Raw genomic sequence first — 72,089 nt, 5'->3', positions numbered from 1 at the left:
CTCCCTTAAAAAAGCACCTCTCACAGACCAAAACACACACGCACGGACTCAGGCTCATTTGCACACACATTTTGTCTGTGTGTGTGTGTGTGTGTGTGTGTGTGGGCGTGGCCGCTTGGGCAACGTGTGACCACTTCAAAGGAGGAAGAGAGAGAAAGGCGCTGACACTTGTTTACTTTTCAGTTAGACATATGCCAGTATGTTAAAGTTTAAAGAACCAGTTTAAACCAACCCAGTCTTCGTTAAAGACAAAGGGATCGGTTTTGCCCGCCAAATCATTTAAGGGCTACCTCCTTTAATATAATTGGAATACCAAAAGTTAGTTCGCTCTCTTAAAAACTTCTGACCTCGGCGGACGGTCGCAACTCAAGATACGGACTAGCCCAACGCCGGGTGTTACACACGGACAGAGGAATCTCGGATTTAGAGGATCCATTCCATATAGAATCTCTGAGCCTCCGTGGTCTAACATTTGTTATTTTATAACTAAAACAGTCATGTATTTTCTAGTTACACACGAACTAAGCAAAGCAACGGATCCTGAATCATTGTCTCGGTTCCTCATATGGAAGCTGCATAGTTGGGTTTGTGTATGTCTTTCTTTCTTAGGACGGAGATCAAGGTAGACGCCGTTGAAAGGCTCAACACAAGCCAATGCCCCTAGAGATCCATCACAAAGCTTCCCTCAGGGCGCCCAGCTAGCCAGCTAGCCAGCAAGCCCGCCCAGTCAGCCAACGCAGCCAGCCAGCTCCGCCAGTCAGGCAGTGTAGAAAGTCAGGCTGCCAAGCCAGAGCATATCAGCCCTTGCAGTCAGCCATTGCAGCCATACCAGCCTTGCTCAGTCAGCTCAGCCAGGCCTCGCTCGAGGCCTGGCTCTCTGTCTGCCTGGCCCGGTCTGCCCCACCCTGCCTTGCAGCAATAGAACCAGCCGGGCTGACAAGCCAGCCAGCTCAGAATGCTAGCTCAGCAACAAGCCCAGACTGGCCAGCTGCGCTAGCTTGCTGAGCTCTTATTCTGAGCTGGCTGGCTTGCCACTCCGGCTTGTTCTGTTGCTGCAAGGCAGGGCGGGTCAGACCGGGCCAGGCAGGCAGAGAGCCAGGCCTCGAGAGAGGCCTGGCTGAGCTGACTGAGCAAGGCTGGTATGGCTGCAATGGTTGACTGCAAGGGCTGATGTGCGCTGGCTTGGCAGCCTGACTTTCTACACTGCCTGACTGGCGGAGCTGGCTGGCTGCATTGGCTGACTGGGCGGGCTTGCTGGCTTGCTGGCTAGCTGGGCGCCCTGAGGGAAGCTTTGTGATGGATCTCTAGGGGCATTGGCTTGTGTTGAGCCTTTCAACGGCGTCTACCTTGATCTCCGTCCTAAGAAAGAAAGACATACACAAACCCAACTATGCAGCTTCCATATGAGGAACCGAGACAATGATTCAGGATCCGTTGCTTTGCTTAGTTCGTGTGTAACTAGAAAATACATGACTGGTATTGGTTATTATACAATTATCAATTTGTTCATTTGCAGTTATTTCGATATACGTTTATTTGTGTCATGTTGATTGTGTCTGATGGAATTCTAATTCACATTTATTAGCAATAATCAATTACTTACGTCCGACAAGAGACGTTGATTTTTAATGCAAGGCAAAGGGAAGAGCATGGAAAATGGTCATGGTCATGGTCATGGTCTGTGGAGTGACAGATCATGACAGTACCCCCCTCTCAAGGGACGGATACCAGACGTCCCACAACCTGAATGAGGAACGAGCAGGGTGGGTGGAGGGGGTCCGGAGGAGGGAAACCAAGGCTGGGCACAGGAATTCAGGAGGGCGGCCTGAATGATGGACCAGGATGGAATAGGTGTAGTCTGGGGGACGGCCCGGACGCTGAGATGAGGCTGAGGTGTCATCGGGTGGTCTGCCCGGCGGCCGAGACGAAGCAGCGATGTCGTCTGACGGACGGCCTGGAGGCCGAGATGAGGCAGCGGTGGTGTCGTCAGGAGGGCGGCCTGGAGGCCGAGACAGGCCAGCGGAGACGCCATCAGCAGGACGGCCCGGAGGCCGGGACGAGGAAGCAGAGGCGCCGTCAGGAGGACAGCCTGGAGGTCGAGATGGGGCAGAGGACTGTGGAAGCGGCGCCGGGGATGCTGCAGACGAAGACGACCCTGTGGATGCTGCAGACGAAGACCACCCTGTGGATGCTGCAGACGAAGACCACCCTGTGGATGCTGCAGACGAAGACGATGCCGTGGATGCTGCAGACGAAGACCACCCTGTGGATGCTGCAGACGAAGACGACCCTGTGGATGCTGCAGACGAAGACGACCCTGTGGATGCTGCAGACGAAGACCACCCTGTGGATGCTGCAGACGAAGACGACCCTGTGGATGCTGCAGACGAAGACCACCCTGTGGATGCTGCAGACAAAGACCACCCTGTGGATGCTGCAGATGAAGACCACCCTGTGGATGCTGCAGACGAAGACCACCCTGTGGATGCTGCAGACGAAGACCACCCTGTGGATGCTGCAGACGAAGACCACCCTGTGGATGCTGCAGACGAAGACGATGCCGTGGATGCTGCAGACGAAGACCACCCTGTGGATGCTGCAGACGAAGACCACCCTGTGGATGCTGCAGACGAAGACCACCCTGTGGATGCTGCAGACGAAGACCACCCTGTGGATGCTGCAGACGAAGACCACCCAGTGGATGCTGCAGACGAAGACCACCCTGTGGATGCTGCAGACGACGCCGTGGATGCTGCAGGTGGAGCCACAGGAGATGCTGCAGGCCCTGGAGCTGAAGCTGCAGACTCAGGAGTCCAGTTATATGTGACCAGGGACAGTGGTTTGATATACAAGGGGGACATGGTCATTTTTCAGTTCTTTACATATTATGAAACTGCACACTGTAACCTTTCATATGATCTATTGCTCATTGAAATTGGGGGAAAAATGAAGAAGATATGACCATTTGAAACTTGTTTAACTGGAAACACCAAAGTACAGAATTTGCCATTTTAAGATTTCATAGTATTTAGCATCTCTGAGCCCAGGAATGGGTGTGACAATAGATACTTGTCTCCACCCCTAGATACTTGCATAAACACTCCCCCCATCCTCTAACCACTCGTCAACTGCACAGAATGACTTGAGTGGACACTTAGTAAAAGAAGAATAAGGACATCTAGAACTCTTAGAATAAAAATAAATAGAGATGAGAAAGTATCAATATTGCAATATAGAAATATAGGACGGACGTTGTTTAGTGTATGTTTTGGTAATGATACAATCTAAAAAGTAACTAGTATGCTAATTGAGTTTTCAAATAAATACATGTGGAGTAAAACTACTTCCAGCTAACACTGCAAGTAGGCTATCATTTATTCCATGAAGTTACTTGTAGTTTTAGACCCATGCTTTTAATTGCTAAATAAAAAAATGCTGTATGTTTACATTACATTATTAATATGTACAAAGGTACCTTTTTACCCCTAAATGCATGGCTTGAATCAGCCATGCACTGATGTGAAAGAGTCAAAACCTTATCAACAGAAAGTCAGGGGAAAAAATACCTTAGTTGAGTGTTATGATCCTTCCACTTTTAAGAAGATCACACCAGGATTTGTACTACACTATGTCTTCACATTCAATATTTGAGCTGTTCTTCTAACAACAATGTCATGGATTGATCAAATTATATAAACGACGGATTTCACCGCGACGCGTGATCACGCATGGATGTCATGGATTGATCAAATTATATAAAAGACGGATTTCCCCGCGACGCGCGATCACACGCGATGTTATTCATGTATTGATCATCAGGCAGCAGCATCCAATGGTAATAAAGTTACAAAGATTAAAACACAGTGATAAACATGCACATGTGTGCACTGAAATAAAGGGCAGAAGAATGGATTTACAACTAAGACAATCTCGTCAGAACGCGTGTGGTGTGGAGACCTCAAACAAACTGGCAGCAACTTTTTTTTTCTTCAGTGGACGACGGGTAAATCAGTTAATTTATACTTTTATTACAATATCCAACAGCATCATATCAAGTTAACAATAATGCTGATGTTGTAGGCTATTTACTATTGTCACAGAAACACACTGCACGGCTACTGTAACTGGAGAACAAAGATAGCTACGGCCAATCGAAACGACTCTATGTAAATACGTGCAGGAATGTTCACACCCCCAAAATACGGCAAATAATCTGTAATTATAGAGACATTTTTGCAATGTAAATACAACGACTTAATGACACTAAAATGACTTTCAAATGGAATAAAAACATTCTTTAACATTCCAACTGTGTTAATGTGGCTAAAAACGAAAACCACCAAAAAAATAAAATAATTCTATTTTGGTCTATTGTGAGATTTAATTAGTGCCGACTTGTGGTTGAAAATACTGGCACTGGTCACATATAGGGAGCAGGTAATGGGCAAAGTGTTCACAGGTGGGCTGACGAGGGAGTTGGAGAGGAGACTCCTGTGAGGAGTCCACAGCCCCAAGTCCACTCCAACCCACCTCACTAGTCCTTCCCACCACACCCACCACTCCCCAGCACACCACAGCATCATTCCATGATTTAAACTCCATTTCCCTTTCCCCCACAGGAGGCGCCGGTGTGAAGCGCGGGATCGGTACCCTAAGATCCCGGGTAATGATGAGTAGGCCTCTATACGGAAACAACCGTGACCAAACAGGCCCCTCTGAACCCTCTCAGAACCACCCGATCCCGCAGCCTCTCACTACTGGCGCCTCACAGCCACACACGTCACCACCCCCTCCATCCCCAGCACTTCCCTTTATACCCACCTATCACCAGGCCAGGCCTAAGAGAAAGGTGTTGGACTGGAATCCAAAAAAACTGAAAAGTAACCTTTTTATTGAATTGAATTGAATTTGAAGTTTGATTGAAGTTATAGTGCGGGCTTGATCAGTTGTCTCGGTGATCGTGACTGCCGTCCTTTTAGGAAGCAGTATGGTCTTACAGGGCTCCGGCCCTACCTGGTTGGATGTGGCTGTCGGTTGTTTGGGCTTCGGCCCTCGCCCGCCTGTGCTGCATTCTCTCTTTGCCCTGCCCGCGTGGGCTCAAGGCCCCTTAAGCAGTTCCCCAACCCGTGCTCTTTTGGGTGCGGAGCGGGGCTTTCTGCTTCCTCTTGGTGGTATTTCCGAACTTTGCCCGTAAGGGTTGTCGATGGATGCGAGGGGCGCTCTCGTTGCTTGATCCGGCATGCCGTCCATGGATCCGCCTGCCCGCCATGGCGGGTGGGGGACCCATGGGCTTGCGTGGGGGTCGGTGCGGGGGCGTCCGCCTTGTTCGATCGGCAGTTCGCCTCGTTTCGGTCGGGGGGAAGAGCACGGTGTCAACCCGCATGAAGTCCGCATGTTTGCTAGGATCTTCGGATCGCAGGCAACGTTTGTGGCGCACCCTCTTAGAGGGCAGTGCGGGGACCTAACGTTCACTGCAACCCTTTGGGCTCTGCAGGGGCGCCTTACGCTCGCAACCCGATTCGAGAAAGGCTCCTCCGTTGGGAGGGGAATATACCACCAATCTAGGGCTCCGGCCCGCCCGGGCTGTGCTTGGCTGGCGGGCGTCTGGGCTCCGGCCCTCGCCCGTCGTCAGTACCGCACGGGGGTGAACTGTAACTTCGGCCGTATGGACCCTCACAACCCCATGCCTGCTCCACCAGAGAGTCCCCGTCAGGGGAAAAGAAGTGGAGCGGGGGTGACTGAGCACGCTGTCGTCCCCCGTGTGGCGGACGCCCCCGGCTACGTCGGGGGCGTCTCTCTCAGGGGACCGACCGAGCCCGTGGCGTGCTCGATCAGGGGAAGCCGGACCCTCCTGTCACGAGGGCTCCCGGCCATCCCCCGAGCGTGCTAGATTGGCGTGGCATGGAGGCCCTCTGTGAGGACAAGGCCTACGGCCGAGACGCCTAACCTGAGCACCGGGGCCCCCCGGGAAGATAGGAAACGAGGTCCACCGGACGAGGAGGAAAGAAAGGCCTTCAAACGGTTCAACAACAGGTGAGCCAAGCACACGCACGCACGCACTTGCTCCCTTAAAAAAGCACCTCTCACAGACCAAAACACACACGCACGGACTCAGGCTCATTTGCACACACATTTTGTCTGTGTGTGTGTGTGTGTGTGTGTGTGTGTGTGTGTGTGTGTGTGTGTGTGTGTGTGCGTGCCCGCTTGGGCAACGTGTGACCACTTCAAAGGAGGAAGAGAGAGAAAGGCGCTGACACTTGTTTACTTTTCAGTTAGACATATGCCAGTATGTTAAAGTTTAAAGAACCAGTTTAAACCAACCCAGTCTTCGTTAAAGACAAAGGGATCGGTTTTGCCCGCCAAATCATTTAAGGGCTACCTCCTTTAATATAATTGGAATACCAAAAGTTAGTTCGCTCTCTTAAAAACTTCTGACCTCGGCGGACGGTCGCAACTCAAGATACGGACTAGCCCAACGCCGGGTGTTACACACGGACAGAGGAATCTCGGATTTAGAGGATCCATTCCATATAGAATCTCTGAGCCTCCGTGGTCTAACATTTGTTATTTTATAACTAAAACAGTCATGTATTTTCTAGTTACACACAAACTAAGCAAAGCAACGGATCCTGAATCATTGTCTCGGTTCCTCATATGGAAGCTGCATAGTTGGGTTTGTGTATGTCTTTCTTTCTTAGGACGGAGATCAAGGTAGACGCCGTTGAAAGGCTCAACACAAGCCAATGCCCCTAGAGATCCATCACAAAGCTTCCCTCAGGGCGCCCAGCTAGCCAGCAAGCCAGCAAGCCCGCCCAGTCAGCCAACGCAGCCAGCCAGCTCCGCCAGTCAGGCAGTGTAGAAAGTCAGGCTGCCAAGCCAGAGCATATCAGCCCTTGCAGTCAGCCATTGCAGCCATACCAGCCTTGCTCAGTCAGCTCAGCCAGGCCTCACTCGAGGCCTGGCTCTCTGTCTGCCTGGCCCGGTCTGCCCCACCCTGCCTTGCAGCAATAGAACCAGCCGGGCTGACAAGCCAGCCAGCTCAGAATGCTAGCTCAGCAACAAGCCCAGACTGGCCAGCTGCGCTAGCTTGCTGAGCTCTTATTCTGAGCTGGCTGGCTTGCCACTCCGGCTTGTTCTGTTGCTGCAAGGCAGGGCGGGTCAGACCGGGCCAGGCAGGCAGAGAGCCAGGCCTCGAGAGAGGCCTGGCTGAGCTGACTGAGCAAGGCTGGTATGGCTGCAATGGTTGACTGCAAGGGCTGATGTGCGCTGGCTTGGCAGCCTGACTTTCTACACTGGCTGACTGGCGGAGCTGGCTGGCTGCGTTGGCTGACTGGGCGGGCTTGCTGGCTAGCTGGCTTGCTGGGCGCCCTGAGGGAAGCTTTGTGATGGATCTCTAGGGGCATTGGCTTGTGTTGAGCCTTTCAACGGCGTCTACCTTGATCTCCGTCCTAAGAAAGAAAGACATACACAAACCCAACTATGCAGCTTCCATATGAGGAACCGAGACAATGATTCAGGATCCGTTGCTTTGCTTAGTTCGTGTGTAACTAGAAAATACATGACTGGTATTGGTTATTATACAATTATCAATTTGTTCATTTGCAGTTATTTCGATATACGTTTATTTGTGTCATGTTGATTGTGTCTGATGGAATTCTAATTCACATTTATTAGCAATAATCAATTACTTACGTCCGACAAGAGACGTTGATTTTTAATGCAAGGCAAAGGGAAGAGCATGGAAAATGGTCATGGTCATGGTCATGGTCTGTGGAGTGACAGATCATGACAGTACCCCCCTCTCAAGGGACGGATACCAGACGTCCCACAACCTGAATGAGGAACGAGCAGGGTGGGTGGAGGGGGTCCGGAGGAGGGAAACCAAGGCTGGGCACAGGAATTCAGGAGGGCGGCCTGAATGATGGACCAGGATGGAATAGGTGTAGTCTGGGGGACGGCCCGGACGCTGAGATGAGGCTGAGGTGTCATCGGGTGGTCTGCCCGGCGGCCGAGACGAAGCAGCGATGTCGTCTGACGGACGGCCAGGAGGCCGAGATGAGGCAGCGGTGGTGTCGTCAGGAGGGCGGCCTGGAGGCCGAGACAGGCCAGCGGAGACGCCATCAGCAGGACGGCCCGGAGGCCGGGACGAGGAAGCAGAGGCGCCGTCAGGAGGACAGCCTGGAGGTCGAGATGGGGCAGAGGACTGTGGAAGCGGCGCCGGGGATGCTGCAGACGAAGACGACCCTGTGGATGCTGCAGACGAAGACCACCCTGTGGATGCTGCAGACGAAGACCACCCTGTGGATGCTGCAGACGAAGACCACCCTGTGGATGCTGCAGACGAAGACCACCCTGTGGATGCTGCAGACGAAGACCACCCTGTGGATGCTGCAGACGAAGACGATGCCGTGGATGCTGCAGACGAAGACGACCCTGTGGATGCTGCAGACGAAGACCACCCTGTGGATGCTGCAGACGAAGACCACCCTGTGGATGCTGCAGACGAAGACCACCCTGTGGATGCTGCAGACGAAGACCACCCTGTGGATGCTGCAGACGAAGACCACCCTGTGGATGCTGCAGACGAAGACGACCCTGTGGATGCTGCAGACGAAGACGACCCTGTGGATGCTGCAGACGAAGACCACCCTGTGGATGCTGCAGACGAAGACGACCCTGTGGATGCTGCAGACGAAGACCACCCTGTGGATGCTGCAGACGAAGACCACCTTGTGGATGCTGCAGAAGAAGACCACCCTGTGGATGCTGCAGACGAAGACGACCCTGTGGATGCTGCAGACGAAGACCACCCTGTGGATGCTGCAGACGAAGACCACCCTGTGGATGCTGCAGAAAGACCACCCTGTGGATGCTGCAGACGAAGACCACCCTGTGGATGCTGCAGACGAAGACCACCCTGTGGATGCTGCAGACGAAGGACCACCCTGTGGATGCTGCAGACGAAGACGATGCCGTGGATGCTGCAGACGAAGACCACCCTGTGGATGCTGCAGACGAAGACCACCCTGTGGATGCTGCAGACGAAGACCACCCAGTGGATGCTGCAGACGAAGACGACCCTGTGGATGCTGCAGACGAAGACGACGCCGTGGATGCTGCAGGTGGAGCCACAGGAGATGCTGCAGGCCCTGGAGCTGAAGCTGCAGACTCAGGAGTCCAGTTATATGTGACCAGGGACAGTGGTTTGATATACAAGGGGGACATGGTCATTTTTCAGTTCTTTACATATTATGAAACTGCACACTGTAACCTTTCATATGATCTATTGCTCATTGAAATTGGGGGAAAAATTAAGAAGATATGACCATTTGAAACTTGTTTAACTGGAAACACCAAAGTACAGAATTTGCCATTTTAAGATTTCATAGTATTTAGCATCTCTGAGCCCAGGAATGGGTGTGACAATAGATACTTGTCTCCACCCCTAGATACTTGCATAAACACTCCCCCCATCCTCTAACCACTCGTCAACTGCACAGAATGACTTGAGTGGACACTTAGTAAAAGAAGAATAAGGACATCTAGAACTCTTAGAATAAAAATAAATAGAGATGAGAAAGTATCAATATTGCAATATAGAAATATAGGACGGACGTTGTTTAGTGTATGTTTTGGTAATGATACAATCTAAAAAGTAACTAGTATGCTAATTGAGTTTTCAAATAAATACATGTGGAGTAAAACTACTTCCAGCTAACACTGCAAGTAGGCTATCATTTATTCCATGAAGTTACTTGAAGTTTTAGACCCATGCTTTTAATTGCTAAATAAAAAAAATGCTGTATGTTTACATTACATTATTAATATGTACAAAGGTACCTTTTTACCCCTAAATGCATGGCTTGAATCAGCCATGCACTGATGTGAAAGAGTCAAAACCTTATCAACAGAAAGTCAGGGGAAAAAATACCTTAGTTGAGTGTTATGATCCTTCCACTTTTAAGAAGATCACACCAGGATTTGTACTACACTATGTCTTCACATTCAATATTTGAGCTGTTCTTCTAACAACAATGTCATGGATTGATCAAATTATATAAACGACGGATTTCACCGCGACGCGTGATCACGCATGGATGTCATGGATTGATCAAATTATATAAAAGACGGATTTCCCCGCGACGCGCGATCACACGCGATGTTATTCATGTATTGATCATCAGGCAGCAGCATCCAATGGTAATAAAGTTACAAAGATTAAAACACAGTGATAAACATGCACATGTGTGCACTGAAATAAAGGGCAGAAGAATGGATTTACAACTAAGACAATCTCGTCAGAACGCGTGTGGTGTGGAGACCTCAAACAAACTGGCAGCAACTTTTTTTTTTCTTCAGTGGACGACGGGTAAATCAGTTAATTTATACTTTTATTACAATATCCAACAGCATCATATCAAGTTAACAATAATGCTGATGTTGTAGGCTATTTACTATTGTCACAGAAACACACTGCACGGCTACTGTAACTGGAGAACAAAGATAGCTACGGCCAATCGAAACGACTCTATGTAAATACGTGCAGGAATGTTCACACCCCCAAAATACGGCAAATAATCTGTAATTATAGAGACATTTTTGCAATGTAAATACAACGACTTAATGACACTAAAATGACTTTCAAATGGAATAAAAACATTCTTTAACATTCCAACTGTGTTAATGTGGCTAAAAACGAAAACCACCAAAAAAATAAAATAATTCTATTTTGGTCTATTGTGAGATTTAATTAGTGCCGACTTGTGGTTGAAAATACTGGCACTGGTCACATATAGGGAGCAGGTAATGGGCAAAGTGTTCACAGGTGGGCTGACGAGGGAGTTGGAGAGGAGACTCCTGTGAGGAGTCCACAGCCCCAAGTCCACTCCAACCCACCTCACTAGTCCTTCCCACCACACCCACCACTCCCCAGCACACCACAGCATCATTCCATGATTTAAACTCCATTTCCCTTTCCCCCACAGGAGGCGCCGGTGTGAAGCGCGGGATCGGTACCCTAAGATCCCGGGTAATGATGAGTAGGCCTCTATACGGAAACAACCGTGACCAAACAGGCCCCTCTGAACCCTCTCAGAACCACCCGATCCCGCAGCCTCTCACTACTGGCGCCTCACAGCCACACACGTCACCACCCCCTCCATCCCCAGCACTTCCCTTTATACCCACCTATCACCAGGCCAGGCCTAAGAGAAAGGTGTTGGACTGGAATCCAAAAAAACTGAAAAGTAACCTTTTTATTGAATTGAATTGAATTTGAAGTTTGATTGAAGTTATAGTGCGGGCTTGATCAGTTGTCTCGGTGATCGTGACTGCCGTCCTTTTAGGAAGCAGTATGGTCTTACAGGGCTCCGGCCCTACCTGCTTGGATGTGGCTGTCGGTTGTTTGGGCTTCGGCCCTCGCCCGCCTGTGCTGCATTCTCTCTTTGCCCTGCCCGCGTGGGCTCAAGGCCCCTTAAGCAGTTCCCCAACCCGTGCTCTTTTGGGTGCGGAGCGGGGCTTTCTGCTTCCTCTTGGTGGTATTTCCGAACTTTGCCCGTAAGGGTTGTCGATGAATGCGAGGGGCGCTCTCGTTGCTTGATCCGGCATGCCGTCCATGGATCCGCCTGCCCGCCATGGCGGGTGGGGGACCCATGGGCTTGCGTGGGGGTCGGTGCGGGGGCGTCCGCCTTGTTCGATCGGCAGTTCGCCTCGTTTCGGTCGGGGGGAAGAGCACGGTGTCAACCCGCATGAAGTCCGCATGTTTGCTAGGATCTTCGGATCGCAGGCAACGTTTGTGGCGCACCCTCTTAGAGGGCAGTGCGGGGACCTAACGTTCACTGCAACCCTTTGGGCTCTGCAGGGGCGCCTTACGCTCGCAACCCGATTCGAGAAAGGCTCCTCCGTTGGGAGGGGAATATACCACCAATCTAGGGCTCCGGCCCGCCCGGGCTGTGCTTGGCCGGCGGGCGTCTGGGCTCCGGCCCTCGCCCGTCGTCAGTACCGCACGGGGTGAACTGTAACTTCGGCCGTATGGACCCTCACAACCCCATGCCTGCTCCAACAGAGAGTCCCCGTCAGGGGAAAAGAAGTGGAGCGGGGGTGACTGAGCACGCTGTCGTCCCCTGTGGGCGGACGCCCCCGGCTACGTCGGGGGCGTCTCTCTCAGGGGACCGATCGAGCCCATGGCGTGCTCGATCAGGGGAAGCCGGACCCTCCTGTCACGAGGGCTCCCGGCCTTCCCCCGAGCGTGCTAGATTGGCGTGCTAGGCATGGAGGCCCTCTGTGAGGACAAGGCCTACGGCCGAGACGCCTAACCTGAGCCCCGGGGCCCCCCGGGGCCCCCCGGGAAGATAGGAAACGAGGTCCACCGGACGAGGAGGAAAGAAAGGCCTTCAAACGGTTCAACAACAGGTGAGCCAAGCGCACACGTACTGGTGGTGGTTAACTAGTAGGGCTGTATTTTACTGACGTCACGTGCACGCGCATCCATGTGCACATAGCCACTCAACTCGTGCTATTATGATGGAAAACCAGCAATTCTAATTATATTTCTCATAATTTAGTTGCCTTGTATTTTTTTTTCTTTTTTTCCAATTAATCCTTTTAGTTTTATATAAAAGCCCTTACATAATATACTCACCTTTACATCATGCTTTCAAAACAGTGGTTTTAAAACAATAACAAGAACTTCCAGCAACGGTCAGAGATAACCATATGTGAGTTTCAGGTTTTGAACTGATCAGCATAGCCTAGGCCTAGTAAATGAACAGACGTAGGCCTGTAGGCTAAATGGAAAGAAAAAATAAACTTGTCCATTCACTCCTTTTGTTCCTTTTGTAAATAAACCAACACGTATGAGGCATAAAAGCTTTGAGCATTCATAGTCTGGATTTTCGGTGTTGAGGTGACCACCGGAACGGTGAGTAAAAACAGAGAGAAGGGCTGGGGCGGTAAAGCGGTAGTTCGGTGCACCTAACCGAAAATCCAGACTCTGTATAGCCTTAAGCCTTTTCGATCCAGAAAGAAATGTTGGATGTATACAGTATAATGTTTAATACTGTTGATGATCGAAAAAAAAACGAAACTAAACGTTATTTCACTATTGAAAATAATAACTGGGTCAGCCATCGAACTAGGTTGTCTCGTCAAAACCACGTAACTCCCATTGAAAATGAATTGCGAGCTGTCCGACACACAGAGGAGACAGAAGACAGAGAAGACACGTGTCTCTTATGTGTGAGCGGAGCCTTAGGGGGCGTACTACAGCAATGGAACGATTCTGATCTCCCAGTATATTGTAATGTCTTTGATCCTCATTGGTGGAGGCTTTGTAGACAAAAGAAAATAAATGTAGGCCTACTTGATTTTATTACAGCTGGATTTGTTGGTTCCTTGAACTTTGTATTACACGACTATACTTCTCAATATTACGGTACTTTAGTATTCTTAAAGATTGAATATAATAATAAAAGCACATTATAGGTCACTTGTGTATACCGAATCATCATTATTATTATTATAATTATCATTATAAGTCGGGCCTTACGCTTCACTCGCACCTTTCGATCTAGCATACAACATTGATGCATGCTAGATGTAAGCAAAGGGTTTGTTTACATCTTGCCCCAATGCATTTCCAATGGAAGTCACATGGTTTGACACAACATTTGTGTTGTACGGCTTTCGTCTGTGTTTCGACTGCCCCCCCACCCCCTCATACAACACAAATGTTGTGTCAAACTGCATGTGACTCCCATTGGAAATGCATTGTGAGCTTGCATCAGTCAATAAGTCTCATAATACAACAGCTATACAACAATCTGTTGTGCAGGTGTGAGTGAAGCCATGGAGATGTGGACAGGAGGAGGAGCCGGGATTGGAACCGCCAACCCACGGGTCATTGGACGACCTGCTCTACCTCCTGAGCCACATACTGTAGCCACCTGCCACTAAGCATGTTTACCAAGCATGCAGTTCACATACATTATAGGTGTTTTCCACAGTGAAGTCAAACGTAAAGAATAGTTAAGTCAAAGAACAATACAATTTAATTCATTGTGATTTACAAGGCTTATTTACAGACATTATATACAACATCATACCAACAAGAAATATATTTACAATCCTGCACAACCAGCTACAGTGTGTGTGTATACGCACATACAAAGAAAGTGAATCAACACTTTAGGAGGTTCTACATTAAACTGTAGTACAAAAGGCCAGTCAATATTCAAAATGTACTGAATTAAAACAAAGAATATTCAAAAGTGACTCATAATTCGTATGGTGTATTACTGCTGGGGCATTACTTTGTAATGCTGGGGCTTTGCATGTATACAGTATTTGTGCATTTTTACATATCTCAGCCCAATGCCAATTACAACAAAGAAAAAAATTGATAGAAGGCACTCTGAGCAGATTTACACTGGATCATCAAAAATGTCCAGAGCTATGTACAGTACTTTATTTTTTAACTTAATTCAAAACACCTGCACATCATGTCAAATGATGCGTGGGTCAACCCCACTTAAAGTGCTTAAATAAATCCATCCATTGTGAGAAGCACAGCTCCTCCTCCTCCTCAATATACCCGAGGTGGGGGGTTGGCGAAAGGGCCTTTCTGTGTGGAGTTTGAACGTTCTCCCCCTGTGTCCCCTATAACAAAGGGCCTTTCTGTGTGGAGTTTGAACGTTCTCCCCCTGTGTCCCCTATAACAAAGGGCCTTTCTGTGTGGAGTTTGAACGTTCTCCCCCTGTGTCCCCTATAACAAAGGGCCTTTCTGTGTGGAGTTTGAACGTTCTCCCCCTGTGTCCCCTATAACAAAGGGCCTTTCTGTGTGGAGTTTGAACGTTCTCCCCCTGTGTCCCCTATAACAAAGGGCCTTTCTGTGTGGAGTTTGAACGTTCTCCCCCTGTGTCCCCTATAACAAAGGGCCTTTCTGTGTGGAGTTTGAACGTTCTCCCCCTGTGTCCCCTATAACAAAGGGCCTTTCTGTGTGGAGTTTGAACGTTCTCCCCCTGTGTCCCCTATAACAAAGGGCCTTTCTGTGTGGAGTTTGAACGTTCTCCCCCTGTGTCCCCTATAACAAAGGGCCTTTCTGTGTGGAGTTTGAACGTTCTCCCCCTAGTGTGTCCCCTAACAAAAAACATGCAGTAATCCTCGACTCTAAACTACCTCCCCCCTGGCGGCTGGCCAGCCGGGGGCGCCTGATGACATCATAATTATGTCAAAGGAACTGGTCGGAATATACCGTCAGGTGAAAATAAGCAGCTTGGGACTCCTCATGCATAGAAGAAAGCATGAGTTCAGCCCCCCCCCCCTTGGGTTGCAGAATTGTGGGAAGGACTCCCCAAATTGACACTAATGAGCCCCCTCCCCATAAGAGAGGATTTCTACGGCTCTAGCAGTGATTCTCAACCCGTTTAATTTCAAGGACCCCCAGTTTGACATGCATTAGTCAATGGACCCCCCCATTTAATGACATTTCTATCTCTGGGACCCCCAATTTATATTGTCAATGTTAATTTAACTCTGAGAGTGTACACATCTGTACACTCTCCGAGTTAAGGGTCCATTTGGTTCCAAAGTATCATTTAGCTGCGGGGACCCCCTGGAACTCCCTCAAGGACCCCTGGGGGTCCCCGGACCCCACTTTGGGAACCACTGCTATAGGCCTTTGGATTTGCCTGACATTTAACAATAAATAGTCCTTAATGGCATTAATGTAGCACAGACCTGATATTTCAACTTTGTCAGCCTTTTAAATATAATTCCAATCTGTGTTTGTTGAATCATGGTATAGTGAACACTTCACATTAAACAAAATAAAAATCATGTGAATCGTGTTCTTCTCAGTGCGTATACAGTACAATACATTATGGCGTTAGATCACAGACAGGCACATTTCCGCAGCTCTGAAGAGAGCCTCATATAAGCATTGAGTCTGTCTCGTAGAGCTTACAGTCTGTCAACCCACTGACAGTTACATATTTCAATATTTCCCCTGAGATAAGCTCTCAAGTAACTGAAATGGCACGTATAAGCCTCACCTGAAATGTACATCGTAATTACATTTAGGTGCGGTGTACAGTATGCATTGTTATGTTATGTTATGCAATGCCATGTCTGCACGTGTTTCGTTTGTGCATTGTGTGTGTGTGTGTGTGTGTGTGTGTGTGTGTGTGTGTGCTGTCGAGGTTCGGTCTGCATCGATGTTGATGCAGCCATTTTGGAAGTTCCTCTTCTGTCACTTCCACATTCTGCAGGAATCAGGAATATTTCTGTATAGGGTTGAAATTGACATTGTCCACAGGTTAAAGCCACATCACATTACATATTTTAGTTGCTTTATTTACCATGATTTATTTATACATCTCTCTCGCTCTCTCTCTCTCTCTCTCTCTCTCTCTCTCTCTCTCTCTCTCTCTCTCTCTCTCTCTCTCTCTCTCCTATCCACACTTTTCCTGGGCTGTGTGTGCTCCAGTTCCTGTTGATTTCATTGGATATCATTGGTCATCTGACCAGTTTCATTGGCTTTCATTGGATCAAATCGACAGGAACTGGAGCACACACAGCCCAGGAAAAGTGTGGATAGAAACGAGTGCCTTTTTCAATCTGACTGGTTTTCCAATTATACTCTCACACACACACACACACGCACACGCACACGCACGCACACACGCACGCACACACACACACACACACACACACACACACACACACAGACGCACACATTTCACTTACCCCAATAACTGTATGTATCCAGTTCAGCAGCTCATCGATGTTGGCGTAGACCCCGGGCCTTCCCTCCCGGGCACAGCCCACCCCCCAGCTCACAACGCCCACCAGGTTCCACCGGGAGGAGGTGAAGTAGACCAAGGGACCCCCGCTGTCTCCCTGCAGGGTGAGTACAAGAGACGTCTGTTAGACGACCTGAGATCAGATTCTAAAAAATGTCTTCTACATCCTGACAGTTTTCCATTCTGACCCGAGATCAGATTCTAAAAATGTCTTCTATGTCAGTCGCTCTTCGATTTTTCAAAAATAGCAGACCTACAAGCTCGTAGATCTGCTATTTCTGCTATTTCTGCTAACACCAAAATGGGTTCACGACCCAAAATGGGTTATTTATAATGGAAACACTGGACAATATGCCCCAGTCTCTATAGTCTACAACACAAGTGAATGTCCAGTTTCTTAACCTTTCCTATACAGAAAGAAATAATAATATTGAAATATATTTGTACATAAAACCAATGAACAATTGTAATGGCTGGTGGTCCGTTTGTACACTCTCTCTGAGGTACAGACCCATAAGGGTCCATTTGGTTCCATTTGTACACTCTCTGAGGTACAGACCCATATCATAAGGGTCCATTTGGTTCCTAACTATCATTTAGCTGGGGACCCCCTGGAGCTCCCTCAATGGACCCCTAGGGGTCCCTGGACCCCACTTTGGGAACCCCTACTAGGCTTCCTTAGTGGGATTGTCTGTCTCTGTCTGTGTCTCTTATACTCACCATTATAGGCCTATACTTAGGCTAAACCTTTTATTTATTGCTTCGTTATAGAAAATTACCTGTGACCTGTTTGATAATGAAAATAATTAACAACCCTCTTTCAAAATGTCAAATAATGCACCACAGGAGGCTGGTGAGGGTGCAGGTCACAGAATCGGATGGGTTACCAAATACAGTGTAACACCAGCAGCCAGCCACATGCATGGTGACTTGCAGTCCTTCATGTCTGACTCTGAACATTTACTGAATCTAAACCACTAGCTAATGTGAACTGAGTTTCCAGTGCCATTAGTCCAGTGGTCTGATATGGGCTGGGAGAGGAAGAAGGGGAGGCTGGCAAGAAATGTAATGACCGACATTTTTCAGTCAGCTGCTAGCTATAGCTCCCCAGCTAATGTTACTAGCCAAGAGGTAACTATAATATGGCTAACTGGTGTTCCTTTGCATCTAGGATATTTACACTTTATATACAGTATTTATAGCAGTGGATCCTTATTGATGGAGGAGGAGGCTCAATGACCTACAGTAGCAATGTATGCCTATATGGTGTGACTTGTTTGGATCCAGACAGACTAGGAAGATAGCTGTATAAGACCTGTGTGTGTGTGTGTGTGTGTGTGTGTGTGTGTGTGTGTGTGACACGGAGGTTAGGGTTAGTGACCTATACGTGGCTGGTTAAGATAAAGGTTAGGCGTCGGAGTAATTCTAATAAGATATTCCGGGTTATGACATCATGGCTCAAAATGGACTCTTACCTGACATGCATCTACTTTGCCCTCCAGGAAGCCAGCGCAGATCATCCTCTGGGTTATGGCGGCGCCGTAGACTGTGGGCTTCGAACACTGCTCTCTGGCGATCAGAGGGATGGCGGCCTTCTGAAGGGATGGAGACACCTTCCCTGTGGGGACATAGAGGTATGGCATGAGTGACAGGGACTCTAGAAGACATTGAACCCATTTAGGCCTGACCTCATCATTTAAAAAAAGAAAATCTTCAAAATCCTCAATATAAATTTATATTTCACAATTTTTCAAAAATAGCAGACCTACGGTGGCGCGCTACGAGCTCCCCTACAATGTCTGGCTTTTGAAATGGCATCATATGGACAGCCTATTATGCACTTTTCTATAAAAATTATCCCACGATTTTGTAACCCAGTTTTTCGTAACACCCAGTGCCAATTATCTAATGTAATCCTGGGCGCTACACTTCCTCTGCCAACCTGGGGGGGCAGCGGACTGACCTCATGCCTCCTTCTATGCATGAGGAGTCCAAGCTGCTTCTTTTCTATTATGCACTTTTAATGTTTGTTGGGGCACTGATAAAACAAACACTGACGACATCAAACTGGCTTTGTTTTATTTCATACAATAACACACTGCATTCATATCAATCTCGCGTATAACGTAGTGGCTGCAAATAACTCATTTCACACACGAGTGTGGAGTGAGTTAAACAATCATTTAATACCACCAGGCGCCCCCTCAACTTCACGAGTGTGATTTTTATTTGAAGTTTGTACATTAGATTTTGCACATTTTGGAAGCTGTCCCCGAGCTGCATCTGAGCACCTCGTGTGTCATTCTGGATTCATAGCAATGTGTCAATCATCTCTGTGTGAGCATCTCTGATTATATTTCCGTGTTCGGTATATATCTGCAGGGGACGGTGCACTTTTATGTGTCATGGCTATAGATTGTGAACAACGGTTGGCTGTGTGTTCTGCACTGAGGTTCACTGTGTGGCCAGTGTGTTTTTCTGTTCTTATTTTGTATTTGTCCTCCTCCTGACTCCTGACTGCAGGTCAATGTTATAGGGCTATAATTCACCTGAATATGTGCATGCACTTTATTTTTTAACTGCATCTCTGGTGAAATGACTGGTTATATCGATTCATCAGAGATGTGTTTTTTTCTTAACCATTCTTAAATGGTTGCACTGACTGACCTAAGAGAGATGGCGGTGTTGTTTCCATTCATCATTCATTTGCACGTTGCTGCGACACATTTTGAGCTGTAGATCGGCTATTTTTTTGCTATTATTCGAATTTAAATCTTGAATTATCTTTTGCTATTTTTGAACTGCAGGAATCCTGAAAATTAACATTTTCATGTCATTTCAAATGCCTTTAGTTATATACTTGTGTTGAGCATTGAGCTACTATTTTAGACTGAAGTAATTAACCCATTCTGACCTGAGATCAGATTCATACGAGGTTTCCACTGGACACTACACTGGTCTGATTAACCCATTCTGACCTGAGATCAGATTCTAAAAATGTCAGTCGTTCTTCGATTTAAAAAAAATATCAGACCTACAAGCTCGTAGCGCGCCACTCGGTGGCGCGCTATGAGCTTGTAGATCTGCTATTTTTCAATAGCTAAGGCATAACATGATGCCAACACCAAAATGGGTTCCCGGTCAGAATGGGTTAAAACATGTTTGCATGTTGTGGAATTGTAAACAGCTGAAACCAATAATATATCAGTATTCTGACATTCACCTGAGGGCCACATTAAGTGAAGGCGGGGGCCGCATGTGGCCCCCGGGCCGCCGGTCCCCCTGAATGTGATCACGACTCACGAGATGTGGTCTTGTCTGTTCCAATAAGTGCAGCAATTAAGGACCGACATGGGAAAGAAAGCTTGTATGTGCTCTGCTCCCCTCACTGTTGATATAGCCCTTTTACATTTCTTATAAGTTCAATAGTGAATGAATCTGTTGATTGATACTTGACGCTGCCTGTGGGTATATCTTATTTATTCCGAAGCTTTGAATGTACATTAGGCTATATTATATATTCTTTGTGTATACGTGTATTTGTGTTCTACTTGGCCAAGTCTATCCGGTAAACGAGGTAATTTGAGCCAAGCGTGTATACTATATACAAATAAAACTAAATGAATACAAACGACGTAACGCACCTTTCTCGTCTAGATATCCCCAGCCAGTCACTTGCATGGAGGCCCCAGGAGCAAGCGCCAAGGCTTTGGGGGGCAGGCACACTGGCATGCGGTTGTCTATAGAGGAAGGAGACAGAGTTATTTAGGCTTGAGCAGCATGAGAAAAATAACAAAATGACATTTGATATAATGACCACAAGGGGGCAGCAAAGTACAGTCTGAGGCTACCTAACCTCAGGATTGACTATTCATGTTTCTAACCATTGAACGCTAATCATCCTTTTTTTTGTCACACCATCACTGAACTCGGGTATATTGTACCCAATGTAAAATATTCCATAAAACATTTTTTCCCATCAAAATAACATTGAAGTACATGGTAATAGCCTACGGCCTGCCTGTAGAAAAAAATCACACCGTGTGAACCGAGTGGTGCAACTCCCCTCTCTCTCTCTCTCTCTCCCCAAACTGGCATGTTTTCAAATGGGGGGTCCGTGGCCTAATAAATGTTGAAAAGTTTGGGAACCACTGCTCTAGGGTTAATTATTTCATACTCGTATCACAGTTGACGGAACCTACGGTGCTTCTGTACACGTTTCCTCACCTCCCACTGTGATGGGACTGTAGAGCCTCATCATGGCTATGTCGTAGTCGTTGCGAGCTGCGTTGTAGTCCGCGTTGACTATGATCCTGTCCACGTAGGAGCCTCCCAGTGTCCCCATGTAGGTCCGACCGGACACCACTCTCCAACGGCTCACCTCCTTCTTAGCGCTGTATAGCAGAGAGCAGAGAGAGAGAGAGAGAGAGAGAAGCACTGCTGTCAATTTAAGTAACGAAGTACATTCGCATTCCATTTCACTCCATTTACTTCATTGATATGTGAAAATGTCTGGTCTATATAAGCTCATATGATACAACACATTGTGAGCTTGTAGATCTGTTGCTTTCAAAAGATTTGCGTATACATTTTAAAACTTGTGAAATGGGACATTCGTCTGCACGAGTATACGTTCTACTTTTGGTACTTTAAATGGGACTAGCATAGAAAAGAGATCCAGTATAAGTCATTTTAAACTTGGTTGCATGCTGGAAATAGCAGATCTACAAGCTCACAACGCGCCGCAGTGCGGCACGTCGTGAGCTTGTAGATCAGCTATTTTCAGCAAGCGTAAAATCAAGTCATTACGACGGCATCGAGGCCCGCCTATAAATACATTTTAGTCGACTAAATCAGCCGTAGATTTACTCTACTCAAATCTCATGATATTTATTAGCCAACTAAAACTAGACATACCCGGTGACTAAAATGTGACTAAAACTAAAGGAAAACTACCCAATAAACAACACCGCCAGGTAATATATATATACTGACCCCATGAAGCAGTGGGCGGCGGTGACCACCCAGCGCGGTGACACCAGGGACCCTCCGCACGTGTGCTGTCCGCTCTGCTGGAGGCTGACCTGCCACGGCCAGTCCTCTATGACGGCGTCCGTACCGCCCACGATGCGGTCCTGAGCCCCCAGCTTTCCACACTCTGTCCAAAGGGGTTACAGTCACACGGTCATCATCCGCCATTGACCCATTCTGACCTGAGATCAGATTCTAAAAATGTCTTCTACATCCTGACAGTTTTCATTCTGACCTGAGATCAGATTCTAAAAATGTCTTCTATGTCAGTCGCGCTTCGATTTGTATTTGTATTCGTATTTGTATTCGTGGAAAATGTGGTGCAAATCTTTGAATATATATTCTTTCAGAGTGAACATTTTTCACTCAAATATTATAGCTTCTGGGGGGGTTCCTGGAACGACATATTTTGAGATGGGGGTCCAATAGAGATAATTCTGGGGGTCCTTGACATGAAAAAGGTTGAGCACAACTGACATAGAAACATGGGTTTTTCAGAAAACCTGCCATCAGTCCAAAATGGGTTAAGAACACTAGGGTCGGGACCCATTTGTATGGGTCCCTTCATGTCTTTTTGTTTTAAATTTGTATTGTTTACTTTAACCCATTTAGCCCTGAGTTCTGAATTCTGAGTTTTCTGAGAAAGAAAAAACTATGTTTCTATGTCAGTAAGACCATCTCATTATTCCTTTATCAGTTCTCTCATTATATATTTCTATACAGAGTTTTTACCTGTCAGACTTTTCCAAGGCTAATAGGAACAGTAGGCCACGTCAGATTGGATTACAAAACATGGGGAAGTCGATGTACTGTATAGTATACTGTATACCATTCAGAGACGTATTGGTTTTTGCTCATAAAGGAAGGCTTCGTATGACGGGGTCACACTGAACATTACATAACGAGTTTTGCTTTTCTATAGGCTACATATTATATTTGGAAATGTTTGCCTAAAATGACACCAGGTTGAAAGTGGTTGCATGGGGAATGGCCTCACCTGAGCAGCTCAAGGAAATGACGGTCCGTGACTGGCACACTTTACTGTTGGGACACACACAGACGTATATGTTAACACACACACAAATTGCCAACACGCAGTGGCGTGCACAGATAGACACTAGGGGGTGCTACAAGCACCACCTGCCCTTGCCCTCTGGACAGCAATGTGCCCTTAAAAAAAAATATATATATTATTTATGCGCCCAAAATCTATAAATCTCACACTATTAAGACAACCGGCCGGTTCCACGCGCTGCACAAGGTGCCCTTTTTCTTTTTCACTTGAGCACCTGCCCCTCTAAATGTCTGTGCACGCCGCCCACTGTGCCAACACGGTTAAGACACAAATATTGACCTAGAGCCTCCCCAGGTAATCGGTGTGTGAGTTTCGTCTTTGCCTATAAATACAACTACTTCCTCTTGTTCCCTCGCGTAGTAGTGGAAGGGATAATATAAAGGAAACAGAAACTGGAATTTTTCCATGAAACTCCATGACGGTAAAACAGTATATAACACACATGAATTCTGCGTGTTACACAACGGCTATAGCATAAAGAAAGAGCACGACACAATGGTCAATAAAATAAAGCCACAAAACATAGACAACAATAGATAACGGCGTTAAACTGTATACTCGCTTGGAGTTACGCCCACACACGCCCAGTCATCGACCCTACTGTACGTGGTTTTTACTGTATACGCCTATCTATATGGGGCTACTGTATCACTGTACTGCTTTCACTTTGAACCACCCCTGTACAGTATGCTGGAAAGGCAAGCTTCTGGCCCTGCAGGGAACAGCGTTCAGCTTCATGCTCTCTGTTTCCCCCAAGTTGCATACAGTGTAAATTCCGAGGGCTGTAATGGGTGGCACGCAAACCAGACAGTGGTCTAAAAGTAACTAAGTACATCAGGTACTGTACTTGAGTACATTTCTGAGGTATTTTTTTACTTTACTGGAGTACTGCCGATTTTCAGTAGGCCTATCCACACTTTTCCTGGGCTGTGTGTGCTCCAGTTCCTGTCGATTTGATCCAATGAAAGCCAATGAAACTGGTCAGATGACCAATGATATCCAATGAAATCAACAGGAACTGGAGCACACACAGCCCAGGAAAAGTGTGGATAGCTTTCCTTCTACTCCGCTACATCTCAGAGGCAAATTATTTGAAAACTTTAGTTATTTTGTAGATTTTTATTATGATTACAAAAAAAAAACGTAAATTACCCACTTCTATAAACTCATCTTCAAAAGATGTTTAATACATTTGAAAACGTGTGAAATGGGACATTCTTTTTTTAACCTTGAGTACATTTTTAACTGGAGACTTCTACATGTAACAGAGTATATCTACATTTAGCTCTGGTCCATAGCTCTAATGCGTTGCATTTAGAGCTATGTTAGTCTCAACTTCCGCCGCTCGCATGAATGCAGACCAACCTCTCGTCTTTAGCGTAAATAAAAAATAACGTTTTCGCTACTGACCAAAACAAAGGCGCCGCCGCCCACCACCCGTATGAACGGTACTTTTTGGCCAAAAGGGGATTTTATTTCCGGTAGATATTGCCCAGAGAGAATATTTTTCCTCCAGTGAAAAAAAAATCCCTTTCTGGCCAAAAAGTACCGTTTTTATACGTGTGGTGGGGGCCTCCGAGTGCGTCCACTAAGGAAAGTAGGCTTTCTAATGACACAACCCGCCTTTGTTTTCGTGAGTAGCAAAAACGTTCTTTTTATTTACGCTAAAGACGAGAGACTGGTCTGCATTCATGCGAGTTCCGGAAGTTGAGAGTAACATAGCTCTAAAATGAAACACATTAGAGGTATGGACCAGAGCTAATCTACATTGCAGTATTGTTGCGAACGCAATGAGCACTTACTATGAGACCTAGCAGATCATGTCTGTGTGTCTGTGTGTGTGTCCCTTTTGTGCCCACAGTGATTTGTTTGTGATTGATGCAACACACTCCATATTTGGACGTATAGCTGCTTTGCAAGCTGGAACATGCCAACGAACAAGTATAACTACGTTGCGTTCGCTTCCGCGTTTGCGCGTCTTACTTGTACTGTATTGTAGTATTTGTAGTCTCTTACCGGTCAATGGTTTTCAGATGCAGGGGGAGGAGCCCTGGCACTGTGCGCGTGGCTGTGAAGGGCCCCGCCCTCAGAGAGGAAGTCAGCTCTGCCACTGGGACCACGGTGCTGTGAGGTTCACTACACGACACAGAGGAGGAGAATAATATAGTCAGCTCTGCCACTGGGACCACGGTGCTGTGAGGTTTACTACACGACACAGAGCAGGAGAATAATATAGTCAGCTCTGCCACTAGGACCACGGTGCTGTGAGGTTTACTACACGACACAGAGCAGGAGAATAATATAGTCAGCTCTGCCACTAGGACCACGGTGCTGTGAGGTTTACTACACGACACAGAGGAGGCGAACCCGTTGAGAAACTGATTTTACAGACGTCTAAGTCTCAGCTCGGCTGGAATCCTTATGACGGCCTGAGGCGTCCTACGTACAGAATGTGTTAAAATGTGTTCACTCACTTGGTGTATCCCAGTTGCTGACACGCGGCCTTCGTGTGCTCTTCGGTCCAGCCCTCGCTGCACACGCTCCTCCATCCTAAGCCCGTGCTGTATACCTGCACGATGCGCTTATCGGACACCAGACGCACTGGAGGACGGAAGAATAAAGGCCAATTTATATAATCCATCGCAAAAAGAGCTGATCTACTATAGCTAACAACACGTATAGCGTGAAGATCCGTTCTTTCCGGGAAACCGACACACATCGTACGATGGAGTATACGGGGTGCGCACGCTTTTCCGACACACCGAAGATCCGAAGCGGGGGGACATGCGATGCGATGCGAAAAAGCGATGGTCCGACATGCGCTGCTCCCGTGCTTGCGGTTAGGGTTAGGTTAGGATTGAGGTTTCGGATCAATAGTATGTCGGAACTAAAGCCTGCACCCGGAGTATACAGTATGTGAACATGGCTTATGAGGGAGAGAGGACAGGACAGACAAGTTATCAGTCTTCTCAAAGTGAGTGTAGGTATGCCATAGAATAGATCACTGGTTTCCAAACTGTTCCCATTTTGTGGGTAGTGGACACAGATCATGGGACCCTTTATAGAATTTTTTTTAATTATTTCAAAACATCATCTTGTTTTTCCAGTAGCCTAATGTCATGAAGATAATGAAATAAAATCTAAGAAATTCCCCAAAAAATTGAAAACAAAGAATCTGTGAAAATAGCTGATCTAGAAGCTCAGAATACGACGCAAATTAAGTGACATGTTCTGAGCTTTGTAGATCGGCTATTTTCACTACTTTGGTTCCCGGGGCAATCGTGTAATGTAATCTGTCTTTTGGGTCTTGTGAGTTCAAAAGGTTTGGGAACAACCACTGCTGTAGGCGGAGACAAAAAGTCTGTCTGTGTGTTGGTGTTCTACCTGGGAAGGTGCTGTTGACCTTGTGTCTGTCTGTGTGTTGGTGTTCTACCTGGGAAGGTGCTGTTGACCTTGTGTCTGTCTGTGTGTTGGTGTTCTACCTGGGAAGGTGCTGTTGACCTTGTGTCTGTCTGTGTGTTGGTGTTCTACCTGGGAAGGTGCTGTTGACCTTGAAGCTGTGTGTGTGTTGGTGTTCTATACCTGGGAAGGTGCTGTTGACCTTGAAGCTGGACACACAGGTGACCTCGTCCTCCCCCGACGCGCAGTCGTCTTTCCCATCACAGGCTTGGTCTATCGGGATGAACTTCATCGACTGCGAGCAGTAGAAGTACTTGGCCTCAATCAACTGTTTGGCTGTGGGGTTAAGGGGAAAGGAGGGAAAACAGGAAAACGTTAAAGTGACTGACGTGAACGTTTTTCCACTAGAATTTAGCGTCCCTATATTGAGGGGGTGAACATGAAATGAAAACTTAGAACTGCACTCTGTCGAGTGCCTTTGCTTGTGCGTTGCACACAAGTAGGGCCTACTAGTGTGCAAGCAGAGCGTATGTGGGGGCGCTGATATGCAGATTATTTAATATTTGAGTCATTATATAATACTGATTAAATCCAGGCTTGTTTCCATTCCATGCCAGCTTGGAAAATCAACAATGGTGGACATTGTGAACAAAGAGAGTATGCTTGGAGGTATATATGCTAGATGAATCCAAGAGGAGGGACAGGTCGGTGCAATACGATGATAGCTCATCAATATTGGTCAGTTATACATTTTACACGGGTTTCCAAACTTTTCCATGCCAAGGACCCCTACAATGTGGGGGGTCTAATTAATAGTCAGCACTCGGCACTAGTGGCCCACACTTTGACAACATGTGTGTTAGAACCATGGAAACACGTGCTGTTCTGTTCACAGGCCGTATAGCAGACAGTATACATGTACTACATGTGTGTTCTTTGTGACCTGGGAGTTGTGGAGGATGAGTTTCATCCTCTAAAGGATGAGTTTCATCCACAGAGAAGGCATGGCAGTTGCGTCGGGGAACGATGTATCCATAACTGTTTGTCTTTTGTTCGTAGTGTATCTTGGCGTGTGCGTTCTGTGAGTGTTGAAATTAAATACTAAAGTGGGGTTATTATAACTGGCTGTCGATGGTTTACGTAATTGCGAAATGTTTCAATGTCGGTTGGGTAACATAGTAACGTATACATGTATCTTTATACATGTATCTTTTACCCAATATCGGTTGGGTAACAGGTAAAGTATACATGTATGTATGTAAAGCCCAACACACATGCACCATCTGTGAAGCGGGTGCGCAGCAGGTGTTGCAACGCGTGTGGCAACGCCTGGAAAATAGAACAATGGCGTATCGGAGCGTCAGGCGAGGCGTGCCGTGAACGCGCGCCAGCAGCACGTGTCGGACACCGCGGGTGTGCGATAGGTTCATTGAAAATAACGGAGGCGGGCGGCTGTTTTGACGCGCGGCGTTCGCAGACAGTGTGTGTTGGACTTAAGTTGAAAGTACTATACTGTGGTCTGCTGGCGTTGTTTATTTATTTATTTTTATATATATTTATTTTTTATTGGGGACAAGAAAATCTTTGCACAGTCACCCATTTTTTTCCCTTTTTTTTAATTCATCACAAACGTCAACAAACAACGTACACCCCAATGAAACAAGGACAAACAGGACATAAATAATAATAATAATAATAATAACAGTTAAAGTAAAAAATAAAAATAATAAAAATAAAAGTGACTCACTGAAGAACACGGCCGTGGCCAGTATGCCGAGCACCACGATGACGGTGACCACGGTGAGCACCACTCGCTTCCACGCAGACGGCGGTGGCGTTGAGGCCTTTTGAGGTTTCTGAGCCGTCATGGGCCTTCGGTGACGGCCGGGCCGCGGTATCACTGGAAGGAGAGGAAGGAAAGCAAGAGGATGATTGGTTGGACAGAAGACCGAGATACTCAGAAAGATAAATGAGATAAAGAGGTTGCGCAGCAATGGTTTTCAGTAGTGCTAAACCCAAATCCAGTATACAGTACATCAAAAAATAGGATTTCTTTTAAATAAATGGTGGACAAAAGTTCTCACATTTCCATTTATTTATTGGCACACACCAAAAAGGAACGCTTACGCGTTTCGGCTTTATCAGAGCATATGCTGCATAGCCGAAACACGTACTGTAAGCATTCCTTTAAAAAATTAAATATTTTGACATATTATTGCTTAAAGCAGCTTTAACTGGAATTCATACATTACTGTTACATGTTACCCTTAGCATCACTGACGTGAACTATAATCTTTGTCTTACCTTGCTGCGCAGGATTCAGCGGCTTTGTACTTTCCTCAGCCTGCTGGGTGTCTGTCTGATGGGAGAAAATGGGAAAACACGCATGAGACCAGATATTATGCCATATACGGTATAGCCGTCGACATGAACAATAGCACGTGGTTTGACAGAAAAGAAACAAGCCCCTCGTATGTCTGTAATGTACACACGTACTGTACATGTCTATACGGTGAGAGACTGTAGTATAATGTTTTAATCTCTGCGAGTTTGTCGCCAATAAGGCGTGGAAGGATATCGGAGACACATGGAACACGGAACACGGCGTGCCCTTAACCCATTCTGACCTGAGATCAGATTCATACGAGGTTTCCACTAGTGGACACACACTGGTCTGATTAACCCATTCTGACCTGAGATCAGATTCTAAAAATGTCAGTCGTTCTTCGATTTTTCAAAAATAGCAGATCTACAAGCTCATAGCGCGCCACTCGGTGGCGCGCTATGAGCTTGTAGATCTGCTATTTTTCAATAGCTAAAGCATATCATAATGCTAACACCAAAATGGGTTCCCGTATAGAATGGGTTAATGGCTTTTACTGTAGTTATCGTGTGGCTGCGGGCATGTTCCCATAATCTATTAATGTTGGTGGTCTTTAAAACGGCTTTTCCACAGTATACAGATGGACTACAGCCTGGACAATAGGCTATTGTGTCAACAAGCTGGGAACAATTGAAGCTATAATCAGGGAAGATTACCTTTCAGACAGTCGGATGCAAATCCACTGAATATATGAACACGAGAGGAGGGACAGGTCGGTGCAATACTATATGATAGCAGATAGCTCATCAATATTGGTCAGTTATACATTTTACTGGGGTTTCCAAACTTTTCCATGCCAAGGACCCCTAAAATGTGGGGGGGTCTAATTAATAGTCAGCACTCGGCAGTGCAGGCCCACACTTTGACAACATGTGTGTTAGAACCATGGAAACATACAGCTGTTCTATTCCACATGCCGTATAGCAGACAGTAACATGTATACTACATGTGTGTTCTTTTTTGTGACCTGGGAGTTGTGGAGGCTGGGTTTCATCCTTTAAAGGATGAGTTTCATCCTTTAGGGAAATCCACAGAGAATTAAGGCATGGCAGTTGCGTTTGGAGAAGCATGTATCGATGTTGGAGAACGATGTAACAACGATGTATCCATAACTGTTTGTCTTTTGTTTGTTAGTGTATGTTGGTGTATGCATTCTGTGAGTGTCTTCTTGTAAGCCTCTTATATAAGCATCTTATATGACTATAATAAAAACACTTTGAAACATAGTGTGCCAGTTTAAAAATGACAATGAAACAAAAGAAAAATGAATCCGTTTACAACTAAATCAGTTAAAGCGCAAATAACGTGCATTTTAAAACTGCTTTTAATATTTAATATGATGTCCCTCAAAGTTATTTATAATGGTTTGCGCCTCAATCACCACTCCGATATAACCATGTCCTTGTCATTTCTTTCTGGACTTTGAAAGCAGTTTTAGCTGCAATACCACAATGTCCTGAGGTGGTGGGGGGGGTGCTGATATGCAGATTATTTAATATTTGAGTCATTATAATACAGATGCTAGATAAAAAACCAGGCTTGTTTCCATTCCATGCCAGCTTGGAAAATCAACAATGGTTGGACATTGTAAACAAAGTGGAAATGCAAATTTGGAACTGAAGACTGAAGAAGAGGAGGAATTATACAAAGTAGGGTGACATTGAATTCCCATTAAAGCACCCATACTGTATGATATGAAAGCCTGATTGTTCAAAATTGGTTATTTGCGGGGATAGAAAACAATGTTACGTTGGGTCCTTTAAAAACAAAACTCTTCAACCTGAAACCGTCTGGGTTTTTGTGACGGTTCCCTATATTGTGTGTTTATATTCTTGGGTTATCTGGTTTAGGTGTACAGTATAATGTGTCTTGCATGCTCTCCTAATAATGTGTTCTCTGTCCAATAGGATTGGGGAGCAGAGCTACTCATGATGATCAGCCTAAATTAATGGCTCACACCTGTGTATCTTGGGCTGGCACCCCCTAGGCCATGAGGTACATAACGGTTTCAACTTTCCAGTCGGTGAGTGAATCAAACACACCTCGTTCACACTGTGGTAGGCTACTTCACTTTGTCAAAACAACTCTGTTGTCTCATGTATGGAACAGTAGAACAGGTCTGACACTCGAGTGTGTGTGTGTTTTTAAACTGACAGCTGGGTTTGCTGCCATTTGGTTAGCGGTGAATGTGACTCATCATTTTGGTGTTGTTGTTTGGTGTCTGTCTGTCACAACGACCTGACTAAGTGTTAAGCAGGTGGTTAAGTAACTCAGACGGCTACCTGCTGTTAATGGCCCTTTTGTTCTGCTCATTATTCAGGTTTGGGTAAAGTTCCCTCTTTTGCATTGAGTGTCCCTGTCATGGCCAGCCTGCATGGTGTTGTTTTCTCATTACAAAAAAGGGGAAGCACACGCGCACGCACGCACACCAACCAAAGTTGGTAGAATGAGTTCTAGGAAACAAGTGGAACATGAACCTATCCTGGAGTGTATAATAGGCCTTACATTAGCTAAAGAATGCGGTGGGACTGGCTGACTTAATTGCCTGGGCAGTTGTTTAGGTTTGGCGGGGTGGGGGTGGGGGTTGGGGCAGGTATGGTGGGGGCAGGTAGGGCGGAGGCCGGTCACTCTATACTCTTAGGTTAACTGCTCTGCCTAGCAGACACACGCTTACATAACCCCAGTCTCAGAGATGGATCCAACAATGTGTTTTTTAACTGGTCCATAATCTTTATGAAACACAAAGGCTGTGTGTGTGTGTCCTCCTTCCGGAGAGGTCCATTATTCTCACACAGCAGACTTCACTTGTCTGCGTTGTTACACCTCAGGATGCCTTTTATGCAACACCTAGTGTTATATTCTACAAAAAACCTATTGTGTTTCGATATCATATCGTTATATTGAATTGAAGATATCGTTTGGTTAGACAGCCATGCTTTTTCTTTTGTGTAAAAATGGTGTCAGAGAGAGAGAGAGGGAGAGAGAGAGTGACCTCTAAAGACTACTCCTTTCTCTATCATATTCATTGTTTGATTATTATATGAAACGGATTGTGAATTGTAAATTGTAAACCTCATTGCAAGCCACCACGAGGAGGAACTAGGTCATCAGATTATGGATTATTACTTAAATATAGGAGCGATAATGAAGGCTGTTGTTGAAGAAAGGAAGGATGGATGACTTGGTATAGAAAAGTGGGACGGAATAGTTCATCCCAAAAACAAATCATTTTTGTATCGATTTATCATATTTATCAAATTCCTAAAACAATAATTTGATGACCAGCAGTGGTTCCTTATGGAGACACAGAAAGTCTCCTTTGTGTCTCCATAGAGGGAGTATAATTAGGGAGCAGAGCTGGTCATAAAATGATTGGCTTAGGAATGTGACAAAAACTAAAAAAAGAATACCCATGAATTCCTGCAGTCTCCATGGGGGGGAGTAATGGACAGACAAAGTCATGTTGGGACGTGAACTATCCCTTTAAATTAACACTCGAGGAGTTTTACCGGGCAGTGTTGTTTTTGGCAGCAAATTTCTATTTTAGACTGTTTTTATTTACATTTGCTGAAAATAGCTAAATAATCTACAAGCTCGTTGTGAGCTTGTAGATCGGCATGCAACCAAGTGTAAAATGACTTATACTGGATCTCTTGCCCACTATAGTCCCTTCCTAACATTTTAGTCTAGTTTTGTTTTGTTGATTAAATTGTCAATGAATGTAGTCTTAGTTTTAGTCATCACAATTGAGTTTTTTATTTAGCTTCCATTTCGTTTTCATCAGTGGAAAAAGGGCAGTCGACGAACACTTTTCGTCTGAGTTTTAGTCGACGAAATCAACAATGTTGTTACCGTGTATATATTAAGGTGTGGTAAAGAAAACGAAACTGCCAACGGTGTGACATAAGGTCTGACTCAGGGAGGCTTCTTGTCGGTCCTGTTTGGCCTGTTGCTAAATGCAGGCCTCAGATGGACTAGCGCAGCTCTGTGAGCACAACTGGGTCAACGTTCCAACACCAGAGCCTGGGGTAGCAGTGTTGTTTTTGGCAGCAAATTTTGATTTTAGTTTTAGTCATAGTCTCTTGAAAATTAAGGTTTCACTTAGTCACATTTTAGTCACCCGGAATGTTTTACTGTTAGTCTAGTTTTAGTCGACTACATAAATATCATAAGATTTTTGATTTTAGACTAAATCTACAGTTAATTTGCTCGACTAAAATGTATTTTGTCGGGCCTTGATGCCGTCGTAATGACTGTTTTTACAAAGAGCAGATATTAGTATAATCAGAGGCTTTAAATGTGAGTTTGCCGAGTTCCTTCCCTTTGTTTAAGTCTTTCCTGTTGCCTACTACTCAGGCAAAAGAGAGCCATTATCTACAAGCTCACAACGTGTCGCGCTGCAACGCGTCGTGAGCTTGTAGATCGGCTATTTTCAGCATGCAACCAATTAAGTGTAAAATGACTTATACTGGATCTCTTGTCCACTAGTCCCTTCCTAACATTTCAGTCTAGTTTTTATTTGTTGATGAAATTGTCAATATATTTACTAGTCTTAGTTTGAGTCAACCATAGCTTAGTCTTCCTTTAGTTTCCATTTAGTTTTTGCCAGTGAAAAAAGGTAGTCGAAAAACAGTTTTCCTCTTAGTATTTAGTCGACGAAATAAACAACACTGCTTCTCAGCTCTGTAGCGTGTTGAACTGCACAGAGGGAAGTAAGTCACAATAAAAGGCCTGTTTGTGTAGTCATGGGACGTGTACTCTAATCAAAGGTGCAGATCTGGGACCAGCGTTCACACGCTGCACAGATGTTCAAAGATATATCAATCACATGCAAACCGTATATACAGTACGTGCAGTATCATGTGTGTAACATGTGCAATGTACGTGTGTACGTACGGTAATGTACAGTGGGTAGGTGTGTACTATACTGCAATGTTATATCTATGTTGTTGTTTTAACTACGTTGTTGTTAGTGCTGCTCCAGGGTAGCCAACAACAGCCTCTACCGGTTACCACATCCGCCTGTGAAACGACGTCACGTTTAAGCAAAGTTTAAACAAATCTAGTAATCTACAGAAGAGAATATAGGCCAGGTATCATTATGAATAGCCATTAGAGAGACAAATACAGCATGCTACACACCTAATAATACTTCTACTGTACATCATCATCATCCTTGTCTTGTTCTTTGTGTTACTGTATGTCAAATGTGTGTATATATGTGCATACTTGGCTGCTGTGTCGCAAGACACATTTCAGTGTGAACTGACACTAAAGTACTGTATCATAATATCATATCATCCTCATCACACAGTTAGATTATGCACACACAAAACAGAGAAAGCCCACACGTTTGCTCACAAGCAGAACTAAAATATTCCATGGCATTAAGTAATAGGAAGCATTTCTGTGTCACCACACCGTGCAATTTAATATACTTAATATAAGTATATAGTGTCATCCAAGAATATTGACATAGTGTCATGTAGCAGCAGCATTGTAACCACCAGATTTGAATTACTGTAATACAAATAAAGGTCTCCATAAACTGAATACACGACGACCACATTCAGCTACATAGTTACCCCCCTCAATACTGTATACGTACAGTACTGTATACGAATGTTTCTATATAGTCTCAGCTCCACTCACCCACATGATGCAGATGTCCACTCTTTACTGGGCCAGATTCACCTCGCTACACACGGTTGAGGGGGTGGTGGGGGTGGGGGGGAACAGAGGGGACACTGTCCTACCTCTCACTCTACCTATAGTCCCCGATATCACTTTTCCTTCAACTTCCTCTCTGCTCCTGTGCTGCTATATGACTTCTCAAACTCCTCTCTCTGTCTCTGTCTCTGTCTCTGTCTCTGTCTCTCTCTGTCTCTCTGTGTGTCTCTCTCTCTCTCTCTCTCTCTCTCTCTCTCTCTCTCTCTCTCTCTCTCTCTCTCTCTCTCTCTCTCTCCCCCACTATCTCTCTCCCTCAATGTGTCTCTCTGTAGGCCTATCTCTCTCTCCTACACTCACTCTCTCTCTCTCTCTCTCTCTGTCTGTCTCTCTCCAACTCTATCTCTCTCCCACTCTCTCTCTCTCTCTCTCTCCCTCTCTCTCTCTCTCTCCCACTCTATCTTTCTGTAATATCTCCCTTCCTCTTTGTACAGTAGCCTGTACTGTAACTGTATCCAGGCTGCGTGGTGCCTGCAAACTGCTGTACTTCCTATGAAATCCCGAGGCTGCAATAAGGGTTACCGTGTGCTGCTTCTTTTGTTGTGTTGACACTCTGCCTGCCTGAATTGTGTGTGTGTGTGTGTGTGTGTGTGTGTGTTTTCTTATGTGATGACCCAACGGTCCAACCCCTGCTGGCAAAACAAACGCAAAACTATTCCACGTAACCTGACACTTTGAGCCCTCCTCACTCTACCTGTGTTAACTCCCTTCTCTCTCTCTCTCTCTCTCTCTCTCTCTCTCTCCTCCTTCCCGCTCCAAACATTTTCAAATCAAACCTGCATACCTGTCTGTCTGTCTGTCTGTCTGTCTCTCTCTCTCTCGCTGTCCTCTCTCTCTCTCTCTCTCTCTCGCTGTCCTCTCTCTCTCTCTCTCTCTCTTCGTTGACTAAAACCTACCTTTTTTTTCACTGACTAACACCACATAAAAACTAAATAAAAACCAAGCTACGATGACTAAAACTGAGACTAAATATATTGACAATCCCGTCAACAATGTCAGGGAGAATCATACGATCAGTAGAATTAAAAGAAAAGCCATATTTTACGCTTGGTTGCGTGCCGACAATGGCAGCTCTATGCGTGGGCTTGTAGCTCACAGCGGTGGAACCATTATGATGATATGAGTTTATTGCTTATAATAAATACAAACTCTGGACTTTGACCTTTAGTTTTCCTTCTTTTGCCTTTCATGCCTTATTTAAGGCAAGTTTAATTGCCATCGTGGCGGAAATGAGCTACACAAATAAAGTTATACACACACACACGCACACACACACACACACACACACACACACACACACACACACACACGCACACACGCACACACTACAGTCTCTTTTAGTGTGTTTGAGTTCTTGTTTCGTGACACACTGACTGATGATCAGAAGTCCGTTGGCTACCCGCCAGGAAACATTTTGAACCGTGACTCATATTGTATCGTGTCAGGAATCAAAACCGGAGGACATTTCTTATCTGTCAACATTATTAATAAAGGTGTGGGCAGATACTGTACCTCCTACCAAACCGGACTAAGTGTGCGCGTGTGCGTGTGCGTGTGTGTGTGCGTGTGCGCGCGTGTGTGTGTGTGTGTGTGTGTGTGTGTGTGTGTGTGTGTGTGTGTGTGTGTGTGTGTGCGCGCATGTTTTAAAAAAAGTATGAAGTGCTGTGCAATTAACTGACCAATAGATAGATATGCATTGCTATGGTCACTATATCTCAATGCGTCAACACTAGTGCTCCAGGACAATAAGGGGACCGGTTATGAGAGACTACTAGGCAAAAAGACATAAAGAGGAAAGGAGACCGCTTGGGAGGGCAAGAAACAGACTGCCATCTTTGTCCCACAAAGTGAATAAGCTATTGTTTTAAACAGCACCTGATTGTATACGGCATGACCTGGGCTGCTGAAAGCGACCTTGCTGGCTGCAGCACAATGCCTCGACCGCTCTGCAGTCAGACCAGAGACAGACTATAGTGGAACCCCGTTGGTTATCCCAGAATCTCTATAGTGCTCCGCTGGGATCACTTTGTTCTTTGTGTAAAAACATTATGAACAAATTATGGTCAAATAGACCATGATGGGACTGCAGATTGTGTGACCTGATGTTTCACGAGTTTATATAGGCCAGTGTGGAGGCCGGGCAGCCATCCAGGAATCCCGAGTTGGTGTACGTTGGCTAGACCTCACTCTCGCAGTAACTATAACTAATAGGTACCACAGCACCTCAAAGGCCCTTAGGGTTAAATAAATGTATTGCGGTCCGCTTGCATATCGGTGGCAAACACACCGATTCTATAATGGAAGAAAAGGGGCAAGAGTGTCCCGTTGCGGGCCTTGCGGCACGTTGGAACAGCCTGCTAATGAGAGAGAGAGAGAGAGAGAGAGAGAGAAGGGGGGGGGGGGGGGTGTCTTGCGCAAGAATGTGTTCTTTCACTGTAAATATGACAGTTGCATGGACAGCAGCTGAATCCTGCACCGAAGCCCATTGAAACCAATGCAATCAAGGATCCGATAGCAATCGGGGCTCGCATTTCCGACACCATTCTCTGTCGGAACATAATGTGAATGCATGGTGTGGTCATGTGACAGACTAGAAAACACACCTGTTGTGCATCAACTTAATCGATGCACACAGGGTGGATGCACCAAGGTATCGGTTTAAGTATAGCTACACAAATGCATGTAAATAACGAGTGCTTTTGGCCTGGAACTATATGGCTGCCGTCAGCCAACAATTGAGCCTGTTTCACACCTTTCTTTGGTGTGAGCCGTTTCCAATTAGCTTGACACTCGGCCTGAATTTTCATTTTGTTTCACTGTTTGAGTGGTGCAACCACTCCAAGGAACAGCAATGTCCGTGTTGATGTCTGTGTTAACCTATAGGTATGTGACTGTGTGTGACTATGAGTATACCAGTAGGGGCAAAAGTGGAGCTGTTGTGCCAGAAACAGAGACAGAGAGAGAGTGCACTGTTGCCTGCTAATATGAGAGAGAGAGAGAGAGAGAGAGAGAGAGAGAGAGAGAGAGAAGGGGGGGGGGGGGGGTCTTGCGCAAGAATGTGTTCTTTCATAGAAATGGGTATTGTACTGTAAATATGACAGTTGCATGGATGCAAAGTAGTGTGTGGCGTCTGGACAGGCTTGCTGTTGGTGTTGTGCATGGTGAGATGTGTGCAAACAGTGTGGTTTGGTATAGGAGAAGGCGGACAAAGGATGGGGTGTTGCGCTGGCTATTAGTGTGGCTGGCTATTAATTAGTGTGGCAGGATGCAAGTCTCAGGCCGTTGTTGTACTAGTCAAACCAACCCCCCCCCCCCCCCCCCCCCCTGCATATCCCCACTGGCCACCGGAGCCTAAAACACACACACAGTCATTCAATATCGGAGAGATCAATATCAGACAATGTGCATAGACTACTGTAGGTAGATTATTAATTAGAAAGAATGTAAATACATGCTAACTGATATGCATGGAGCTCATATACAAGTCCTTTGGAACACCACTCTTACTATACAGTCGGGGGAAATATGATGGCTAATATGTAATGAATTAATGTATTAAAGAACCACTTCACCCATTTCATGGTCCTCACAAATGCTCATTATATAAGAGGACTCAATTTCCGTCTTCACTCTATATGGGTCTCATAAGAAATATAGTCAAATATAGTCAAAGAAATATAGTCTACCTAGACCGTACACTTCTACAGGTTTCTGCAGGCCCGGCATTATGTGAGCTCTATATATTACCTGGCTTCCCATATAAGCCTAATGCTATAACCCTATTGATGCATTTTATGTCTTTTGACCCAACGATTAAGGGCGCCATTTCAATATTACATTACATCATTTCAAATTCGAGGCCAGCACCCTTAGATAAGATAAAGGCCGACTGGGAACATGATCTAGGGCTTACACTGTCTGATGAAGTATGGGATTATATTTTTTCTTCTATACACAATAAGTCCTCTCTTTGTGCACGACATTGCTTTAGTGCAGTTTAAAATAGTCCATAGAGCTCATATGTCTAAGGCTAAACTGGCTAGTATTTATCCTTACGTAACTCCTACTACCTGTTGACAAGTGCAAGAGCGGTGATGCAACTTTGATCCATCAGTATTGGATGTGTTCTGAAATTACAACCATTTTGGGGGAATGTGTTCAATACTCTATCCAACATTCTACACGAAAATCTAGACCCAGATCCCTCAGTGGCTCTCCTTGGCACTGCTGGAAGGGATGACCTTCCTCTAACACGCATAGAGTCGTATGGTCGACTTTGCCTTATTGCTCGCTATAGCGTGCCATTCTGCTCAAATGGAAGGATGCTGCCCCGCCCGTGCTCCGTCAGTGGCTTCGTGATATAATTTCAATTGCTGGCTCTGAGAAAAATTAGTTTTACAAGATCTATCTATCTATCTATCTATCTATCTATCTATCTATCTATCTATCTAGGTCCCCGTAGGGGTCCACCACGTGACGTTGCTGATGTGATCCATGTCATGTGACACCAATTAAGTGCCGCACAGCAAAGCATGCATTCTTGTGTCGGATGCATTTCTTTGCTGTCCTGTTGAGTATCCATGTTTCGGCCCCTAAAGGGCAGTACTGTATACCGACTCCACTGTATGGCTACTGTACGAACAGCCGTCTGTTCAGGTATTCTCCCGGGTGCAGTACTTAGTTTAGACAGTTTTTGGTTTAGACTAGTCATTGGGTTAGACCAGTCATTAGTCCTATACAACTACAACCTATCTCAAACCCTCACCCTAAAGCTAACCTCCCACGGGGCAGCACACCTAAACCTAACCTTAACCCATGTCTAACCAATGACTAGTCTAAACTAAGTATGCACCCCCTTCTCCCATGTCGGGTTTTCCCCAACTCTCCTCATCCCGGCGTGCAGCAGGGCATTCTGGGCCCTGGGATCCGTTGCGCAGCAGTCCAGGCCCCCGATATATTCTGAAAACTCGATGTTCCGTCCCGCCCCGTCGGCAGTGGTTTTGTCCTATACTACTACATGTTAAATGCCAATACTTTTGCTTTCTTCTTGGCCATTGAGCTTGCAGGCCGTTTCCTGCACTTCGGTTTCTACTGTCGGTAGTTTAGTTCTCTTCCTTTCTCTGTATATATATCCAATAAAGCAGGTTCACTAAAGTTTACCAGACACATTGATAAAGTGGGGTTTACTAAAGTTTAGCAGACGTAGGTGCCGATAACGCAGGTTCACTGAAGTTTAGCACACTGTACACACACATAAGCTACTGATAAGGCGGGGGTTACTAAAGTTTAGCAGGAATCCTAATGGGAGCTATATCAAAGTTCTTCACAAATGTAACCCGATTTGTGAAAGAATTATAATGAGATCTTTGACTTAAGGAAAAGTATAGCAATAACACAGTTTCTATTCCTGTGTTCCAATCTGTTTTTTTCTTTCTTTTATAATTTTTATCCCACGATTTTGTAACCCATTTAAAAAGAAATTCAACCTAGTCCCCAGGGGGACATGGGGTTTCCCTGGTTGGACGTAGTGCGTGGAAGGAACACGTTATTCCGACCAGTTCCTTAATTCCCCTCCATCAGGCGCCCCGGCTGGCCAGGGGGAGGCCGTTTAGAGACCATGATTACTGCATGTTTTTTGTGAGGGTACCTACCCTATAGGGGACACGGGGAGAACATGCAAACTCCACACAGAAAGGTCCTTTCGCCAACCCCGCCTTCGGGTATGGGCACTGATGACGCGGAGGGGAAACATGCCGCCAGCACCCACAGCGCCCCGAGTGGTGTTTTAACTAAGCATTATGTCATACTTTAGCTATTGAAAAATAGCAGATCTACAAGCTGATATAGCGTGCCACCGAGTGGTGCGCTATGAGCTTTTAGGTCTGCTATTTTTGAAAAATCGTAGAAATGCGGCACAAATCATTGAATATATATTTCAGAGCGAACATTTTTAACTAAATATTTGCTTCTGGGGGGTCCCTGGAACTACATATTTTGAGATGGGGGTCCGTGGCCCAATAGAGATACTTCTGGGGGTCCTTGACATGAAAAAGGTTGAGCACCACTGACATAGAAACATGGGTTTTTCAGAAAAAAATTATAGAAGCCTTTTTTTTTTATCGACCTCAGTCCAAAATGGGGAACCATACGAGCTTGTAGGTCTGCAATCTTTGAAAAACCGTTAAAATGCGGCACAAATCTTTGAATATATATTCTTTCAGCGCCAACTTCGACGTCAGGCCTGAATGGGTTAATTGCAGTGGAGGAGTTACGTGAAACGGCATGCACACAAGTACAGTACTGCGTACTGTATTGACTGTATAGTGATTTCCCTTGATAATCAGATCCTTGTGTCTTCTACACTGTAACGCTCATGTCTCAATCTATACCTTATACCTGAACTTCTATGAAAAATTAAAATGGATTCAGGACAATTCAAATGTGAAGTTAAACTCTTCTATTGGTCATTATCAACATCATGGTACTTACGTGATTGGTGTGTGTGTGTGTGTGTGTGTGTGTGTCGTCAGGCCGTCAGTCCTTGTCAGCTGATGGTCTCATCACTTGAGGCATAGAGAATAAATCCTTTGCTGGTTTTGTAGATGGAAATACTCCTCGGTGTGTCTTGTTAAGTCCAGTGTTATGACCGCACATCTGTAATAATAATACAATAATGATTCCCAAAATGCCAAATGATCCAACTATGGTATAAGTAAAAAATGTCATGAACATTATTGTACAGCTGCTTCATCCACTCCACACCTGTTCCTCCTCCTCTCTCTCGCTCTCTCTGAGTCTGCTTGAACTTTGCTCTCTCCCTCTTGTTTAAACAGGGTAGTTAGTACACACCCATGGGACAAATACCATGTCTCTGCCTACACACGGCCCCCATTTTCCAATCATCCTCCACCCCCTTCCTCAAATCTGTATACCATACCAAGTTACTTCATCTTGTTACCTCATGGCGACCCCATTAGGTAACCACGGGTTAACACCGTAGGTACGGACACGCCTACTACACCTACACACAATTTGGCTTCTTAAGAAGTGGCACTATGCCAAGCTTTATCCCTTTTGTCCGAAAGATGGTATGTTTGAGAAGGAACGAGGAAAAACCTCGACTTAAAGTAAAAAAGCCCGGGGAAATAACCACGCGGCACTTTGCCAAGCTTTATCCCCTTTGTCCGAAAGATGGTATGTTTGGAAGGAAAGAGGAAAAGACTCAACTTCTTGTAATAAAGCTCAGGGGCAATAATAACCACGCGTCTCGCGTTCCTTCGGGGAAACACAATCCTTCTTTATACTACGTGTCACTGTGATATACTGTACCGCCGCCCTCACCCACTGAACTGATGGATGCTATTAAATGTAAAGAAGTGGAGCAACTTAAAGTTATGCAACGAATCTAGGTCGCGGCTTCATTGTTTTCGATTCAATACCGTCGGTAACTATTATATATTCCATGACCGTCAAGACATCATGAAAACTTTTGTAGGCCTACGGGGTTTCGTTTTAGTTTTTATGTAGTGTGTTGTGGTGTGGTGTGTTGTGGTGTGTTGTGTTGTGTTGTGGTGTGGTGTGGTGTGGTGTGTTGTGTTGTGGTGTGTTGTGGTGTGTTGTAATAATAATAATAATAATAATAAAACTTTATTTGTATAGCACCTTTCATGACATGAAATGCAGCTCAAAGTGCTTTACAGAAAAATGGAGGATAAAAGAAAAGCAAGGCAACAACATTAAAAACAAGCAGTAATGCAATACAGTGAGGACATGAATAACAAAAATAAAAAATAAAAGCAATGTTGTAGAAGTGGGTCTTGAGCTGAGCTTTAAAAATGTCTACAGAGGCTGCCTGACGAAGGTACAGTGGGAGCTTGTTCCATGCCGACGGCCCGTAGAAGCAAAAAGCTGCTTCCCCGTATTTTTTAGTTGCCATTTTTTTTGGCAAAGCGAGCAGGCCAGCAGTGGAAGACCTTAGGGGGCGGTTTGGGACATATTTAGGCAGGCAGTCATGTAGGTAGGAAGGTGCGAGACCATTGAGAGCTTTATAGACAAGTAAAATAATTTTAAAATCAATCCTAAAAACAACCGGAAGCCAGTGCAGTGATGCCAAAACTGGAGTAATATGTTCTCTCATCTTAGTTCTAGTTAAAACTCTGGCTGCTGCATTTTGGACAAGTTGTAATCTGTCAGTTGTTTTCTTAGGCAGTCCTGAAAAAAGTGCATTGCAGTAGTCAAGCCGAGAAAAAACAAAGGCGTGGATTAGCGTTTTTGCATCGTCCAAGGACAAATAGGCTCTGATTCGTGCAATATTTCTAAGGTGAAAAAAGGCAATCTTGGTAACATGATTATTGTGTGAATTGAAATTCAATTCAGAATCAATAATAACCCCCAGGTTCTTTACTTTACTGTTACTTTCTACAGTCAGGTTACCAAGTCTGCTTATTATTGATTCTTTCTGCTCACTAGAACCGATTATGAGAACTTCTGTCTTATCCTCATTTAGCTTGAGAAAGTTCTCACTCATCCAACATTTGATTCTAAAGACGGGTCAACAGCGGGTCTAAAGCACAGGGATCATCTGGAGCCACAGAAAGATATAGTTGGGTATCATATGTGTTGTGGTGTGTTGTGGTGTGTTGTGCTGTGGAACTGCGAATGCAAATTAGCATATTTGCTAAATACGGTGTTTTTTTCTTGTTTTTTTTTATTTTTATAAAGTATATTTATTGTTTTTTTAAAGACAAACAGACATTACACAACATAAATACGGTGGGTTTTTTTTACGTTACATTGATATGTATTGTTCATTAATATGCGGTGTCCATTCTAAATAAACAAATACAGTAAAGTAATAAGTACACAGCGGTGATTCAATAATGACTCAACATACCCGTAATCATGACAAGCAAAGTGGACTGACTTCCTTGTGTTACGTAATAACAACTCAAGGAAGCATCCGCCCCGTGAACCTATACCGTATTTCATATCATATCATACGATAGCATTCGTACGTACACTTCCATTGTGCACATGAACCGATACGACAGCGATCGGTCTCGCATTTCGGACCCCTTCTCTATGTCGGACATATATATCGGACATGTGAGCGCACATGTGACACATGTGTGACATGTGTGACATGTGTGACATGTGTGAGCCCACTGCACGGGAATGCTTGGCGTGACTATATATATACATGTAATTGATGCACACAGGATCTTTATGTAAATAGTTATATAATTCCATGTTTATATATTACGTCCATAATGAATTTAAAACGATCGCAGACAGCGAACGAACTATGCACATACGCTATAGGTGGAATCTATACCAACAATTATATGTAACTTGTGCATTATATTTTAACATATTTTTATTTATTTAACACAGTATAGGCACATTTTGGTAGGCCCACAGGACACTGGCCATGCAGTATCGTGTTGCTACTTTTGGATGTCACGCTTGACGCTAGTATGACAAAGTATACAGGGCATGAATTATGACTTTGATTTGTTCTAATTGTTGGTGCTAAATTACACTTAACCCATTTTGGGGGCAGGAACCCCTTTTGGTGTTTTAAACATTATGTTATAATTTAGCTATTGAAAAATAGCAGATCTACAAGCTCATAGCACGCCACCGAGTGGCGCGCTACGAGCTTGTATAGGTCTGCTATTTTTGAAAAAACGTGAAAATATTTATTTCAGAAAACTGGAGGATTTAGAAGATTTTTCTTTAATGTTGAGGTCAGGGTTAAAACTCACTGCTACTGTATATGCCGGGCGGGCACTGCAGGTCCACATAGAGCACCGAAGTCCTGACGTAACACGCTCATCCCGACGATTCCCCTCCTGGTTCGCGGAAGTAATTTCTCTATGGAGAATAACATGGGGTGATCTTAATATCGTCTACTATAAGCGTTGTGGTCCAAAAATAAACAAGCTGTCTCGGCGTTATTGTCAGGGAAGTGTCTCTGTATCGTTTGCGACAGTCAGTCACTCACATATGATACAGTCTGCTTCTAGCGAAAATGTAACTAATTCAGTAGCAGTAACATTAGCGTTTTCTCTCAGTCAGTTGATTCTTCATATCCATATGAGTGAAGCGGCCGGGGTGACATGTTTATTTTTCAAACACAGTTGTTATATGAGGCGATCTAAAATCGCCTCAATGGGGATTTCAATGCAACTAAACCAATACATGAACCTGTGGACTGACGCCCTCTACTGAAAGTGACGTCAGACTTCGGTGCTCTATGGGCATGCAACTCAAGGACGCACGCACAGCGTCAGATTATTATTATGAGGATCGGCTTGTCGCATTTCGTTGCGTACTGTGCCTACTGTGCGTATCGTATGCCTGGTGGCGGGCCTGTGAGCGGCTTCTGCCCAACAGCGATCAGGCTGAAGATCAATGATGCACCAATCGATCCGCACCATTGATCTGCAGGCCTGATTGTGCGACTGTGGACGAGTGTGGACAGGTCCATCCATCCCATGTAATTAGAATATCTTGTTAAAAGTTAACTTTCTTCCGTAATATAATTCAAAAAGTGAAACTTTCATATATTCTCAATTCATTGTGCATAAAGTGAAGTATTTAAAACATTTTTTTGTGTTAATCTATAGACGATTGTGGCGTACAGCTCATGAAAATATATAAATGAATCCCAATGAATTAGAATATTTTACGAGACCACTTAAAAAATGTTTTTTTTTTAAACGAGAAATGTCGACCATCTGAAAAGTATATTAATGTATGCCGTTAATACTTGGTCAGGGCTACTTTTGAACAAATCATTTCCTCAATGGGGCGTGGCATGGAGGTGGCAGTGGCACTGTTCAGGTGTTATGGAAGCCCAGGTTTGCTTTGATAACAGCCGTACATTATTTTTTATTGTTCAGTCTTATGTCTCACACCTTCCCTCCTTCCTCTTGACAATACAACCTAGATTCTGTGTGGGGTTCAGGTCAGGCCAGTTGGCTGGTCAGTTAAGCACAGTAATACCATGGTCAGTACACCAGTTACTAGTAGTTTTGGCTCTGTGGTCAGGTGCCAAATCGAGAGAAAATGGTGGGTCCGGACAGCATTCAAAAGGATCTCTCTCCATGTGTCCAACATGGACACGGTTAATATAGCATAATGTAATCGTTACACAGACCAACGTGTCAAACAACAAGGCTGTTTACAGAGGGGCAGATAATGCATGACGTCACTGAATGCTATAGATACAGGAGATATCTCACGGGGCAGATACAGCCATGATATGAACATCAGTGCATGAGACATCCATGATATGAACATCAGTGGGACACAGGGCATGAAGTGAGATGAAAACTTAGTGGAACAGGGTGACATGAAATATAAGTCATAGGGCATATGTAACAGGACACATGCATATGTGGGCTGTATTTTGCGTGTCTTAAGTATACCAGGTCTTGTTATTACCTAACTTGAGTAAACTAAAGACCTGGAGGCGTGATCAATGCTCTTTGGCCACTCAGCATTGATCACGCCTCCAGGTCTTTAGTTTACTCAAGTTAGGTAATAAGACCTGGTAAGACACGCAAAATACAGCATCATGGCATACGAAGAATAAGTCACTGGGAAGGGAACATGTAAACTTGTAACAGATCTACAAATGAGTCCCGGAATACCTATCAGCGTCAGTTACATGATCTGTCACCGCTCCGTCGGTTGAGATCTGATCCTATATAGTCCTGTCAGTAAATAATAGCATATTGATTTCTGTATTAGAACACACATGTCACAGACAAACTCACATGTTCATCCTACTGTATATCCTCATGAGCATTTGGGCTGTATAGGCATTGCTTGTCCTTTTGTCCCCCGCTAACATTGTTGAGAGAGACAGCTGTGTAAACATTCCTATTTACATGGCCAGCCCAAGCCCTAGCTGAGCTTTACTGACATTTAATGAGAAAAGGGTTTCATGTGTAAAGATGGTTATCACGTTAGTTGTTGATTGGGGATTTGGGGCCACAGACAGGCCAGAGGATTCTGATTATCTCACAGCTGGAGGCCGCAGCTGCTTGTCGTTGGGTGTGGTATACAGTACCTGGGTACAGTAGGTACAGTATATGACACAGGGATGGATGCATGATGCTCTAAACTGCTTTCTTTTTGAGGGCTCCTGCTATATACAGGTTTAATTTTTGTTTTTAGTTCAATGTTTGTTTTAAAAACGCCATTGACAATGAAGGGAAAATGTACGTCATCTCGTCCCTAAACACAAACATTAAATCGCATTAGCAATAAAGAGAATGCAATGTTTGTTTTACATCATCATCATTACATCACCTAATCCCCTCCTTGATGTTAAGAGCGGCCTCTCACGTCACACGGGTGTGATTTTTTTTTAATGATACTGTGTAGGAGCCATCTTACTTGATCTCACATATGTGACTAAATGGCGCCCCCACTGGTTGCCTTGGAAAATGGCACCATGGTTCCCTTTAATTAAGACACAGGCCCACAGCTGTGGGTGGAAAGACGCCAGTAGTAGAGATACAGATTTCAACAGCTCGCACGCATCGCACAGTACAGCGCAGTTTACAGAAAGGAAAGAAATAAATACTTTATTTTATTGAACCCTGCGCTCGTCTGTTTTGAGACATTTTATTTAGTTTATGTCTGGAGCCTGTTCTTGTTTGTTTTTCGAAACCATTACACTCCACAGTCTCCACTGACACAACACAAACGCCTGCCATAATATCAACCTGTTGCAGTCATCATCAATCACCATCGACAAACAATTAAGTGAGTAAACAAGACGTCCAAGTCCCAAAGTGTGAGCACGTTGTTGAACCGTATCCGTATATCTTGCTCTCTGGTGTTCTATTTCAGAAAGAAATGCATAATTGGCCCTACGAAATACATCTTAGGTTTTCAGCTTGTTTAGAGAAACTGTCAAGACGTCAAGTGTTGCCTCACCAGCCGGCCACTGGCCATTCACAAGCACCTGATTCATTGTACTGCAGCTCCTCCTTAGTCCAGTAAAAAAAAAAAATCCTCTCAGCCTCATTCATTTCAAGAAATGCAACGTGATTTCAAGGGGGAGGGGTTAACCAGGCTAATACTACTTAGGTTGGAAAACTACAACGTGATCTTCTGCATGCCTTGCTGTTGTATTAAGGCTATGGAACTGATTGGCTTCCTTCCTGCCTTGCATGAAATGCAGACTAGCCTCTCCTCTGGAGCGAAAATATCAAAGAAAATCTATACTCACCAATACAAAGACGGGTTGTGTAATTGGAAAGCCTACTTTCCTTAGTGGATGCACTTTGAGCCCCCACCACATGTATAAATGCACGTTTTGGTGACAATTTGACGATTTTGTTTTCTCCAGAAAAAATAAATACATTTAGTTACCAAAGAGAAAGCCCATAGAGAAGATTTAAAATAAATACATTTAGTTATCGATATTGCCAAGAAAAAGCCGTCATAGAGAAGATTTAAAATAAATACATTTAGTTATATTTAGTTATTATAGTCATTTAGCAGCGGACTTCATGCTTTCTTCTATGCATGAGGAGTCCAAACTGCTTCTTTTCACCTGACAGGGGAGAGTTTCCCTGGTTGGACGTATAGTGCGTGGAAGGAACACGTTATTCCAACCAGTTCCTTTCCCCTCCATCAGGCGCCCCGGCTGGCCAGGGGGAGGCAGTTTAGAGACCATGCAGGATTACTGCATGTTTTTGTGAGGGTACCTATACCTTTACCTAAACAAAATCCCTTTCTGGCCAAAAAGTGCATTTATACGTGTGGTGGGGGATCAAAGTGCGTCCACTAAGGAAGGCTTTCTAATTACACAGCCCGTCGTCATATTGGTGAGTAGGAAAAACATTATTTTTATTTTCGCTACAGAGGAGAGGCTGGTCTGCATTTGCAGCATTTATGCGAGCCCTGGCTGGAAGTCGACAGTAACATAAATGCAATGGCATTAGAGCTATGGACCAGAGCGACTCACAGCTCTCCCCATCACATCTCTCTGTTTTTGAGGGGCGCTATAGCCCCTCCTATATACAGCTTTTGTCCCCACACGTCTCATTATCTTCCATCGACAATGAAAGGAGAAATTAGGTCAAATGTCCGCCTAATATGACCTAAATTTAACCAACCAATCGACTTAAATTCAGTTGCTCGTGAGCTGATGTATGATGATGTGTAATGTTAAGAGCGTTCCCTCGCTTCACACGGGTGTGATTTTTACTAAATGTTACGGTGATAATAACCGTAACATTAGGTTAATCACCTAAAGGTGGAGTATATGCGTGGGCCTTCACGCTCCCTGTCTGCTGTGCCATTGTTATTGTTATGTAACAACAAGACAGACTTCTCATTATGTAACAATCAGAGAGAGAGAGAGAGAGAGAGAGAGAGAGAGAGAGAGAGAGAGAGAGAGAAGGCAGTGGTGGCCGAACGGTCTGCTGAAGTGCCCTTTAGCAAGGCATTGAACCCCTACCATGAAATGTTCTATGAGCAGGGCCTGGCTGTAAACAAGTTCTTGAGCTCTTAGTCCAGTTACCCTGGATAAACATAGTAACTTTGCTTTGCTTTGCTTCTCACCCAAGTAACACATGGTACAAAATGCAGGGCAAAAAGTAGTGCTGAGGGAACATAGTAGGCAAAAAGATGGTTGGTTTGCTTAGTGCTTAGAGGTGTGCTCAATCCACCGAGAACGCCAATCAAATACACTACACAGTGCATTGCATTGGCCATAATGCCTCTACCTCGTCATCAGTAAAAGCTGCACGAGCAAGTATTATTTGTAAGTGTAATTATCCATGCATCCACTTGAGGTCGCTATATACTCAACTGTATACTGTAACTGAGTCAGGTGCAGTTACCTCAATGTTTGTGATTTGTAACGAGAAGGAGAAGCCATATTGAAGTGCTGCACCTCAAATGTTATAATATGGTACAATATCAGTTATTGGTTTTATTCAAAAGGCACAGAGCTTCAAACAAGCCTATAGCCTATACTTTATTATTATAATATATTTACAGTAGAGAGGGCCCTGCATGGTTATTCTACAGGAAAATGTCAGTAGCCCAAAGGGAAGGTAGAATTGATTGGTTGAAATATTTATTAACAGTTTGCAGAATTGCAGTACATTTCAAGCACAAACTCAATACAAAGACTGTTAACTGTGAGTGGACGACCCGATAAAGCATTACACTTGTTTACAAGAGGGTCCACCTTGTTCAATTCATCAAAACATTTAGAGACGTATACAAATAGACACTTCTATATAGCCAAAGAACAGAACAGGAATTCATCATAAAAGGAGGTTTTACGGGGGGCCAGTTTCAAATTTCAGCAGTCCGTATAGGTGCCCTTTGAGCGTGCAGGTTTTGAAGGAGTCAAGGGATTTGCATGTCTTAATGACTGTTGGCAGGGCGATCCACATTTTGGTGGCATATATAGGAGCGAAAGTAATTGAGTCCCTTGTTTGTTGCACTCCCTCTGATGTTGTGGGCGTGGAGTTCGTTAACATTAAGGAAGTATTTAGACAGGTATAAAGGAACATGGGTGGAACATGGGTGGGAGACATTAGGAGTCGACTGACCTGTTTTTAAAGGAATGCTGGGTATGAGGCATGATGACATGAGTCAGCAAGAAATACACTAAAAGACTTATGAGGACAACGGCTATAAGAGCAGAGCATACGTGTGTTGGTGCTTCTGTAAACACTATTCTACACGTGTGTTTTATATAAAGACCGCTGTAACAGATATTACGCATTATTCGTTTGATCGAGCAACTTCACAACATCTACAGCAACAACACCTGGAAGGCAAGGAGAGGGTTCGTTGAAAAATAAATTAGGGACCATCCCTGGCTGTTACTCTGCAATGGCAGACACTGGTAGGTTTGTGACTGATAACTTTGATTCAGATATTATGGCATACTAACATTTTTAATAGCGTTTTACTGAAGTGTATAATAACGTTTTTTGTTCTGATCTGGATCCTGCACTGCATGCAATGTTTAGGACAGTTCAACAAAAGAAAATGTTGTCTTAGTTGTATCATGCTATATTATAATAATAATAATTAGGATTATTAGTAGGATTAGTATTATAATGATGATAATTAACGTTAAATGTATGTTTTATGTGTTACTTTACTTCACTTTATGAAATAATCCCTTTAGTGATTTGTTTTCTATACAGTGTTGTCACAACACAAACAGCTGTCTTGACTTGTTGACTGTATGTGTAATCAGTGTTGTTTTTGTCGACTAAAACAAAAACTAAACTAAAACTAAATGAAAACTAAATGATGACTGTCTAAAACTAAGACTAAATATACTGACGATTTTGTCAACATAAAAACAAGACTAAAATGTTAGGAAGGGACTAGTGGACAAGGGATCCAGTACAAGTCATTTAACACTTGGTTGCATGCTGAAAATAGCAGATCTACGTCCCCCGTCCTTGAGCAAGACACTGACCCTTAATTGCTCCCGATGTGCAGCTGTGAGCCTTGCATGGTTTCCTCCGGCATCGTTGTATGAATGGGGTGAATGTAACGCACAATATCTGTAAAGCGCCTTGGATAAAGGTGCTATATATACAGTATATATACTGTAAATGCACCATTTACCATTTAGATAACAGTTTAAAGAGCACTTTGAAGAAACCATTTTGGACGCGAAGTCTACCAGGCTGTTATTTCAATTGTGTAACAACCAATGTCTTGTCTAGTGTCAAGGATAAGTGATTTTGCTGTCATTCAAATGTGACGTGTGTATATTGCATAACACTCTGTGTGAGTCGATCTTTATTCATATTCTAAGTATGGTTTCTCTTCCTGTCTGCTATGTTTACAGGAATTGCGGTTGGAATTGCTGTAGGGTTTGGTATCCTGGGAATCCTCTTCATTATTGCATTCATACAATTTTGTACAAAGTACAGATGCCAGAGCTGCAAAAAACTCTGCAAAAAGATGAAGAAAAAGCGTAAGTGGAGTCGTTTAAAGCTCTTCATTTAACTGCATCCATGGGGTTTCTATTTTGGGCATGATATATACTGTATATATAGGCAGAATTCTGCACGATTAATCGGTAGCATAACCGGAATCGGCCATAAAAATGCCATACCGGTATCGGAACGTTCTCAAAATAATACAGATTTGTTTTCACCAACAAAAAAAAATGAAAAATGTAAAACATAATTCCACTCATCTCATTCAGTAGTCATTCAGTTGTGAAAACAGATACTATAGGAAAAGAGTATACTGTATGCTATGTATATTGATTGATTGAATACTTTTTAACCCATTCTGAACGGGAACCCGTTTTGGTGTTAGCATCATGTTATGCTTTAGCTATTGAAAAACAGCAGATCTACAAGCTCATAGCGCGCCACCGAGTGGCGCGCTACGAGCTTGTAGGTCTGCTATTTTTGAAAAATCGAAGAACGACTGACATTTTTTAGAATCTGATCTCAGGTCAGAATGGGTTAATCAGACCAGTGTGTGTCCAGTGGAAACCTCGTATGAATCTGATCTCAGGTCAGAATGGGTTAACAGGCTTTGGGCCCTCACAAAAGGCTATAGGGACCCTCACAAAAACACGCAGTAATCCTGGTCTCTATATATACTGCCTCCCCCTGGTCAGCCTGTAGGGCGCCTGATGGAGGGTTGGAATAACGTGTTGCTTCCACGTGTTACTGTACGTCCTACCGGGGAAATATTTTGTGTGATTGTGTGTTGGACTTTATATGAATAATAACAAGTTGAATTTCACTCTCTCTCTTTCATTTCCTCTCCCCAGAGCCCAAAATGAAAGACAAAGTGCTCACGTGAGTCAATTCTCTTCATTTCCTTCAAGTCCTGCAAACATTGTTCTTATGTGCATTGTCTTATACGGTTCTCATGGTGTGTTTGCAGTAACTAAGTACATTTACTTAAGTGCTGTACTTAAGTATAATTTTGAGGTATTTGTACTGAAGTATTGTATACTTTTATTCCACTACGTTTATTTTAAAACTTTAGTTACTAGTTACTTTGTAGATTTTGATTAATGGGACATTCTGGCATAATGAGCACTTTCTACTTTTGGTACTTTAAGTAGCCTACATTTTGATACCAATACTCAAGTACATTTTGAATTCCGGACTTTTTCTATATTGCAGTATTGATAGTATACTTTTACTCAAGTACAAAATGTGACATCTGCATTCACAGCAAAGTGGGCCTGAAGAAAGAAAAACCAGCTCCCTTCTCCATCAGCAGCAAAGTGGGCGCGAAGAAAACTCCACCTCCCTTCTCCATCAGCAGCAGCGTGAAATAGCATTTAAACCCATTTAGGCCCGACGTCGAAATTAAATTCTGACAGTATTCTGAAATACCTACAGTATGTTTCTATGTCAGTGGTGCTCAATATTTCATGTCAAGGACCCCAAAAGTATATGTAATTGGCATCCAACCCCCATCTGAAAATATGTTGTTCCAGGGACCCTCCCAGAAGCAAGGATTTGAGTTCACTCTGAATGAAGGTGCATTCAAAGATTTGCGCCACATTATATAAAAAAATAGCAGATCTACAAGTTCATATAGCGCGTTCATATAGCGCTATGAGCTTGCAGATCTGCTATTTTTCAATAGCTAAAGCATAACATAATGCTTTAAAGCGCTCAAAATGGGTTAAATTGTAAAAGGAAGTGGCCACCGACCACAGCAGCAAACCAGTTCCTGCCACTTATACCCACACTGCATCATCAATGAACCGCTGTTTGCTTTTGCAAACTGTGTGAACGTTATGGAAATACTGGCTGGGGGGACGACAGAATGAACCCCTTATTACCACAAAAAGCATGTGTTTTCTTTTTTTTTCACATACTGTAGCTTATTGTGGTTGTTTTGATGTCATCATGAGTATAACCTGACCAGCACTTTTTGGCCAAAGAGGCATTAATTACTGTGTGTATGTCTCACCACATGCACATAAACATGTAGCTCTGGTCCGTGTCCTAATGCACTTTATTTGCATGCCGTTGCATTCAGGCTATGGGACTGTTCTCTTCCTGCCGTCGCATGAAATGCAGACGAGCCTCTCCTCCTCTGTAGTGAAAATATCAAGAACGTTTTACCTCCTCACCAATACAAAGGCGGCTTGTGTAATTAGAAAGCCTACTTTCCTTTAGTGGACGCACTCTGAGACCCCCTGCACCACACGTATTTCAACGGCACTGAAAAATCTTGTCTATGAGGTTTTCTTTTGTCAATATTGGTAGAGAGCGCAGTGGAGTAACTAAAAGTATTTTTTTTTCCCGGTGGAAAAACAATACCTTTCTGGACAAAAAGTACATTTTATATGTGTGGTGGGGGCGCTCAGTGTGTCCACTAAGGAAAGTAGGCTTTCTAATTACTGGAAGAGAACAGTCCCATAGCCTAAATGCAACGGCAGCAAAGTTCATTACGCTATGGGCCAGAGCTAATAAACATGCAACCCAGTTAAAAACATAATTGTACAGTTTTATAAATAATGTTCAGAATAATTCTGTAATATATTGTGTAATTTCATTAAGTGAGAGAGAGAGAGAGAGAGAGAGAGAGAGGGGGGGGGGCAGAGGCGGTGATATATTGATTGGTGGAACAGATATTTTCTATCTTTAGCAATTTGTAAATGCATGTGTGTTATTTACTTATCGTGACTGTCTGTAATTTGTATAAACTAATTTGTGTTGCTTAATACCAATCTTGATCAGATCATGTCTAAATAAATACACTGCATGAGTTTTCTTCGACGGTCACACACGTCACACGACGAGAGAGACTCGGAGTAGAACCGCTGCTCCTTCGCCTGGAAAGGAGCCAGCTGAGGTGGTTCGGGCATCTGGTTAGGATTAGGATGCCTCTCGGGCATCTCCCTAGGGAGGTCCTCGAGGCACGTCCCACTGGGAGGAGACCCCCGGGGGGCAGACCAAGGCACAGTTGGAGGAAACACATCGACTCACTGGCCTTGGAACGTCTCGGGATCCCCCAGGAGGAAGTCACTAAAATGTTGCCCTGGAGAGGGAAGTCTGGAGCGGATACGTGGTTGAAGATGGATGGATGGATGGATGGAGTCTATTAGGACCAAATTACATCCCCATATACTTGATTAAAACGAATCAAATTGTTTCATTTGTTTGGCAGTTGAACAGTAGATTGTATCGCATTCGTTGAAGACGCTGAAGACAGACCATACTGTCTGTTTTAAACTGTTTTTAGGGAATGAGAGGCTCAGAGTCAGACATGACAAACACCCTGTTGAAAACGACACAATACTTGTCACGGTCCGTGACATGTGTTATGTTTTGTTATGTTCCTTGTGCTTGGTTTTGGTTTTACTTTACACTTGTGTGCTTTCTGTTAGTGTTTTCTGTGTTGCTCTTGTTACCTGTGTTGTCTCACCAGTACCCTGATTACCCCAGTGTTTCCACCTTGTCTTGTTAGTCTTTTTAGCCAATCATTGTGATAATTATCTGTTGAGTTCACCTGTGTCTTTGTGTATTTATACTCCCCTGGTTTTGTCTTTTCCTTTGTCAGATCATTGTTGTGAGTCACCAGTGTTCAGTTCATAGTGTATTTTCAAGTTTTGAAGCTCTTAGTCTTGTTCCTAGTAGTCTTTGTTCCTATAGTATTCTCCTAGTGTGTTTTCTTCGTGTTTGGTCCTGGACTTTTGTGAGTTTTGGTCATTAAACTCTCTTGCATTTGAGCTCCTTTGCCTCCGCCTATCTGTCTTGCACTTGGGTCCTACCTTCCTGCCCCGCACACGTGACAATACTAAAGAACACGTTCATTTCTATAAGCTCATTGTTTAGCTTTCATCCGTTTCAGCCGTTTTGTGTTTACATCTGATCACACCTGTGGTCAGTCACGTGAGAAGAGGACTGGTGTAAAGTACATTTACCTAAGTACTGTACTTGAGTACAATTCAATTGTGATGTATTTGAGCTTTACCTGAGTATTTCCAACATGATATCATTTTACTTCTACTGCAATACATCTCGGATCCAAATGTACCTGTAGATAGATAGATAATAGTATATTGTGTTGCGGTCATATCATAGGAACGTCACATGCTCTTTAAAGTGAAACCTTCCGAGAGTTCTCACTGAATGAAGAAATCTGTGGTATATGAAGCTGTTATACTTTACGATAAAAATAGCTTATTATGTTATTGGCAGATCATGGGAAATTAATCTGCCCAGAATGATGTGTGTGATTTTGTGCGGGTCAGAACGATACGTGTGATTGTGTGAGGGTCAGAATGATGTGTGTGATTGTGTGCGGGTCAGAACGATATGTGTGATTGTGTGAGGGTCAGAATGATGTGTGTGATTGTGTGAGGGTCAGAATGATATGTGTGATTGAGTGCGGGTCAGAATGATATGTGTGATTGTGTGCGGGTCAGAATGATATGTGTGATTGTGTGCGGGTCAGAATGATATGTGTGATTGTGTGCAGGTCAGAATGATATGTGTGATTGTGTGAGGGTCAGAATGATATGTGTGATTGTGTGCAGGTCAGAATGATATGTGTGATTGTGTGAGGGTCAGAATGATATGTGTGATTGTGTGCGGGTCAGAATGATATGTGTGATTGTGTGCGGGTCAGAATGATATGTGTGATTGTGTGCGGGTCAGAATGATATGTGTGATTGTGTGCAGGTCAGAATGATATGTGTGATTGTGTGCGGGTCATCTCTATGTGGAAACATGCAATGGAGACACACAATGTGGATCTTTTGACAGTGGTGTTTCTAGCAATCCATCTTACTCTTTCCATGAAGCGTGCTCGAAATGTAAATGTAAGAAGGAAACACAAACTTGTACATTTCCTTGTGCCTTTTAGATAACGCGTCACGTTTTACAGTCACAAACCATGACACATACGTACAAGTTGTAACTGTAACTGAAACATCCAAACGTTGTCGCTTTTTACCTGCACCCTGTTTAGGGGTGCGTTCGGAAATGCGCACCGGGGAATGTGGTCAGTTTGTTGAGTGTGGTGGGCGGCGGTGACGTCACAGAGTGCGTTCAGTGTGCCTTATTTACGAACGACCACAGCTGTGACTCATTCACACCGGACGACCCCAGCTTCAGGGTATAGGGTCGCTCAGTGCGGGCACTCGGCACACCCGGTGCGCCACAGCGCACTGGATTTTCGAACGCACCGAGGGCACTGAATAAACGAAAGACAAGAGAGCACACCAGTGCATTCAGGGCGCATTTCCGAACGCACCCAAAGTAAGAGCCTAAATTGTCTGAGCTGCTCCAGTGCTCCTTCAGTCCTTTCTCTCATATAACTTAGCTCATTTCTTATCTATTAACCCATTCTGACCTGAGATCAGATTCATACGAGGTTTCCACTAGGACACACACTGGTCTGATTAACCCATTCTGACCTGAGATCAGATTTAAAAAAAATGTCAGTCGTCAGTCGATTTTTCTAAAATAGCAGACCTACAAGCTCGTAGCGCGCCACTTGGTGGCGCGCTATGAGCTTGTAGATCTGCTATTTTTCAATAGCTAAAGCATAACGTGATGATAACACCAAAATGGGTGCCCGGTCAGAATGGGTTAAACCCACACCGTCACCATGCACCACCACTCAGCGGAAACCTCCACCACCAACACTTCTGCTTCCGTCACAACTCCTCTTTTTTCCCCTTTCTAACCCTGAAGCAACAACAGCTAAACAGCACGTAGACGTAGTGTGCTGTTTATCTGAGCATTTATCTTCTAGTCTATTCATGTCTATGAAGCAACATATAACGTATAAATAAAAACACCAACAATGGCTGCACAGTTGCATGCACGGTTTATTGTGCTCATAATATTCTGTAATATAATATATAATATTATAGATTTGTTTCCTAATTCTAACGCTGAAGCAACAACAGCTAACAGCACGTAGACGTAGTGTGCTGTTTATCTGAGCATTTATCTTCTAGTCTATTCATGTCTATGAAGCATGAAATGCAGACGAGCCTGTCCTCTGTAGCGAAAATATCAAGAACATTTTACCTACAGTAGGCTATACTCACCAATACAAAGGCGGCTTGTGTAATTACAAAGCCTACTTTCCTTTAATGGACGCACTCTGAGCCCCCCACCACACGTATTTCAACGGTACTGAAAAATCTTGTCTATGATAACGTATAAATAAAAACACCAACAATGGCTGCACAGTTGCATGCACGGTTTATTGTGCTCATAATATGCTGTAATATAATATATAATATTATAGATTTGTTTCCTAATTCTAACGCTGAAGCAACAATTAACATCAGCAAGTAGTTGCTGTTTATCTAAACATCAGTTTAAAAAAAGGTTGAAATTATTATTAAAATATTTTGCTCTCCACAAAATGCAATTACATTTTTCATTATAAGAGTACGAGTGTTATTGCAAATAACAAAACAAATGCAATCAAATATGCATAAAATGTGTGACAGTGTTCTGCAGTCTCATGTAAAGCCCATGGCTACAGTATAGGTTCTAAACAAGAAAGCATGTTTACAGTTATGTTGCACAGTCAGTACTTTAACTGTTACATGGAAAGCATGCTATACTTTTGCAATGTAGTTAAATCTAAAAGTTGTGAAAATGTGGTACAAGCTATTGAAATATATAAATTTTTTGTCTGGAAAATACATTTGTCAAAAGTTGTATCGTGAACCTATTGTGATTGGAATGGTACAGTATTGTGAATTGAGTGAATCGATAATGATCATACTCAGCATGAACGACAACGTGCATATCTGTAACACCCAGATTAATTTCTACTTGCAAAAAAGAGATTTCAACTACTAGGGCATTAAGCAACTAGTAGGTCGACTAGTAAATCCACTAGTCGACCTTGCTGGTACTACTGTATAGTTGACTAGTTTTTTCCCCCGATTTTGTAGGCCTCAAGATCAGGTAGATCATAGTCATAGTCACCAATGTACACAGTTTTTAAATGTACAAATATTTATTCCCCCCCCCCCCCCCAAAAAGTTTTATCTTTTATTTTTTTAACATAATAGGTGATTAAACAACTACCGGTAGTCGACTAGTCGACTAGTAAACTAGGCAACTAGTCCTACTACTTTTTACTACTACGCTGGGTGTTACAGGGATGTGTATGTGAGGGTTTTGCTTTCTGGGTGTTTGAAAATATGGTCATCTTACTGTATAATATATGAATTAACCACTTGAACGTAATCCTATTATGGGGTTATGTTTGCCAAAAATCGACAAGGCCAAGCTCACAATGTTGGTGCGTTACTTGCAGCATGTTGAAAAGAAGAACAGCAGAGTGTAAGAGCATGCAATATCCGTTTTACCAAGTCGCCTATAGAAGCTTTAAGGGCCTTTTCAAAACGGGAAGCGAGGAACGCACACGTTGTTGCCTTGGATGATCAACCAGAGGTCTGCTACAGCTCTGCTCAAGGTGCTGCCACACTATCTAAAGAGTGTTCACGTTCTCGGCTGTGCGCAGCTTCTTTTTCCGGGTTTTTTTAGACGGCTGATGGATGGAAAAGAAGAAGCTCCACTTTCCGCGGACGACTTGCGCGACGGCCAGAATTCCCGGAAGCGTTCTCCTCCTCCGCGTCAGTCGTCCGCGGAGGTGGAGCTTAATTTCCATCCACTGCAGCTGTCTAAAAACCCGGGAAAAAGAAGCTGCGCACAGCTTCTTCTGTCCGCGGCTATCGGCCGTTTTGCGCTTAGGTGTGGAAACAGTGTCTCACGTAAATATACGCTTGCGTTGTCGCAACCGCGACTTCTCCGCTCAAAGGTCGATTCTACAAAATGTCTTCTAATCTAAAATGTTTATGTCAGTTGGTGCTCAACCTTTTTCATGTCAAGGACCCCCAGAATTATCTGTATTTGGCCGCCGACCCGCATCTGAACATATGTAGTTCCATGGACCTTCCAGAAGCAAAGATTTGAGTTAAAAACTTTCAAAGATTCAAAGATTTGTGCCACATTTTCGCGATTTTTCAAAAAAATAGCAGACCTATACAAGCTCATAGCGCGGCACCGAGTGACTATGAGCTTGTAGATCTGCTATTTGTCAATAGCTAAAAGAATAACATAATACTTAATGCTTAAAAGGGGCCCCCTGCCAGCAGGGGGGCAAAGGAAATATATGAACACATCGAACATACACTGTACTGTATATGTTTTCATACAACATATATAAACATAATAATATGTGACATATTCGAAATATGCATATGTCTGTCTCTCTCTCTCTCTCTCTCTCTCTCTCTCTCTCTCTGACATGTTGTAGTTTTCGGGAGTCACCACCTCTTCACCGAGAACTGGACTACGAACAGGCCTTAAGCTATACGCTTTCAAAGCTTTCCCAACACTGACAGAAAACATAATTAATCCGTCAGTTCTACATCGCACAGAGAGAGGGACAGCGTGTTGGTAGCACTACAGCTGATGCCTCCGTCCACTAGCGATGGCAGGGTTGAAAGAGTCGTTAACAATGGGAACGCCCCTACATCCAGGAGGCTTATAGGTGACGTTTCCACCCCACCCATGCTGACCACTATGGTCTCTGTTTTTGGACGGTAACTCGGGAACGACAAGTCCCGTTCAGAAGAGGTACCCACAATATGCCGGCAGCAGCCGCTCGAAAATCCATCGCCGGCATGTGGATTTCTGTACTGCGTTGTCGTCGTGTCGGTTCTGTAGTGTTCTGTTGTCCGGCACCAAACACACTGGTACGTTCCTGAACAGACGCACGACTGCAGAGGCCCTGCAGCCCCGTAGCTTGAGACGGCGTCGGCGAGCACCGTGTTTGTCGTCGTCGTCGTGTCCGTACAGATCCGTTTTAAACGCCCCTCTCCGTCGCAGTCGTGGAGCTGCATAGCCGGAGGTCTCTGGGTACGATAACCGTGGCACGATAACGATAACGCACCGCCGCTCTGCCTACGTGGCTTCAGCGCGCGGTCCGGCTTAGGGACGGCGTTCGTATCGAGCGCGTCGGAACGGCAGTGCAGCGTCGTAAGAATATCGGGCAGGGGACCAGCGTCCACACGGACGTCCACGCTCTCAGAACAGTCCGTGGGACATCCTCCAAGCCCCACGCCGCTGTCCTCCCTCTTTCTGGTGGAGTCGGTATTCTTCACCGTGTCGTCGTAGCTGGAGGAAGACGTCTCTGAGCCACGCATGCTTCCACAGCCACTGTCCGCCGGGCTGACTCCACTGTCCGCTGGGCTGACTTCCTGGTTTTTTTCCGTAGACTGCTGCGCGACGATGCTCACCCAGCTGTAGATGCTCGTCCGACTTTGCCCTTTCTCGCCCCCCTCGTTGGCGTAGGCGTCCGGTCGTGTGATCGTCTCCTCGGCGATGTCCCAGTCTTTGCCTTGGCCCCTCATGGGCACGACGGACTGCAGGAACCAGCCCCTGTCTGTGACGGTCTCCACCGGGGCCTCCGTGGCTATGAGCGGGGACCAGCCGCTTTGGGGGGATTTCTGTTGGGATGAAAGTGAAGATCATTTTAAGTCACATTGACTTACAATATAATGACTCCACGTGTCACATTCTCTCTCTCTCCCTCAGTCTGTGACTCCACACACTGGTGGCCACTCCCATATCCCATTCACCCAGTTCCATTTACACACCTGTCTTCAACTACCTCATCATCACCCAGCAGTGGGCTTCTCCAATCAACCAGCTCACTATAAAACCGGACTCAGTGCAAACACTCATTGTCAGTTCATAACCTGGTGTCATGGATGTCCTGCTTTGTCTACATTGTCATTTTGCTACCTGATTCCTGCCTGCATCTTCAGTGTAAGATATCTGCCTGATTCCTTATTAAATACTTTATTATCTATTCTACTCTTGTTGTTGTGACTTTGCATTTGGGTTCAACTCACTCTTGTCTGCATCCGTGACACCTCATGCATAGAAGGAAGCATGAGGTCAGTCCGCTAAAGTATATGCTCGCCAGTGAATTTTTAAAGTGTACTTGCCAGTGCAACAGGGGTTTTCTCTGGATGCGTCAGGAAGCAGATGATGATAGCGAGCGCGATGGCGAGAATCGTCAAAACGCCCATGATCGCCAGGGCTGACACGGCCACTATGTACCACCACTCTGGAGGGAGAAAAAAACATCAACAAAATAAGTTCAGTCAGACAACTCAAGGAGGATGTAATATATATATTTATTGAATATAAGATAATCAATGCAATATATTTATTATGGTTTGGCGATGTATTGGATCTGCTTTTTAGGTACTCAGGATCAAGCGCATCAGTCCCGACCATAGGGACTCTGAATCCCCCCGTACCTAAAACAGTAGATCCAAAATGACAGGTGGTAGCTGGGGTGGAGGTGGGTGCGCACTTGTATACCGCAGCGTAGAGTATACAATAGAAAGCAGCAAGCAGAATTGAGCGCAGGTTGTATGACAGCAGCACGCTGATACAACGGCAGTGGGCCAGCAAGACGGCAAAGGATGTATGACAGCAGCACGCTGATACACCAGCAGTGGGCAAGCAAGAAGGCAGAGGAATGCAAACCTCTGGTTCAAGTAGCCGGTATGAGAGATGGGGTGAGCTGTGATTGGCTGAGTGAATCATGCGGATGATGCTGCGGTGGCCCAATTAACGGCCGGCGCGCTGACTGAGGTTCCCTGACTGAACTTGCTCTGCGCATGTCTACGACAGGCACAAATGCTCATTTTTAGGAGTCATTTGGTTTAGTTTAGCCAGTGGAATAAAAGGTAGTCGACGAATATCTTTTTGTCATAGTTTTAGTCGACGGAAAATCAACATGAATGGAAGCCTTGGGGCGACCATTAAACACGGACAAGAAAAATGTTGTATGCATGTTGCAACCGTGTGAGTGAGGCCTTACATGGTTGTAAGTTTTGTGTTGCATGACTAACCTTGTTCGGGTAACAGTAGACACTCTTGTGGCGACACACGGCTAGTAGAAAGACTTGCTATGCCCTCCACCATGATGCTGACGCAATACTCTGTCCCCCATTTGAGAGACTCAAACGTCTTTGCCTCTTCTTTTATCTGATAACTGTTGTTGGGTTCCACTGGCGTAGTCTGCAGGGCAAAAATGAAAACGGGTATTTAATTCACTATATTATACCAACCTCGCATCACCATGTATGCAGGCGTTCTGCAATTCCCGGTGGAAAGCCTGGTTTCTATTTACTGTTCAGTGCTGCTATCCTGGTCTATAGTACAGTACAGTATAGTATAGTGTAGTATACACAACTACACACAGTGTATAATGTATTTTCTATATTGAATCAGATCTTGTACATAGATTGCAACAAACAAACAAGCCAACTGCGGATGTATTAAATTATGCTTTTGTCCTTTTTCTATCCATTCAGAACGAGTACCCCTTTTGGTGTTTTAAGCATTATGTTATACTTTAGCTATTGAAAAATAGCAGATCTAGTGCCGCGCTACGAGCTTGTAGATCTGCTATATTTTTGAAGAATCGTGAAAATGTGGCGCAAAACCATATATATATTCCTTCAGAGCGAAGATTTTTAACGAAATAATTTCAATCCATCTAGCTTTGCACACCTTATTTCCTTGTCGTCTCTCCAGCAAATAGATTGTGTACGTCACCCCCAAGGGGAATAGCTTCTTGAAAATGGGCTTTGCGTGAAGCTTGACTGTCAGAGAAGTGGAAGTTGCCACCAGGGTGAATGAAGGAGGTCGTAGTTTGCCTATAGAAAGCAGAACAGGAAGAGAAATGATTATGAACGACCATGACATTGAGTAATAATGACTATGAACTGTGTGGGCACGGTATCTCGGTATGTGTGTACACTGCATTGGTCCACAGAGGCCTCCTCATCACAGAGCACGACCATGGACTGCTAACATATTACTAGTTTTCTTCTATTTTCTTTCTTTCTTATTAACTGTAATATATGTTTTTTTTGTGATCATTAGAATGTCTATAGAACATGTTTTATTTATTATTGTGAAAGATATCCCCCAAATGTAAATTATTAAAGTATTATTATTTTAATAATTCATATAAATGTCACATTTTATATGAAAGGAATGAAAGGAAAATAAAAGGTTTTTGCAAATTGTATGCATGTTTAAAATGTGCATACAATTTGCAAAAACCTTTTTTTATGCATTATGTTATGCTTTAGATATTGAAAAATAGCAGATCTACAAGCTCATAGCTTGTACGTCTGCTTTTTTTGAAAAATCGAAGAACGACTGACGTAGAAACATAGCTTTTTCCGAGAACTGTCAGGATGTGTAGAAGACAATTTTTAGAATCCGATCTCGGTTAAACATTTTTAGCTCACTTTTATTTGGGTAGAACCTCATGGTCCTGGTCCACTTTGACTCTCCGTCCGCCGTCATCCACTGAACCCTGACCTTGTAGACCCCCAGGTAGTCCTGGATGAGACGGGTGAGGTCGCAGGAGGTCGCCTCCGTCCCCATGCAGTCACTCACGTTAGTCCATGTTAGTCCATACCTGAGAGAATGGAATATACAGTATAGTGGTTATATACTCAGATGTGGATGGAACAGTGCATTATATAGGAGCGGTCTATCACCCTATACTGTACGTAGGAAATTAAGTGTGGCAGTGAAATCCATCTGTTTCCGTTTGGGTGTGTTAATGTTGGGTTTTGATTGATTGATTGAGAATATTATTTTCTGATTGTAGAATGGGTACACAGTTCAAAGGTAGGCTACAGGTCAATGGAGTGTCCTCCATTTTCAATTAATCAAAACATTTAAAGACACAAAAAGTATATACGGTATATCATCAAATACACTGTTAGAAAAAAGGGAAACAACGTGTACAGTATAGAAACATAGAGGGGGGTGTGTGACTTCAACTTTTTTTTACAGGGGGCAGTTTCGAATTACAGTGCTCTTAGAGAGCTGTTTTGAAGGAGTCTCACATTTCTGAACGGCTGTTGGTAGGGCGTTCCACATTTTAGTGGCACAGGAGCTAAATTACATGTAACCCCTTTTGTGTATATATAAACCTGAATATGCATAATGTGTATATTGTGTTTCATGGAATGAACAGCAGGTGTATTTTACAACAAAATGCCACATAAATTATCGATCTACAAGCTCATGACATTTCATGATGCTACTGTATGCATTGTGGATTTGTAGATATTTTTGGACATGCTTTTCTAAACATGTACATTATGACATGCCCAAAAAAGGGACGCAAGCTTGAAAGTAGGGGAGGTCGAAAAGGTAAAAAGTTAAAAGGAAAAAACGAAGTTATAAGGGAGGTAGCACAAGAGTGCATTTTGTTTAATCTTTTTTAATTATTTTAACTATAGGTTAGTTAATAATACCATACTCATACTGTTTAACAGCAATGGCATATAGGAACTGGAAGGGAGAATAAAGAAATGTAAATAACACGAAACAATTGTAATTTGAAATGTTAATTGGAAAATTATTTAAAAAATATATTATAATTTGGAAATAAAAGTGGTTCTGGGAATTGGGAAACGAATGTGCGATGACTGTTTTCCATGAGGGTGAACAGATACGAGGGACATAGTATAGGCTATACCTGGCCATCTGCACATTGTACTGGACCTTCAGCGTAGCGTCCACAGTGTCAGGTCTGTCCCAAACCGCTGAGACCTCCCCATCCCACATATCCACATCTAGCTTAACAGGCTGTGGAAGGTCCAAACCTGTTAACAGAGAGAGACACACACACATACAGCATGTTAGTTAGTTAGTTAGTTAGTTAGTTAGTTAGTTAGTTAGTTAGTTACTTTATTGACACAAATGTATAAAACATTGGGTCCAAACAATAATAAAAACCCATGAATCAAAAACTTTAAAATGTACAATACACAATACAGAATCCCTTTACAACAGGAGCTTCCTATTGCTCCACAAGTGACAGGCAGGCATGTACTGTAGCATATACGCAAAGTCTCTCTGTTAGTGCCCACAGAGAGTGAGCTCAAATCAATACCCTCATGTCCATATCTCACTCTGATATCTTGTGTGAGGGGACACACCAGTATGTGCTGTTCGTTTTGCATACCAGTCTCACATTGGCAAAACCGCTGTTTTCCCATTTCCACACGCAGTCTATGAGCGGACAACCGAAACCGTGTAAAGGTTATCCTCAAATAGTCCTCATAAACACTCTCAATATGATCTTGTTTTTTTCATTATCTCAGATAAATGAGAATACATGACTTGGTACTCCTTCTTCAGCAATTGTAAGAACATACCACAAGGGGTCATCAAGCATACCATTCCACTGCTTTATGTTGGTGAAGAACCTGGCTTGCTTTTCTCTCACCAAAGCTTGCACTGAACTGAAGGCAGGCCTGCTTCTAACAGGCAGGTTAAGTTAGGGGTAGTATTGTAACCCTTACCCTAAGTAGGGATTTCACTCCAGACATGTAGAGAGTTTCAACAGACTTTAAGGGGATTTTCAACCAAGCCTCACACCCATACAATTATAGCTGATGAGAAAGCAGCCTCAAAAAGTAAAACCTTACGTTTTACACAGAATGGAGCTGAGCGTCATAGTTACACACCTCAGGACACTGTCACAAACAGCAAAGCAGCTGGAAGCTATACGTTGTGAAACACATGAAAGCACCCCACACAAAGTACATGATGTTGCATGCAGTTTTGATTATATTCAGAGGTGGATATTTCAAAATGGAGATTATTTTCATTATAATATTGACATTGTATACCCCTGGGCAGCGGGTCAAATGAAAGTTTAACTGTCAATATGTTTAGTGCCAGATTCTTCAGGGAAACATTAAGGTAGACATGAAACTATTATATGAAATTATTGTATCCAAAGAAGTGTGTTTTTATGTCTTATAGAGTTGGTTGAAAGATTTACAGGCCCAAACTATTGTTATATGCACTTTACTGTTACTGGGTTGTTGCTCGAAGTCAGCATTTACTGGGGTGATTTTACATAATTAATTATATACGATACTTTTCTTTAGAGACAGTATCATCATTTTGTATTTCCAACTCAGTACAACGTTGGCTCGTCAGAGGTATAAATAATCATGTGAAAAAGGACATTCAATTCAAAAGCACTAACTCAATACATACAATAAAGTCTTTACAGAATACAAAGCTTTAGCAGTAGCATTATATGGCAGTTCAATAAAAGAATGTTCATTACCTGCCCCACAGCTTGTAAAGGTCACCAGAAATACCAGAATAGATATCTTATTGCTTCTCTCCATTTTCATCGACCAGTGAAACATCTGATCGAAAAGCCTCATATAAAAGCCACACAACATCCAGGCATACCGACCGCAAATATATCATGAAGCTTAATCTGGACCAAAGAAACATCTCTCCCCTTAATTCATTGTTCGTCGCCGTGTTCACTGTTCAAAGTGTAAAGGTACCACGCACGTAGCCTACTATATATGAACCTTGAACGACTCTCTGTTCATCTAGAGAGAAGAAGACAGCAGTTGTGATGAGAAGTTGAGGGGTGGGTGTTTCCCCTCATGACATGATACCACAGAGACATAAACTCTCGACCATATAGTCCCCGTTTCTCAACTTCCACCCTCTCAGCTGCTGTGCTTCCTGCTGTGATGAACCAGTGACGTTTCTCTCTCCACTCACTCTTTGTACTAGCCTAGGTTCCTCTTTTCTCGTGATTATATAGTATAGTGAAACCTGGGGAGGCCAAGGAATTCCCCCCATTCATAGAATCCATACACTGATTGGAATTCAGTTTATGGTATACATAATGAGAAACTTCTTTGTTCTTGTTCAGATTCAGAAAGGGATTTTTTTTTTAAACTATTTTAGGTACTGTACACTTATACACTACTGTGTATGTGGCTTAATCATTTGCATGCAGAGCTTGGCTTTTTGTTTGTGAATTTCCCTCTGCCTCCTGCCTATGCTTCTATTTGTCCTGTCAACAAAGATGTCATTACAGGTGTTTTTTTTGTTTTTAAAAAAAAATGCATGAACCCATTTTTGTTTCCTTCTATTCAGCAAACCGTTGAGTATAGCCTATACATTAAGCAGCTCAAACAAATAATGTCTTAACCGTGTCTTGTGTTTAACCCATATACAAGGCTGTGGGAAATACTTGCCATTAATATAGTGGTTGCAAAGGTGTTCATTGATTGCCTGAGTCCTGTGGTGGGAGTTCTGGTCTGGTTTGGTGTCAGCATCATGTTATGTTTTAGCTATTGAAAAATAGCAGATCTACAAGCTCATAGCGCGCCACCGAGTGGCGCGCTACGAGCTTGTAGGTCTGCTATTTTTGAAAAATCGAAGAACGACTGTGACATTTTTAGAATCTGATCTCAGGTCAGAATGGGTTAATCAGACCAGTGTGTGTCCAGTGGAAACCTCGTATGAATCTGATCTCAGGTCAGAATGGGTTAAGTCATTCATTTGGTGGGGGTCTGGTGGGTGGGTGTCATTTGTATTGTTGACCTACTTCTACCATATAGTGCAACTTTCGTTCAACTTTGACCCCCATGTCACATTATTTTATGCAGTAGGGCAGGCCTATCACTACGACAGCAGCAGCAGCACAAAAATAGTTCCATGATGTAACAGCTAGGGTTCAAAGTTGAATGGAAGTTGCGCTATATGGTAGAAATAGCTAGGTCAACACTACAAATGACGCTAGTTTGTGGATTAATTTATTTTTAATGAGTGGCCCCCAATTTAATGACTAACCATTTACCCTGGGGCCAATTCTGCAGGTGCCCGCTGGCCTAGTGGTCCAGGCACATCGCGTCGCGTGTTCGAGTCCCGTTCATGACGACCTTTGCTGCGTGTCTCTCCCCCCTCGTTCCTGTCCGTCCGTCTTCACCGTAACTATCAATAAAGGCACAAAAGCCAAAAACAAATCCTTAAAAAGAAACCGTTTCTGAAAAACGTAGTAAGATACAATCTATAATAGATTACTTTAAATCAGTCAATGAGCTACTACAAAATGCACACTCACTCAGTGAAGCATGCATCATCGAATCAATCAACACAATTCAAGGGATGTGGCATTTTAGCCATGAGGTCACCACAAAGTAAAACAAATAACGAAGGCAGTGCTGATCCAATATGAAGGACGTTTATTTTTGTGCACTGACTATTTCTCCCCTCGAATGTGTTCAGAAACATATACTGTGTGCTCTTTAAGCTATAAAATGAGATAGTTTGAAACCCTGCTGCTATCTGTGATTCCGTCATTATCAAACCACAACCATGCAGTGTGTCAAAGTAAGATTGACATCTTTTGGAGCATACGAGTGTGCGGGTTCCCTTCTCTTTTCAAAGTAAGATTGACATCTTTTGGAGCATACGAGTGTGCGGGTTCCCTTCTCTTTTCAAAGTAAGATTGACATCTTTTGGAGCATACGAGTGTGTGGGTTCCCTTAATTCTCTTTTCAAAGTAAGATTGAACCATCCTTTTGAAAGACACTGATAAAGGACATCATAAGAGGCTGACTAAAAAGACCAACAATGAATCATCTTTTAACCCTGATATCGCTCACAAAATATTTCTACTAAATTACAATAGGCTATATCTGAGTTGAGACTCATGCTGCCTATATCCTTTTCCAGTAATGGCAGGCTATGTTTCCTTTTGACTGTAAATATGTTTCGCGTCAAAGAACCACAATGGAAATAAGCCATCACGTTTTTTTGTGGTGTGTTCCATCCTTTTGAAAGATATGTACAAATATATGGCTGTGTACATTTATGTCAATAAAAACATCACTCAATCAGTAAAATCCCCTAACTTTATAGGACCCCACAGTACATTATCTATTGGGTGGCCAGATCAGATCAGCCATATCATTTTATAATAACATAATGGTTGTCTTTGGCTCATGCTTTTCTTTTAATCCTGTTTTTTCTCTTTCAGTTCCTGGTTCCATTAGTCAAATAGACACAAGGTCAGACTATAATGATCACGTGATTTTCTCCAGCGTGTGTCTGACTATCATGAATTCATGACATCTCTTCTGCAGATGATAAACTACGCCTGAGAACGAGGTTAGGATGGATAGACAAGATGCTGTATTGTATTACTGTACAGTTCTGAAGGGGACCCCTTCATAACTGTACTGTAAAATAGCTTGAGCTTTGATATGTCCCCTTCAAGGGGACAACATATCAAAGCTCATGCACAAAATATCAGTACATGCACTCACTGTAACACATTGCCCTCTGGTGGTGCTAAAATAAGCAACAACATTCCATTGCTCTGTAAATCAGGACAGGACAGCCTACTTGGGCGGGAACCCCTTTTGGTGTTAGCATTATGTTATGCTTTAGCTATTGAAGAATAGCAGATCTGCAAGCTCATAGCGCGCCACCGAGTGGCGCGCTACGAGCTTGTATAAGTCTGCTATTTTTGAAAAATCGACTGACATAGAAACATCGCTTTTTCAGAAAACTGTCAGGATGTAGAAGACATCTGATCTCAGGTCAAAATGGGTTAACTATTTGTTTATGTATGACTAGTCAATCAAACGTAATTTGAAAAGTGTGTCTGTTTTTCGCCGTGCCACATTTGGCTTTGTGAGAGGAAGTAAGTATAAGGCTCAAACATTTTCATATCATGGACCCCCTAATTGATATGTGCACAACCATATGGACCCTTGGACCATCAGAGAGGATTTTGTTCCAGTGGCATCCTTAAAGTGAGCTTGCAGATCAGCTTTATCCCATTCTGACCTGAGATCAGATTCATACGAGGTTTCCACTGGACACACACTGGTCTGATTAACCCATTCTGACCTGAGATCAGATTCTAAAAATGTCAGTCGTTCTTCGATTTTTCAAAAATAGCAGACCTACAAGCTCGTAGCGCGCCACTCGGTGGCGCGCTATGAGCTTGTAGATCTGCTATTTTTCAATAGCTAAAGCATGACATGATGCCAACACCAAAAGGGGTTCCCGTTCAGAATGGGTTATTTGATTATTGAAGTATAAAATTATGGTTAAACTGTTACTCACTTTACTGGGGACCCCCTGGAACCCCCTCAAGGACCCCTGGTGGTCCCCAGACCCCTGACTTTGAGAACCATATTGGTTTACAGTATAGGCTTTGTCAACTGACACATAGCGATAATCACCAACAACATTGTTGGTGTAACTAAGATTTTGTGCATAGATTTATATTTACATTATCAACTACAATGCTATAAATGTTTCAAATCGGCCTCACTGATCGCCATGGAACTTTGCACACACACACACACACACACACACTCCAGCCAGGCCAGCGAAAAAACTCTTACCCAAATGTTTAACATAATTATGATCTAGCTCTTCCTTGTGACTGTAAATGTTGATAGTTTACACATACATTGATTTATCTTTTACACCTGTAGGACGCACAGACAGACAGACAGACAGACAGACAGACAGAGGTGTGGCAGAGGTTAACAATCTGCACTGTAAATGATGATACCCCTGAATCTGGGACATTTGACTTTAATTTCATGCTTTTGTCCCATTGTACCCGTATCCACTGAAACATATGAGCATTGTTGCTACACTACACTATTATAATTGACAGTGGAACATTAATTATTTTATTTTATTTTATTTTATTTTATTTTATTTTATTTTATTTTATTTTATTTTATTTTATTTTAGTTTATTTTAGTTTATTTTATTTTATTTTATTTTAGTTTAGTTTAGTTTAGTTTAGTTTAGTTTAGTTTAGTTTAGTTTAGTTTATTTTATTTACAACACTACAAATGTAGTCTTATCAGTCAGCCAAGGAAGTATACTTCCTTCACAGGTGTTACCAATGATGGTAACGAGGTTGTATTATTCCATTCAGTGGGCCAAACAGAGACAGGGTAGGGTGCTGATATTGTGCATGTTAGGCTATAACGGAAGACTGCTACACTAAATTAAATAATTATTGTTGGCACACAAGTGAACACTACTTTTTTATGTCATGGCTTACAGGTCTATCGATTCAAATGGAGAATATTGTCTTTCTTTGCAAATCCAAATAATCTGATCCCTGTGAAGAAGATGGGCCACTTTTGGCTACCTGACTGCCTCAGCCGGGTGTAATCTGAACCACAGCTGTGCTTCATCATACCTAAATCTTGTACAGTAGCTGGATGAAAACCGGTCTACCAGGTGGAAAAGTATCACACCTGTAGGCACGCCCAACTCTATAAGAAAAAAGAATGAGACAATGAATGTAGGTGGGGGATGATGGGAAAGGGGAGAGTGGGCAGGAACTAGGAAGGTCAGTGGAGAAATACAGAAAAAGAGAGAACAGTAGAATTGCGGTCTTGAATGCAACGTCACCACCATGCTTGAACCATTGGTCTGTGACTGAGTGTGAGTGAATGGGTGCACAAACCAGATCCTCCCACACCTGCTCCCACCTGCTCTAGCTCCCCTCACTATGTTCCCCAGAGTCCAATGGCAAAGCATGACCCGGTAGGTTCTCCATTTGTCATTTCTCCTTCTCTTATAGGTTTTCTTCAGTAACAATAAGTCCTTATAAGTCTGCCTTTTTGACATGAGGCATCCTTAATTAATTCTTTACTGTTCTGGCTATAGCTTCTCTCCATCTGTTTGTTTGTTTGTTTGTTTGTTTGTGAACAGTTCCAGTCTTCCAGAACTTCCTTGTCCTGGAATGTTGTTTA

General features: G+C 43.8%; 2 protein-coding genes across 3 annotated transcripts in view; one reads left to right on the top strand and one right to left on the bottom strand.

Moving 5' to 3' along the window:
* Positions 1–16,141: 16,141 nt before the first annotated feature.
* Positions 16,142–40,957, bottom strand: LOC308321999 (transmembrane protease serine 4-like). 2 transcript variants are annotated; one of them, XM_080773171.1, is made up of 13 exons: positions 40,904–40,957; positions 28,609–28,663; positions 28,052–28,204; positions 26,488–26,640; positions 25,380–25,506; positions 24,922–25,041; positions 22,828–22,871; positions 21,795–21,957; positions 21,027–21,193; positions 20,444–20,539; positions 18,275–18,417; positions 16,744–16,896; positions 16,142–16,280 (listed from the first exon to the last, which is right to left on the bottom strand). In XM_080773171.1, exons 3-13 carry the CDS (start codon positions 28,170–28,172, stop codon positions 16,269–16,271), a joined length of 1,299 nt encoding a protein of 432 aa, XP_080629297.1. In that variant the 5' UTR covers positions 28,173–28,204; positions 28,609–28,663; positions 40,904–40,957; the 3' UTR covers positions 16,142–16,268. The 2 variants fall into 2 exon arrangements, with proteins under 2 accessions (XP_080629297.1, XP_080629296.1); XM_080773170.1 differs by lacking the exon at positions 40,904–40,957 and adding an exon at positions 34,340–34,965.
* Positions 40,958–71,685: 30,728 nt separating this feature from the next.
* LOC308320830 (transmembrane protease serine 13-like) overlaps positions 71,686–72,089 on the top strand; it is a 22,031-nt gene continuing 21,627 nt past the window's right edge. Inside the window, exon 1 of the mRNA XM_080771517.1 lies at positions 71,686–71,880. Within this exon, the coding sequence (XP_080627643.1) occupies positions 71,863–71,880 (18 nt within the window). The 5' untranslated portion in view covers positions 71,686–71,862. The remainder of the gene's footprint in view (positions 71,881–72,089) is intronic.

Source organism: Protomyctophum bolini (genome assembly GCF_963924005.1).
Source record: "Protomyctophum bolini genome assembly, chromosome: 9".
NCBI classification, from domain to species: Eukaryota; Metazoa; Chordata; class Actinopteri; order Myctophiformes; family Myctophidae; genus Protomyctophum; species Protomyctophum bolini.
The sequence above is the reverse complement of the archived record's forward strand: the minus strand, read 5'-3'. Positions and strand labels throughout refer to the sequence as shown.

What these genes read in the sequence shown, in the direction of transcription:
- LOC308321999 (XM_080773170.1), bottom strand. An exon ending in CAGCAACTGGGATACACCAA is followed by an intron (nt 25,042 to 25,379) that starts GTGAGTGAACAC and finishes TGTGTCGTGTAG; the next exon opens with TGAACCTCACAGCACCGTGG. An exon ending in CAGTCCCATCACAGTGGGAG is followed by an intron (nt 20,540 to 21,026) that starts GTGAGGAAACGT and finishes CTTCCTCTATAG; the next exon opens with ACAACCGCATGCCAGTGTGC.